Source organism: Henckelia pumila, chromosome 1 (assembly GCF_033568475.1).
Source record: "Henckelia pumila isolate YLH828 chromosome 1, ASM3356847v2, whole genome shotgun sequence".
NCBI lineage: Eukaryota > Viridiplantae > Streptophyta > Magnoliopsida > Lamiales > Gesneriaceae > Henckelia > Henckelia pumila.
In genome coordinates this window covers 83,911,868-83,982,813 of record NC_133120.1, presented here as the reverse complement: position 1 = coordinate 83,982,813, position 70,946 = coordinate 83,911,868, and the positions used below count along the sequence as shown (strand labels likewise).

The 70,946-nt window shown below is 38.4% G+C and overlaps 8 protein-coding genes across 8 annotated transcripts in view; 3 read left to right on the top strand and 5 right to left on the bottom strand.

Moving 5' to 3' along the window:
• Positions 1–20,063: 20,063 nt before the first annotated feature.
• LOC140874803 (leucine-rich repeat receptor-like protein kinase PXC1) lies at positions 20,064–22,483 on the top strand. Its single transcript, XM_073278218.1, has 2 exons — positions 20,064–21,587; positions 21,656–22,483. Exons 1-2 carry the CDS (start codon positions 20,240–20,242, stop codon positions 22,327–22,329), a joined length of 2,022 nt encoding a protein of 673 aa, XP_073134319.1. The 5' UTR covers positions 20,064–20,239; the 3' UTR covers positions 22,330–22,483.
• A 961-nt stretch (positions 22,484–23,444) lies between these two features.
• LOC140874611 (uncharacterized) lies at positions 23,445–27,412 on the bottom strand. The gene is made up of 7 exons (XM_073277931.1): positions 26,569–27,412; positions 25,953–26,094; positions 25,038–25,091; positions 24,820–24,911; positions 24,365–24,600; positions 24,102–24,272; positions 23,445–23,989 (listed from the first exon to the last, which is right to left on the bottom strand). Exons 1-7 carry the CDS (start codon positions 27,189–27,191, stop codon positions 23,892–23,894), a joined length of 1,416 nt encoding a protein of 471 aa, XP_073134032.1. The 5' UTR covers positions 27,192–27,412; the 3' UTR covers positions 23,445–23,891.
• A 189-nt stretch (positions 27,413–27,601) lies between these two features.
• On the bottom strand, positions 27,602–29,729 carry LOC140875772 (uncharacterized). The gene has a single exon (XM_073279558.1). The coding sequence runs from the start codon at positions 29,207–29,209 to the stop codon at positions 27,764–27,766; it is 1,446 nt and encodes a 481-aa protein (XP_073135659.1). The 5' UTR covers positions 29,210–29,729; the 3' UTR covers positions 27,602–27,763.
• Positions 29,730–32,600: 2,871 nt separating this feature from the next.
• LOC140876399 (probable glycosyltransferase At5g03795) lies at positions 32,601–35,315 on the bottom strand. Its single transcript, XM_073280350.1, has 4 exons — positions 34,732–35,315; positions 34,084–34,283; positions 33,547–33,895; positions 32,601–33,367 (listed from the first exon to the last, which is right to left on the bottom strand). Exons 1-4 carry the CDS (start codon positions 34,987–34,989, stop codon positions 32,696–32,698), a joined length of 1,479 nt encoding a protein of 492 aa, XP_073136451.1. The 5' UTR covers positions 34,990–35,315; the 3' UTR covers positions 32,601–32,695.
• A 4,315-nt stretch (positions 35,316–39,630) lies between these two features.
• On the bottom strand, positions 39,631–42,570 carry LOC140876390 (pentatricopeptide repeat-containing protein At5g03800). Its single transcript, XM_073280342.1, has one exon. It carries the CDS (start codon positions 42,478–42,480, stop codon positions 39,787–39,789), a length of 2,694 nt encoding a protein of 897 aa, XP_073136443.1. The 5' UTR covers positions 42,481–42,570; the 3' UTR covers positions 39,631–39,786.
• Positions 42,571–60,215: 17,645 nt separating this feature from the next.
• On the top strand, positions 60,216–62,408 carry LOC140875709 (uncharacterized). The gene is made up of 3 exons (XM_073279480.1): positions 60,216–60,489; positions 61,565–61,895; positions 62,107–62,408. Exons 1-3 carry the CDS (start codon positions 60,233–60,235, stop codon positions 62,209–62,211), a joined length of 693 nt encoding a protein of 230 aa, XP_073135581.1. The 5' UTR covers positions 60,216–60,232; the 3' UTR covers positions 62,212–62,408.
• A 748-nt stretch (positions 62,409–63,156) lies between these two features.
• LOC140875160 (expansin-A9-like) lies at positions 63,157–64,826 on the top strand. Its single transcript, XM_073278724.1, has 3 exons — positions 63,157–63,439; positions 64,027–64,345; positions 64,442–64,826. The coding sequence occupies exons 1-3, from the start codon at positions 63,259–63,261 to the stop codon at positions 64,749–64,751; spliced, it is 810 nt and encodes a 269-aa protein (XP_073134825.1). The 5' UTR covers positions 63,157–63,258; the 3' UTR covers positions 64,752–64,826.
• The window catches only part of LOC140875159 (uncharacterized), a 6,479-nt gene continuing 329 nt past the window's right edge, over positions 64,797–70,946 (bottom strand). The window contains exons 1-12 of the mRNA XM_073278723.1: positions 70,900–70,946; positions 70,463–70,678; positions 69,253–70,353; positions 69,017–69,139; positions 67,879–68,060; positions 67,509–67,740; positions 67,226–67,423; positions 66,903–67,031; positions 66,551–66,619; positions 65,966–66,088; positions 65,378–65,428; positions 64,797–65,304 (exon numbers count right to left, since the gene is read on the bottom strand). The exon at positions 70,900–70,946 is cut by the window's right edge and continues 329 nt beyond it. Of these exons, the coding sequence (XP_073134824.1) occupies positions 65,140–65,304; positions 65,378–65,428; positions 65,966–66,088; positions 66,551–66,619; positions 66,903–67,031; positions 67,226–67,423; positions 67,509–67,740; positions 67,879–68,060; positions 69,017–69,139; positions 69,253–70,353; positions 70,463–70,678; positions 70,900–70,946 (2,636 nt within the window). The 3' untranslated portion in view covers positions 64,797–65,139. The remainder of the gene's footprint in view (positions 65,305–65,377; positions 65,429–65,965; positions 66,089–66,550; positions 66,620–66,902; positions 67,032–67,225; positions 67,424–67,508; positions 67,741–67,878; positions 68,061–69,016; positions 69,140–69,252; positions 70,354–70,462; positions 70,679–70,899) is intronic.

Here is a 70,946-nt window from a genome sequence, read left to right as displayed (position 1 = left end):
TAGCTCTGATTAATATGGTGCAGCAGAATCAGTTCAGGGGTGCAGCTACAGAAGATCCAAATTTGCACCTGCGTACTTTTCTGGATATAGCTGACACGGTGAAGATTCATGGTGTTACTGAGGACACCATCAAACTACGATTGTTTCCCACACCATCAAACTTGTGGTGTTTTGCCTCCAGATCTTAATCATCACCAAAGGAAGAAATTTTTCCATGATGTCAAATTTTATTTGTGGGATGATCCGTTTGTCTATAAGAAGTGTTCGGACCAAGTGATAAGGAGATGTGTAAATGAAGCTGAATCCAAAGAAATTCTGGAACAATGTCATTCTGCACCGTATGGTGGTCACTTTGGAGCCACACGAACAGCCACCAAGGTACTTCAGTCTGGTTTTTATTGGCCAACTTTATTTAAAGACAGTTATACCTTGGTACAATCATGTGATAGATGTCGAAGGATGGGAAATATATCTAGGCGTCATGAATTACCCCTTACAAATATTTTAGAAGTTGAATTATTCGATGTGTGGGGTATTGATTTTATGGGACCGTTTCCCCCCTCCTTTGGTCAATCTTATATTTTATTGGCTGTTGATTATGTCTCGAAATGGGTGGAAGCAATCGCCACCTCCATTAATGATGCTCGCGTAGTGGTGCAGTTTGTGCAGAAAAATATTTTCACTAGGTTTCGAACGCCAAGGGCTATAATCAGTGATGAAGGTACGCATTTTTGCAATAAAATCTTTAATACATTACTGACAAAATATGGTGTTAGGCATAAAGTGGCATGTGCATACCATCCTCAAACAAATGGGCAAGTTGAAATATCCAACCGGGAAATTAAGCAAATTCTGGAAAAGACTGTCAACACGAACCGGAAGGATTGGGCAATCAAGTTAGATGATGCACTATGGGTATACCGGACCGCGTTCAAAACTCCTATTGGCATGTCTCCATACAGGTTGGTCTTTGGTAAAGCATGCCATCTGCCAGTGGAGTTAGAGCATCGAGCGTATTGGACGGTGAAAAAGTTGAATTTTGATATGAAAGCTGCTGGAGAAGAGCGATTGTTGCAGTTGCATGAGATTGAGGAGTTTCGTAATCATTCTTACGAAAATGTCAAGCTCTACAAAGAACAAACCAAAAAGTGGCATGACAAAATATTACTGAAGAGAGAGTTCGAGCCTGGACAATATGTATTATTATTTAACTCTCGTCTCCACTTATTTCCAGGTAAGTTGAAATCAAGATGGTCTGGTCCGTTCACCGTGGTGAAAGTGCATTCCTATGGAGCCATTGAACTGAGTTGTCAAGATGGTTAGACATTCCAAGTCAATGGGCAGAGGTTGAAACATTATTTGGACAATGAAGTGCGGAACATGGAGAAAGTTGCTTTGATAGACCCTGCATAAACACTCCAGAAAAGTCGGGCTGACGACGTTAAACCAAGCGCTCTTTGGGAGGCAACCCAAATTTTTAAAATTTGTTTTATTTTATTTTATTTTATTTAGTTACTTTTATTGAATTTCAGTTATTTTATTAATTTTGGTCCTAATTCGGAGTTTTATTGCAGGTTCTTTTCTTCACAAAAATCACATTTTGGAGTATGAAATTCGAGAATATAGTTCTCCAGCGCTCTCCATACGGCGCTCCAGCGCTGTTCTTACGTTGGATTTTTTTAGAAAAGTCGAGGATTTAGCGCTCCAGCGCTAGTATGTGAGTTCCAAAGTCTTTAATACATTACTGACAAAATATGGTGTTAGGCATAAAGTGGCATGTGCATATCATCCTCAAACAAATGGGCAAGTTGAAATATCCAACCGGGAAATTAAGCAAATTCTGGAAAAGACTGTCAACACGAACCGGAAGGATTGGGCAATCAAGTTAGATGATGCATTATGGGTATATCGGACCGCGTTCAAAACTCCTATTGGCATGTCTCCATACAGGTTGGTCTTTGGTAAAGCATGCCATCTGCCAGTGGAGTTAGAGCATCGAGCGTATTGGGCGGTGAAAAAGTTGAATTTTGATATGAAAGCTGCTGGAGAAGAGCGATTGTTGCAGTTGCATGAGATTGAGGAGTTTCGTAATCATTCTTACGAAAATGCCAAGCTCTACAAAGAACAAACCAAAAAGTGGCATGACAAAATATTACTGAAGAGAGAGTTCGAGCCTGGACAATATGTATTATTATTTAACTCTCGTCTCCACTTATTTCCAGGTAAGTTGAAATCAAGATGGTCTGGTCCGTTCACCGTGGTGAAAGTGCATTCCTATGGAGCCATTGAACTGAGCTGTCAAGATGGTTAGACATTCCAAGTCAATGGGCAGAGGTTGAAACATTATTTGGACAATGAAGTGCGGAACATGGAGAAAGTTGCTTTGATAGACCCTGCATAAACACTCCAGAAAAGTCGGGCTGATGACGTTAAACCAAGCGCTCTTTGGGAGGCAACCCAAATTTTTAAAATTTGTTTTATTTTATTTTATTTTTTTTAGTTACTTTTATTGAATTTCAGTTATTTTATTAATTTTGGTCCTAATTCGGAGTTTTATTGCAGGTTCTTTTCTTCACAAAAATCACATTTTGGAGTATGAAATTCGAGAATATAGCGCTCCAGCGCTCTCCATACGGCGCTCCAGCGCTGTTCTTACGTTGGATTTTTTTAGAAAAGTCGAGAATTTAGCGCTCCAGCGCTAGTATGTGAGTTCCAAATTCGAAGATGTAGCGCTCCAACGCTCTCCATATAGCGCTCCAGCTCTGTTCTGTATCATCAAGGTCGAAGGTTTAGCGCCCCAGCGCTTCAATTATAGCGCTCCAGCGCTCTCTCAGAAAATAATCGGGCGCTCCAGCGCTATCACGAAAATTCTGAAAAATAAAAGGGGATCTCAGATTTCATTCATCAAATCTTCATACTTCCCAGCCTTGTTCGCCGCCTCCACGCGACCCGCCCTTGCAAATCGAAAAAATTCCCACCTGAAAATCTCGGTTACACCATCAATCACACATATTCATCCTTTCATAGCACTTGTTTGAATTTTAGTCATCCGGGTTCCAATATTTTCGCAGCTAGGGTTCTTCAAGTTTGGGGGGTTTTCAATCAATCCTCTATCGCATCGTTGGTTCGATTTCACGGAAGGATCGCGAGTTTATCTTCTATAAATTCCGGAATCGTTGCTATCCAACCGAGGTATTGTGAAATTTTTTTTTACACTGGGGATTAGAGATTGATTGATCGATTATTGAATTGGATTGAAGTCATATCTTCTTGTTAATTCATTGGTGCTTATCAGACATTTTTGTGGATGGTGTTGGAGATTTATGAATCATACGGTTAATTGTGCCTATCTTGGGTTGTTAGAACTTCGAAGTATTATTGTTGGTTGTGCGGAGTAGTGAATTGTGTTGATTGGGTGAGGCTTGAACGCCATTGTTGGAAGTGGTTCATTGTTGTTCATTATTGTTTGGTTGAATTGTGATTAGAATATTGTAATGGCACCGAGAAAAAAACAAAAGCAGGGTGCATATTCGTCCGGTACCTTCGATGCTCATCGTTTTTGGGATGAAGAGGCCGCCAAGAATTATCCTCTCATGATGCATCAGCAAGAGCATGGTTAGAGAACAAGGTTTTGATCCTAATTCCCCTCTACCATTGTGCGATGTGCGACATGCAGCTCATGAGCGAATATGGACGGGTTTTGTCCAACCTCCAGGTGATGTCGTGGTTTCATTAGTCCGAAAATTTTATGCCAATCTCAAATGCAAGCATGAGCAGTATCATGTTCTAGTGCGGGGAAAGAGGGTGGCTTTTGATGGACATTCTATTAACACCCTCTTCCATATGCCATCTCTTGATATGGATGACTATTCAGAGTTCCAGGCCGGCGAGGTAGACTATGATGAGATTCTAGCGACCCTGTGTGAGGAAGGGGCGCAGTGGAAGATGAAAGATGACAAGGTGGTGCATTTTCCATCTGGGAAAATGAAGCAAGACGCGAGGTCTTGGTTTTTCTTGGTGGCTGCTCGTGTTTTGCCCACAGGTCACACTTCTGAGGTGACGAAGAAACGGGCTGTCCTGACTTACTGTATCGTCACTGGGAAAACGATAAACTTGGGAAATATCATTCAGAAATCCATTCTTGCTGCAGTTAGGGGGGCTACTACTGGAGGATTGCCGCACCCATCATTGATCACTGCGCTTTGTGCACATGCTGGAGTTACATGGGATACAGATGAAGAGCTTTTTAAGGTCCAAGGACCTATTACTGGGACTACACGAGAGCATATACCACCCCCACCGCGACCAGCAGTGCCTCGGGATCGCCCTGCGAGTAGCAGCCAGCCACCACCATTACCACTTACTGGAGCGTATGAGCATTTTGATGAGCGATTGACGCGAGTGGAGCAACGGCTAGACCTTCATTGTCGTCGGACTGATATTTTCATGGATTATATGGTGGATTTCATGACGATTCTAGCCCAGCGCTTTCCTGGCTCCAGTGAGGATCCGCAGTTTCCCCCACCTCCTACTTGGCTCCCTCAGGATGACGACATGGACGATGACCACTGATGGTCATTGACGTAGGTATGTGTTTGTTCTTTGTTTTTATTGATATTGCACATTGAGGACAATGCACATATCTAAGTTTTGGGGGATGTTGTTTGTTGTTTTAGCAGTTTTGTTAAGCTGTTTGTTAAATGGATGGTTGTTGAAGCTGAAGTGAAGTTGAGTTGCGAGTTTGATGGGGTATTGCATGCTAAATTAGTCACTAGTTCCTGCATTTGTGTTTTTTTAGTTTTCTTGTTCGTTTTATGTTTTTGCTGGTGTTGGTTTTTTTTTTGTTGTCAGTTTTATCGTTTGTTTGTTCATTTTGGTGTTTGTCTTTGTCGTTTATGTGGTTGTTTATTTGAGAAAACAAAACAAAAATGTGAAAAATTAGAAAAACAAAAGAAAAATGGCCTATGATGATGAAGTGAAAAAAAAATAAAAAAAAAATAAAAGGAGTTTATAATCTAGTATTGGCAACATTGTATCTTGAGTTCTCACCTTTTATGCACTATAGCCTTGACTGTCGAGACTCCTGATAAGTAGAGAAAATTGTGTGGATTTTGTGAGAAGATTAGCTGATTTGATTCTTAACTTTGGCGATACATACTCGAAACTGAGGTAGATTCTTACAAACAGAGAAATGATTTAGGCAACTTTGTTTTTGAGCCTGCAAGCCTTTGATTTGTTAGTCTTTCATTTGTAGCCTTGAGGAAAAAAATAAATAAAAATCCAAAACTGAAAGAAGGCCGAAAAGAAAAAATAAAAGCAAAAAAATCCAATTGGATGAAAAAGAAAAGATGAAAAAAGATGGAGAAAGTAGGGTGAGGGGAGGCATTGAAACTGGATTGAAATTCGAGTCCAAAGAAAATGCAAAAAGGTGTAGAATGTATGGAGTAGAGGAGTCAGACAAAAGTCTGACAATGCCATGCAACTGATAAACCTAGCCTAATCAATACCGCAGAAAATTATAAATATCCAATTCCCTTTACTTGAATCCTATATGCTTACATTGACTATGGATACTTCTCTGCTATAAAAAGTGCTGGCCTAAAAGAACTACCTGATAAGTCATGTTGATCTTTGGGAGTAACGGTTGAACTTGGTGGAGAGTGTGTTGAAACTAGAGAGCGGGGTTAATGACTCTTTGAGGCTTACTGATTGCATGATTTGACCGAAAGTTAGGTGGGTAGACAAGAATGGCTAATCACACACACACGAGAACTCTTGAGAAAATTAGCTACATGGATTAATTGCTGAACATCTGAGGCCATTTGGGTTAATAAGTTTTACTGCTTTCTTGTGTGTTTTTAATTCCTTGTGTGTCTTAGTGTTTTGTTTGTTTTGCTCGGGACTAGCAAAAGTTCAAGTTTGGGGGGATTTGATAAGTGCAATTTTTGCACATATATTTTATATGAATTAGCTTGGCTTTTGTTGTGTTTTGAGCGATATTATGCATGTCTCTTGTTGTTTGTGTTGTTTGCAGGAATTTGAGTGTTATTCATTTTAGTTGGTCAAAAGAAGTGAAAAAGAGGTGAAAAAGAGTTGAATAAAAAAGAAATAAAAGTGCCAAGACTAGCGCCCCAGCGCTACAAGCCAAGCGCTCCAGCGCTACACGGAGTCTTCCGAAAGGTGAAAAGTCGAGGAAATAGCGCCCCAGCGCTATATATGCAGCGCTCCAGCGCTGTTGGAAGAAAATGACGGGCGCTCCAGCGCCGAAGTATAGCGCTCCAGCGCTGCGCAGTGCCCATAATTTTGGAAAGTCTTGATCGAGTTTAAAAAGGAATTTATGGCTTATTCTAAAGGGATACGAGGGTTTAGAGAGTTTTCCAGAGCATAAGACGGCGATTAAGAGTTTTGGATTGCACAAGAGCTCGAGATTCCGGTATGAAGACTGAAGACGGCGGCATCCGGCGACGGAGAAGCTTCATTCTAATTCGTTCTAGTTTCTCTTTGAACTCTATTTTTCTTAGTTTATGGATTGTTGGAAAAACATGAGTTATTTAATTTTGAATTGCGTTATGATCTAATTTTTTAGTCTAGAGGTAGACGGATCTTGACTGGAAACCATGATTGACATATTTTGATTTATATATTTAAATTTCTTCGCACAGTTTATTTGTGTTTTCCTGATCTTAATGCTTTCAATTTACTGGCCATAGATTGAATGATATTTTATTTAGAATCTATCACTCGAGAGAGGAGATTTTGAATACGACATAGGAAAATACATCTATGGTGTTTATACTGTTCGAGAGGCATATAACTCCATAGAAGTCATTAGAAGAATTCTTGTGCTTTTTACCGGATTTAATAATTGAACTTTGATAGAGATATTGAGTTTTTTATTGAATACGAATTTTTGCTCGACACTCGAGAGAGGTAGTAGAAAATAATAAGAATTCTTGGCTAATAAACTAGAAGATTTTATAATTGAACAATCATTATAAATAAATTGTGGTGTACAGTCAAGTAAAGTCGAACCTCTAGCAGTCGTCGCTTATTGAATTTTACTCTCGTGAACTCGTGGTTATTTAATTTTATTTCTTGCAAATTTTAGTTTTATAAAAATCAAACCACTTTCGTAGCTCTACATAGAATTAGGATTTTATTAGTTGCAAATATTTGATATAATATCATTTATTCATTCTCCGTGGGATCGACTTGGACTTAATTCCTATATTATAACTTGACATCGTGCGCTTGCGAGTGAAAAACATGCAACAGAAGTTATTTTAAAGCTATCAATGTATTTATGAAGTCTCATATTGCTCATATAATGGACACAATGTTATGTGGATGCCATGAAACATTGTTATGAGGATATGAAGAAAGGGACAAGAAAAGTTAAAGTATGGAGCAGCAACTTCCGAAAATTACTGGGAATTTTATATGCATTGAAATCTGATCTCCACTAGTCATAATCCAGATGAGGAAGTTTTAAATCTTCTATCCAAATTTGAGAGAAATCCAATGGCTATATTGAGAGATATGATTTTTTCAAATATGCTGCACAATACCTACTTCTGCAAGGAACGAAACCATGAAGATTCAACTTCAAAAAATAACTAGGAATGATTGAAACATCAAAATCAAATCTCCACCAATCAGATTCAATTTTAGGATGTTTTACAACTTTTATCTAAATTTCAGATCAATCCAACAAATGGGTTGTGAGTTATGAATTTTTCAACTGTGTCGCGCAGAACAAGATGCGAAAACATGATGTAGCGAATTCCGAAAATTACTGGAAATGTTTGACTCGTTCAAATACAAATATCCACCGTTCAGAATAAAGATCAAGATGTTTTAAAGCTTCATTCAAAATTTCAGATCAATCCAACGGTTATATTGTGAGATATGATTTTTCCACAAAATCCGCACAGTGCTGTTTTTGAAGGGGACAGCGGCGCCGAACACTTTTTGTCTCTCCTTGACTTTCCAACACACGCTCCATGCACTCAAATCAGATTAAAATCCTTACCAACTATAAATAGAGGCCTTCCAAGGTCATTTGGAGACATCCCAACTTATCTCTTCTCTACTTTGCAAGCAATCTTCTCTCTATCAAAGTGTGTGTGTGATATATTCAAGTATTTGAGAGTGTTTGTAAAAATAGTTTGTGAGTTGGTTGTATTATTGTTGTAAACACTTGAGTGTGAAACCAAGTGTGTTGTGCTATCGTTGTAAACACTTGAGTGTGAAGTCAAGTGTGTTGTGTTGAGGCTATCCTTGGAGCCCTTAAGGCCAAGTGTTCGAGTTGTATCGGCGTGGTGATCGTGTTGAGTTGTACGGCTATCCTTGGAGCCATCAAGGCCAAGACGTTCGAAGTGCTAGTGGATCCTTGGTTAATCGATCTTAACCAAGAAGGGGAGACGTAGACGATTTATCGTCGAACTTTCATAAACATATCCTATCTCATTTATCGCTTTATTTCTTTTACGCATTTATTTATCGTATTTATTGTTGATTGCTTTAAGTCTTCCGCTTGCGTATTTTCATAATCACTTTAAATTGCTAAAGTTGTTAATAGAACCTAATTTCCCCCATTAGGTTCTAACATATCTCATCATTAACATATAGTTGAAATAAGAAATAAGAAATATATTTTTTTACATAATATCTTTCTTAGTCAGATCTATAATGTTTTCCACCATTTTACACTATTATGGATTTCATAAACATGTATAATATTAAGTTTCGTTGTTCCAAGTTTAACTTAGATTAATTAATATAATCATCTGCACATGTAGTAAGAAGTATTATTTATTTATTCTCAAAAGTTAAGAAGACTATAGTAGATCATGAATTTTTTTCGAATTTCTTGAGAAGCATCTACAAATCATTTTAAGCTGATGTTTATACATCTATATATATTTCAGATACATCTAACGAAAGGAGATAAATCACAGCATGCAGTGTAAATAAAATTGTGACGACATGTTCAAATGACTTGTATCAAATAAGGTATGCATAACTACAAAACTAAATCCCAAAAGTTATTAAATATGAAGAATGAGTTGAAGAATTATGTTGTGTTTGATTGTTACTTTTCTGTCTCTTGGGGCCTATAACTCTAGATTATGTCAGTCACTTCATTGTTGTTTGGAGCCTTTAAATTCGGCAATATTTCTCTCTTTGAAGTTTTATAATCTTTGATTTCTCATTGTTGCCGCAGACTCAAGGTCGAGCTTTACTAATTTTATGAAAAATGAGTATGTGCTACTTGGTTTGATGATACGTGAGATTAGATTTGAGATTTGGTTTTGAATAGTTTTGGAATTCATCATATTGTAATTCACCAACACTTCAAGCTCCAAACATGACATATAATATAATTAAAATTAAACACTCACTATAAAAACAAATATGATTCAATCCTTTCTTGTTTGACGTAACTTTTAATTTTTTTTTCTGTTGTTGATGAGAACTCGTCCATCAGTTTTCGTTTTGAAGTAGAATACTTCAACCCATCTTGTGAAATCACTGTTTTTCCTGTTGATTTCAAGGGAGTAGAAACTTCATCTTCCGAGGAAAGAATTTGTTTAAAAAAATTAAAATTTAGTAATTTATCAAATTCACCTAGATGTTGTAAAAAAATTGTTGAAAAATCACATCCAATTCTCCAGTCTCTATCCTTTTCAATTTCGAAAACAAATCAGATTCCTGTAGTAATCCGAGAAATTTTAGATGACAAAATGTTAATTTTTAAATATTGACTTTCAAAGCAAAAATATTAATAACCTGGTTCTCGATAAATTCTGCAGAAAATTTATCCACAACATTAGAGTCTGTTACCAATTTCATGATCATGTGTTTCATTAAATCCATGATTTTGGTTGGTCTTCACTTGAACTTTGAATAGAATATTTCGATCAGCTAAGTATTTAAAATCTTTTGGCATTTCTGGAGCATCGATACCCTGAAAGCAAAAGTAATATTTATGAAACATTTATGAATAAAAGTATAATTATACCATAAAAATTTTGTGGCATGAAATGCATTGAAAACGCTTACTTCTCCCTTGTATATTCTTGCACATCACATTTTAATTATCGTATTTTCTTTCTGAAAATTAGATGTGGTATTATTACATATTTTTAGGAATGGTCGATTGTTTTGGAAAGCAAATTTTCACTCAAATAGCATGTAATTTCTCATAAAATTATAAAGTCAAATTTACATATATATGCTTGTGAATTAGTAAGTATAATTTTCAAAATAGTAAGTGTAATATATTTCAAGATTACGAAATTATAAATATGTAAGATTAAGAAATTATATAAATATGTATATAAATACATCACGTTACGGAATCTTGTCAAATTAGTTTGCAAATTATCTCGTTACCATTATTACCATTATATGTATATGTAGTGTAATTTATTTCATATTAATTTATTTTAAGATTAAAGAATTATATAAATATGTATACAAATAAATCACATTACGGAATCTTGCCAAATTGGTTTGCAAATTATCTCGTTACCATTATTACCATTATATATTTGTAAGTGTAATTTATAATTGATTTCAAGATTAAAGAATAATATAAATATATGTATACAAATAAATCACATTACGTAATCTTGCCATAGATTGGTTTGAAATTTTTTTAGTGTACAAATTACATGTGTTATGTATATATATATATATATATATATATAAAATTAAAAATTACATATTTTTAGTATACATTTAAGCAAATTATTTAAATAGAAATTATTACCATTTTTAACAAAAATTTATTTCAAGATTAAAGAATTATATTGCCATAAATTGGTTTGAAATTTTTTTAGTGTACAAATTACATTTGTTATGTATATATATAAAATTAAAAATTACATATTTTTAGTATACATTTAAGCAAATTATTTAAATAAAAATTATTACCATTTTTAACAAAAAAAAATGGCAGGATTTTACTATATATAGTAAAAACTCAGCTTTTATATATAATATAGATATAGATTTCTTGGAAAAATGCATCAAATTAATTTGCGAGTTGTTTGAAGGTTAATTTCAATGTTTTGTTGGTCTCAGGTGCGGCATCACGAGATAGAAACTATAGAAATCGAAGAATAAAATAGATACCAAGGGAGAATTACAACCTCTCTCTGTGTTTCCAAAGAGATACTCACTCTCTTATACAGGAGAAAACATATCTCACAAATATATATAGAAATAATTAAGGAGATAAGATAACTCAAGATCAGAAGGAAAAACTTGAGGATGAGATGCTAAAACTGACAAGCGGAGACACCTATTTATAGTAGGGGATTCTCGTCTGAACACACATGAGAAAGGAAATTCATTATGAATTTCCTTCAATCTTGCCGTCCACTTTGGCCAACCATAATTGAATATATAAACATGCATTTAATGCATGCTTTCCATGTGTCATTTGCCGACATTTCTCCCACTTGAAGATTTGATTGAGAATCAAACACATCTCCATACATCCTTTCAATCTTGCCGTTCCATTCTGCTTATGTTTCTGCTAGGCCACTTGAGGATCTACATCATTCAAACTTCTCTGTGCTAATTGGCTTGGTCAGAATATCAGCTATGTTATCCTTCGTATGGATCTTCAACATGTCCACACTTTCTTCCTCTACTACTTCTCGTACAAAGTGAAATTGAACTCCAATGTGTTTAGTCCTAGAATGAAAGGTTGTATTCCTTGCAATGTGCAAGGCACTCTGACTGTCACAAAACAGAGAAATCTTTTCTTGTTTGTGCCCAAGCTCCTCCAATAACCTTTTAATACATATTGCCTCCTTGCAAGCTTGAGTAGCTGCCATGTATTCTGCCTCCATTGTAGATAACGCCACAACTGTTTGTAGTTTTGAAACTCAGCTGACTGCACCTCCTGCAACTGTAAACACATAACCAGTAGTAGATTTTCTTTTATCTGGATCACCCGCATAGTCTGAATCAACATAGCCCCTGAGTATAAAATCTGATCCTCCAAAATATAATGCAGCATCCGAGGTACCCTTAATGTATCTAAGGATCCTCTTAACCGTGCTCCAATGCTCTTGTCCAGGATTCGCCATATACCGACTAACCGCTCCCACTGCTTGTGCAATGTCTGGTCTAGTACAGATCATAGCGAACATTAAACTTCCCACTGCTGATGCATACGGTACTCGAGACATATCCATCCTCTCTGCTTTACTGCTAGGACACATCTCAGAAGATAACTTGAAGTTAATAGGAAGAGGGGTTGAAACTGGCTTACTATCTTGCATATTGAAGCGTTGCAAGACTTTTTTCAAATAATTTTTCTGAGAAAGCCAAATCTTCCTATTGCTTCTGTCTCGGTGAACTTGCATCCCTAGAATCTTGTTTGCTGGTCCCAAGTCCTTCATATCAAATTCCCTAGCCAACTGTGCCTTCAATTCTTGGACCCGATCTTTGTTGGGGCCTGCTACCAACATGTCATCCATGCACAACAACAAAATGATATAATCATCATCACCAGACCTCTTGAAATATGTACAAGGGTCTGCACTGAGTCTGCTGTACCCAAGGCTCATGATATAGGAATCAAATCTCTTGTACCAACACCTCGGCGCCTGTTTGAGACCGTACAAAGATTTATTCAACCTGCAAACCAAGTTCTCTTTGCCTTTCTCTGCAAAACCTTCTGACTGGAGCATATAAATTTCTTCTTCAAGATCGCCATGAAAAAATGTTGTTTTCACATCTAGATGTAGGTCAAACACCGCACACAATGACAATACTACTCTGACTGTTGAAAGTCGAACCACAGGAAAAAATATCTCATTGAAGTCAATTCCTTCTTTCTGAGCGTACCCTTTGACAACCAATCTTGCACGATACCGCTCCACTTGGTTATTGCCATCACGCTTGATCTTGTAGACCCATCTGTTACCGATAGCTTTCCTTCCTCGTGGTAGTGTAACAAGATCCCAAGTTTTGTTCCTGTCCAATGCTTCCAATTCTTCCTGCATCGCTGTCATCCATAGGGATACATCCGAACTTTGAGTAGCCTCATGGAAACTCGATGGCTCACCATCCGCTGTTAATAGACAATATGCAATGTTGCTTTCAGTGATATAATCTGAAAGCCAACCTGGTCTTCTCTCTCGAGTTGACTGCCTCACTTTGAAAACCTCTGACTCAACTGGTTCTTGTTCCTCGTGCTCTGGTACTGCTTCACAAGAAACTTGATCTTCGTCTGTATTATTTTCCACCTGAATGATAGTAGTTTCTGAATTCAGTGTGCCTTTGTCTCCCTTCACTTTATCTTCCTCGAAGATAACATCTCTGCTGATGATAAGCTTGTGGACAGTGGGATCCCACAAGCGAAACCCCTTTACTCCATCAGCATAACCCAAGAAGATACACTTTCTGGATTTGGAATCCAACTTCGATCTTTCTTGCTCATTGTACAAAACGTACACCGGAATTCCAAATGTATGTAGCCAAGAATAATCAACTGGCTTGCCAGTCCATACCTCCATCAGAGTCTTCAAATCAATCGCCACTGAAGGAGAACGATTGATGATGTATGTAGTGACCCTTACCCGGATCACCTACTAACAGAACTTAGGCATGCAATTAACTTAATAAAACAGATATCAGAATAAACTGGCGAAAACCATAAATAAATACAATCCCAAGGAAAGGAATATGTATTTTATCCAAATATTATACAACCAAATCGAATAGCTGTATCAACCCAAAACAACAAAAATAAAACCTAGACGAAGCTCCAGCTGGCCAACCACTTCCTAGCCCCTCTTGGATCCACCCGCCTCGTCCAATCGCAAACCTGCCCCATGGAATAGAGTGTCCAGAAACACAGAGTACGAGACGTGAGCATAAAACGCTCAGTACGAGAGTATGAGTATACATGCATGCAAAGTGAACTCCCTATAAACTCGAGGTCAAGGATCAGATAACAGAGACAGACCGGACCCTGATATGTAGTACGATGTGCCGTCGCTTCAGGAGGTGGCTCCCATATCATAATACCAGTGGATATGCTGGACCCAAATCGATGGAAGTCCAACCACTAACAGGATAGGGAAAAACCCTACTAACAGACATCTCGAAGGAGATAGCTCAGTATGCAAATGAATGCAGCATAAATCAATGACATATAAATCATGCAGTCACATAATACATGCATACTCAAGTCAGGATATCTCGAACAGTACTTTCGTACCTCAAATACTAGGCAAGTTCTATCAGCCCTAGATCCACGCCTATAATCTGCTCTACACTGCCAAATGATACTACTATCATTATAGCGCTCTAAAAGCCTTAACTAAGCTAAAGCATACTCCTAAATATTTTTAGGAAGCAAAAGCTATACCTTCGTCCGTCGTTAGCCATTTGCTGTCGAGTGCCTCAAAACTAGGCCACAGCTCCGCTACGACGCCTGGATCGCTATGCCACTACCGGATTCCCAATGGGACGCATAGAATTCTCTAGATCGGAGTTAGAAGGCTAAGGAATCGAGAGAGAAGAGGTGATTGGTGCGTATAAATCTGAATCTCGGCCCTCCTATTTATAGACGGAGTTCGGATCATCCGAACTGGACTTCGGGTCGTCCGAACACGTTCGGGTCGTCCGAACCCGATATTACGTCATTGCTTATGTCAGCATGATGACATCATCCATGATGACTGTCGGCAGCACATTCGGAGCGTCCGAACCACTCTTCGGATCGTCCAAACCCTGACTTCAGATCGTCCGAACCTTGATTTCGGAGCCTCCGAACTCAATGACCCTCAAACCATTTTCAAGTGTTCTGAATCCAATTCCGAACTCCGTTAACCCATTAAGAGTTCCCTTATTCATGTTTACTCTTAATTAATAGGATTAATGAATTGATTAACACTTAATCACTGATTTTGGGTACAGGCTACTACAATGTAAGAAGCGGTTTTGACTGCTTTTGCCCAAAATGACTTTGGTAGACCCGCAGTACTCAACATGGCCCTTGTTCTGTCCAACAAATTTCTGTTCATCCACTCCGCCACTCCATTCTGTCGAGGCATGTAAGCCGTTGTGAACTATCTTTTGATGCCCTCGTGCTGACAAAATGCATCAAACTCATCACTGGTATATTCTCCTCCATTGTCAGTCCTCAAACAGTTGATTTTCTTATCAGAATCAAGTTCAACCCGCGCTTTGAAAACTTTGAAGACTTCGAAAACATCTGACTTCTTTTTGATTGGATACACCCAACATCTCCTAGATAAATCATCAATAAACGAGACAAAGTATCTCGCTCCTCCTAGGGATGTTGGAAAACGTGTTCAGATCAATTAAGAATTGATACCCGGTGCAGCGGAAGTTTAAAAATTTTTATTTTTCTATATGGAACGATTCCATATCATGGGTATCAAAACTTTACGATTAAATTATGCAAGTAAAAATAAAATCACAATTAAATTTTTACCTCTTCAAGCAACGGCTTGATTATGGACACCAACAGAATTTATGCTCTTCTTATATATCCCGGGAACCGATGGCTTCACGATCGATCTCCGGAATAAGGTCCACGAACAGAAAACAGAAACCCTCTGATTGATTGCACTAGAAATCAATCAGATGTTTATCGAAGAGAATAAACAGATTTGATCTGTTAATTCGGAATGTAATTTTTCACAAAAATCACAGACCGAATTTTCTCTAAAGGGACAGAGGAATTTTCGTTCCCATTTAAAATATATGTATGAATTCGAAAATTGCAAGAATGAATTGTGTCAATTTTCGAACACTACACATGTATTTATAGATAATTTCTAGACTAGATTAAGTTATAATTGTATTAGGACTCTAACTCCTTAGGACCCACAATCCATAACTTAAGTCCAACAAGGCAAGCACGTTGTTATAGAAATTAATATAAAATTCATCATGACTCCGATTGATAAATCGATTTTACCAATGTGCACAGAAACCATTTCTGCACCTTTTAAAGTCAAGATAATTTTTTTGAATCCGAATTCAGTGATTTCCAAAAATGTCCATCTCTATGTCATTTTAGGAAATTCCACTCCCTTTTAGTTAAGAAGTCCAACTTCTCTTTCATTAAATTTAACTCTTTAAATTTAACTATCTCAACGGGGTTTAGTAATCCATTACTTGTGTGACCCTCAATGGTTCAGGGATACAGCTAGCCGTGGGCTCACAACTCCTTGTGACTTGGAACAACAATTTCCGACTTGCCCAACGAATCATGGTAAGAGCATCTAGAAACATCGCCCCATGATTCCCTAGGTATCACTGATAGTGCCTGCAAGAACCAGTAGATTTTGGTTAGCGTACAGTACGGTCCCTTCATCCACATATCCCGATCGAATCAACAACCATTGGTGCATCGAGAGTCGTTCGAGATTCGATAACTATGCATTACATCTTGAAGATCAAATAATGACATCGCATGTGTTACTAGGAAAACCGAGTAACCTAAAACACATCATGTACTCTGGCCAGAGATTCGTCACACTAATATCTCCTCAGATCGCATAGGATATCCACACTCGCAAGTATGTGGTGAATCCTTGACAACAAAGCATCGACTCCTATATGTGTCGTAACTGTACCCAATCCCGACACCTGATGACCCCAATAGAGTCGGTAAACGAGTCAAAGTACAGTACTAGCATATAGAGTCTCAATGATGTTTCAAGTAGTAAGGACTAATGGTGTACAACCAAAACCGCGGACTTTATCCACTCGATAAGTGATAACCACTTGGAAAGTCCGAATAGGGTAGTTCGATCATTCATCATATGAATATCCATTTGCATGCTTTGAACATCTCCATGTCCATTACCAATGAAACATGGTACTTGGCATCACAAATGCTAGTCTCAATCTCGAGCGATCCTTATCCTTATTAGCGGACGGCTCAATTGACTAGGAACTGTTTAGAATATACAATGACTATAAGATGTGTTTCATAATAGTGATCTCTCTTTATTCACTATCTCATCTTACTTACACTATAGTATATTCAAGGTCTTTATCAAAACAACAATAGTATATCACAATATAACTATATGAAGAAAGACAAAGAAAATGCCATTAATGAATGTAAATTATATTAAACAAAGATTGTTTATACATAGAGTCACAAAAGCCCTTAGCCATAAGTTGGCTAACCGGGCACCCACTCTTTCAAGGGATACCACCGGTGCTTGCCAAACATCATAATGAATCAGCTCCAATATGCCTTTGCTTTTGGTAGTAGATGTGCCAAACTTTAATCTGTGTTGTTTACTGGTAACACAATGCTCACAAAAGGGTAGAGTCACTTTTGTAATCCCCAACAACAGCTTCCGTTCTGAGAGAATCTTCATTCCTCGTTCTGACATATGCCCGAGCTTTCTATGCCACAACACTGTTGATTCTTCTCTCGAACCAATTGATGCAATAGCTAGTTCCGCCTCTTTGTGTGTTTCCCCCAACAATACATACAGATTTGCAGCAACATTTTCCGCCTTCATAACCACAAGCTCGCCTTTCACAATTTTCATGATCCCTTTCTCGATACGGGTTTTGCACCCAATATCATCCAATTGCCCCAAAGACAAAAGATTCTTTGTCAAGCCCTTCACATGTCGTACCTCCTGTATGATGTAAATAGTATCATCAAACATTTTGATTTTAATTGTACCGACCCCAACGATTTCCAAGGCATGATCATTTTCCATGAATACAGATCCTCCTGAGATTGGTTCATACTGATCGAACCATTCTCTCCTTGACATCATGTGCCATGTCGCTGCTGAATCCATAATCCATGCATCACAAAATTTGTGTCTGCCTTCTGCAACCGTTGCTGCTTCGCTGAATAATATTTCACCAACGCCTGAAGTACTGGCCACATTTTCTTAAGATTCCTTTTCGATGCTCTTCGTACACTCTCTTTTGAAGTGCCCTTTACCGCCACATTTAAAGCAGTAAATATTCTTCTTCTTACTTCTTGAATTCGATCTACCATATCTGTGGCTCCCAATGGAGTCACGCTCCGTCAATCTTCCTCTCGTCATCGGTAAATCCTCTGCTTGCTTCGGCGTTGCCAACCTATATTCCTTGTTCTTTCGACGACTCTCTTCTCCAAGAGCCGCAGTTAAGACGTCGTCAAAATTTAAATTATCCGAAAGAACATTGTTGGTAACATTGATGATGAGCTGATCGTATGAATCTAGTAGACTTTGAAGTAGAAGCTTCGCACGTTTTTTTCCTCTATTTTATGCCCCATAGACGTGAGCCGGGAAAATAGAGTATTCAGTGTATTGATATGGTCGGTCATCGATGAGGGTTCCGCCATCCGAAGAGTATAAAGCTTTCTCTTTAGGAAAATTTTGTTGTGTAGTGACTTGACCTCGTACAGTTTTGCCAAAGTATCCCAAATAACTTTTGCGCTTTTTATTTTAGAGATACTTGACAAAACTTCATCCGCTATAGCCAAGTGTAAATTGGCAACAACATTGTGATTCATCTCAATCCACTTTTGATCATCCGTGATATCCGTCGGTCTATCTCCAATAGCTGCCAAGCAACGCTCCTTTGTTAGAATTGCTTGCACGATCATATTTGCACCCCAAATGATTTGATCTGGTCCATTCAATGGCCCTTGGGATAGCTACCCCAAAAGTAGCATCGACATTATCGTGAAAGAGGCATGTGCCATCAAATAATAAATTATAATAAAAAAAATTAGGTCATATATTTCATGTGTTTTTAAAAAAAAAAAAAATTTAATCAAAATATATAAATATTGTAGATTTTGTCAATACTAACATATTGGAACCGTCTATGTATCAGAATCAATAATCCATTTTTTTTTTTCAATGTGAAATATTCACGTGAACATTTCTCATTAAAAAAACCGAAAATTAGAACTATTCTTTATCTGAAGGATAGCATCGACCATGGTACTGTCTATCATTAATCTATCAATAATCCGGTTTCTCATTAGTCATTACAAGTGAGTAGGGAAATGAACACTGAATATATAGAAGAAATGGTTACTTTTTCTCCTACGCCAATCACGCCTTCAATTTCGCATTTGCAGTTTCAAATTGATGGAAAAACTATCAAATCTCCTCTCGTTACACCAAGAAACACAACACAAGGATTTCTACAGGTTTACCCACATGCCCAAATTTATGTTTGAGAGGAGAATTTGAATGGTAAATTTTAGAGGAAAAAAAAGTCAAGTAATTCACTGGATTCTTGCAACAAATACAAGCTTCTCACATTACGCAACACATTGACCAAATGTTGAATTTTATGGGCAGAGGTTACACTTACACACATATTATTGTCTCTGGTATCCATATTTTCATTAGACAACTTTGTTTACTTTTTTTCCTTTTTCATCTACACAAACTTTGTTTGTTTCTCACTTAAAGCAATTGCTTTTTCTTTTGCAAACAAGTGAAAAAAGAAAAGAAAGGGAAATGTCAAAGTTCTTTACATTCCTAAAACTATATATATTTGAACGAGGCTTGGTGTCTAAAATATAAAAATTATAAATTTCTTGAAAATGTTAAATTTACCCCCAATTTATTTTAAATCAGCCCCGCTTCTTGACTTGTCTTCACTGAAACCAGAGACGAAACAAGGGAGAGTCGGTGGTTGCACCCGTCTCTTCTCAAAACGTGATTTATTTCGATTGAAATTTCTAACTCTGTCTACGACGAAACCGAAAAACAATTGAGAGCATAATCTTGAATCGGTGAGATGAGGATGTATTTGTGGTGAAAACTGAAAAGTGAAAAAATTCTGGAAATGATCTTGAAGGGCGTGCATCCACTTTTACATGAACTTCACCAATCAATCCCAGTGTAAGTGTAAAAGAAGACCACATACCCAATTATTAATAAATTTATTTCATCTTCTTTTTTCCTTTATTCCACTTTTTCTACTCCATTCCAATCCCATTAAAAGGAGTGGAGAACAGCAATCATTTGTGCAACCAACTCCCTCCTCATGCTTCTTGTCTCCTCCATCATTTCCCTTACTAAAATTTCATTGTATATATTGAAAATGTAAAATTTTGACGTACATTCAATTTTTCTTTTCTTTTCTTTTCTTTTTATTCAATTCATATCTATAAATTCACTTTTTCCCTCGACTATTGAAACTCCGAATACCCTCCAAAAATATTAAGCTAATAACATTGTACCCCATGCAATCGGGCTCAATGCAGCATTCACATATGGACCTCTACTCCCTCTTCTTCCTCCTCCTCCTTGGCAACGCCGGTGCCACCAGCGACACCGAGGCCCTCTCCCTCTTCCGGTCCCAAACCGACCTCCACGGAACACTCCTCCCCAACTGGACCACCACCACCACAGCATGCACGGCCAATTGGGCAGGCGTGAAGTGCACCAACAACCGTGTGACCACCCTCTCCCTCCCCTACCTCAACCTCCGCGGCCCCATCGACGCGCTCTCGTCGTTGGATCAGCTACGCTTCATTGATTTGAGTGGCAACCGCCTTAACGGCACCCTCACGCCCATCTCCCAATGCATTAATCTCAAGCTCATCTACCTCTCTGGAAACGACTTCTCCGGCGAAATCCCGACAGAATTTTCGTCCCTCCACCGGCTCCTTCGCCTTGATCTCTCCAACAACAATCTCCAAGGTCCAATCCCGTCCAACCTCTCAAAACTATCCCGCTTGCTCACTCTTCACCTCCAAAACAATGAGATTACAGGGACAATCCCAGACTTGCTTGATTCACTTCCACAGCTTAAAGAATTGAATCTGTCAAACAATGAACTGTATGGAATGGTTCCAAAGACTTTATTATCAAAATTCGGTGACGCAAGTTTTTCTGGCAATGAAGGGCTCTGTGGGAACAACCCTTTTCCCCAGTGTTCGTACACCGGTGGACGACCGGCAGCGCCACAAACGGTACTGTCAAATCCCAGTTCACTTCCCTCGTCTTCAAGCACAACGGTTGAAGAATCATCAAGCAAGCATCACAAAAGACTTAGCAATGGAGCAATAGTAGCAATAGTGGTGGCAAACTCAGTCCTTTTACTGGTGATAGCGTCTTTTGCGGTAGCATACTGCTGTGGGAGGTACTCAAGAGACTCGAATTCAATAACGGGAAGTGAGGGCGGGAAGAGAAGAAATGGTCACTCCGGAGAAAAGAGAGTGTATGCTAATACCGGAGGAGGAGACAGTGATGGCACAAATGCCACCGATAAGAGTAGACTAGTGTTTTTTGACAGGAAAAAGCAATTTGAACTCGAGGATTTGCTCCGGGCATCGGCTGAAATGCTTGGTAAAGGGAGTCTGGGGACTGTCTACAAAGCCGTGCTTGATGATGGATGCATTGTGGCTGTCAAAAGGCTCAAGGATGCAAATCCTTGTGCTAGGAAGGAGTTTGAGCAGTACATGGACGTGATTGGAAAGATTAGACATCCTAATATAGTGAGATTCAGAGCTTATTATTATGCAAGGGAAGAGAAGTTGCTTGTTTATGATTATCTGCCTAATGGGAGCTTACATTCACTTCTACATGGTATAAAATTTGAGAATTTCAATAATCTGATACATTCTTTTTTCGTGCTGATTTCTTGATGATGACAGGAAACCGAGGACCTGGGAGAATCCCGCTGGATTGGACTACAAGAATCAGCTTAATTCTCGGGGCAGCTCGAGGACTCGCAAGAATTCATGAAGAGTATGCAGCTTCTAGAATTCCTCATGGCAATGTGAAATCTTCAAACGTGTTACTAGATAAAAATGGAGTTTCATGCATTTCGGATTTTGGGTTGTCGTTACTATTGAATCCTGTGCATGCGATAGCTAGATTGGGAGGGTACAGAGCACCAGAGCAAGCAGAAATCAAGAGACTTTCACAGAAGTCCGATGTTTACAGCTTCGGAGTGCTGTTACTAGAAGTACTCACAGGGAAGGTACCATCACAGCATTCTTCCCCTAATCGGGCTAGAGTTAAGGAGGAGGAAACATCAGTTGATTTACCGAAATGGGTTCAGTCTGTTGTGCGGGACGAGTGGACAGCAGAAGTATTCGATCCAGAATTGTTGAGGTACAAAAATATCGAGGAAGAATTGGTGTCGATGCTTCACGTGGCCATGGCTTGTGTGGTGCCACAACCTGAAAAAAGGCCTACAATGGCTGAAGCTGTTAAAATGATAGAGGAGATAAGGGTGGAGCAATCTCCTTTAGGGGAAGAGTACGACGAATCGCGTACTTCACTTTCCCCCTCGCTTCCGACCACGGAAGATGCTCTGTCTTGAATTTGCATGTCTTGGTTTCTACCGGTTGTTTCTTAAACGTGCAATGTTTTGTTGCAAATTTGTCTTTTTTTGTAAGTTTTTTGCTTTGAGGATATGGGTTCTTGATTCCATGCAGCTTTATAGGATGTGATTTCCATGTTAGCGTCAATATTTATCAGTTTATTCTGAATGTGATTAATATCTAATGGTGTCCTCCTGCCAACTAGTCACCAAGACATATAATCTCCCATTTATTTAAGACAAGCAGAAAAAATTTGTAACAGATTCAAAATTCTTGCCCAAGATTTTGATTCTGGGTGATGAACCTGAATTTCTAAGAAAAGTCACATAAAATAAACTCAAAACATTTGTAAATGAACTACACCATCGTATCCCGAGAATACTCTCCTCGGAAAGAAGAAGGTAAAAACAAACAGTGATGTTTTAACAACTGTGTCCAACTAAATAATGATCATTAATCATTTCCTTTTCATAATTACCCGACACTGTAATTACTTTATGGATTCGTAGAATAAAGTAGGCCTATCCATATGCTGATGTCTGCCCGTCAAAGGTTTGAAATTTATGACAGGCATTTGCGTGATTTCAGGCCTTGACAATTTTTGTTTAAGAAAATAAAATTGGAAAAAAAAATACAAAAAGAGGTGAGGGTTAGGATTTAGGCCAAGACATCCTCTAATGGCTGTACAAATCCAAAACAAACAAAAATACAACATATATGATATATCTACGAGCAAAAATACAAACATTGAGCAACTCCAGTCTGTCTATAGGCTTATCCGCTTATGTGTGCTTATTTTAAAAACAATGGACACAAGTCAAGCTCAAGAAGGGTCGGTGAAATTCAAGCTCCAAACAAAAATTACTAATGATTTCAGCACAATTCGACTCATTCTCACCTCTAATATTTACTATTGTGACCAACATTCAAAAAATGGCGGATAATTTTTAGCCATATTCTCCTAATAGTGTTGTGTATTTGGATGCTTAACAATGACAACCCCCTGTTTTTTATACTTGCGGAAACAACATCGCATGTAATATGAACAAATGACAATACTCTACTACAAACAAAAGAATTTGCACCTCCAATCCCGTGTATAGGACACAAAGCATTTCATTAATTTGATTTTTAAAAACAATTTACACGTACACATACATGAGGTATGTCCAAGCTGGTATCAGAAATACAAACGTTAACCAGATATCTTTCCTAGAGATACCAAGTGCTAAAATGTCAAGAACACAATTACAATCCAGATTGCTCAATTTAAGGAAAAACGAAAGATAGAACAAGAAGGCATACTCTCAAGAAACACTCGAAATCATGAAGAGGTTCCCTCAAATGTGTGTGGATTATAAAATTTACCCATTAACAGTTGCCTAAGGTATCCAATGTGACTTTTTGGAACTTCTCCCAAATTCTACATATTACACAAACAATTTCGTTTATATAGGGTCACTTTCGACCCAAACTTTGTTTTAGGAATGTTAGTTGGAGAAAACATTTCACAGAACAAGAAGTTCAATCACCATATGCGATCAGCGGCTGAAAATGAACATTAGCTCATGGGTCCAGTTTGACTGATTAGAGTACCGACCTGTTCTCCACATAATGCCCTCGATATATTTCCAGGCTCGTGAAGATTGAAAATAACAACTGCAAAAAATAATTCATTTCAATCAAGAATGAATAATAGCCATCTTTAGTAAATGAAATGAAACTAAAATTAATAAGCGGGAAATGGAAAAGAATAAACGAAGTTGAAGACCTGGAATTATATTCTCCTCACAGAATGTCATGGCCATCATGTCCATAGGAGATGCACCTCTAGAAGCCAAGTCTCTGAAAGAAATGTGCTCGGCTGTAATATTTTCGTTTCTAGAGTCACAAATGTAGACACCATCCACGTTTGTACCTTTCAAGACTGCATCAGCATGAACTAGACGAAATGGAGGCAGAATAATCTCTATTAATACAGGCGGAAAACAATATAATATATCATAACCATGAAGCAAGGTCATGCATACATACTCTCTGAAGCCCGGAGTGCTGCAGCTGTATCGGTGGAAAAGAGCGGATTTCCAGTGCCAGCTCCAATGCCGCCAAAAATTACAACCCTTCCTTTTTCAAGATGCCGGATGGCTCGTTGCCTGCTATATGGCTCAGCAACCTCAGGCATAGAAAATGCACTCTGCACACGTGTCTGCACCCCCAACTTCTCCAATGCTGACTGAAGCAGTATGGAATTCATCACGGTCGCCATCATTCTTTTTGCAGTAAAAACATGAATGAGAAAAAATAAACCATTGACAGCTTCGCGGAAGTTTGAAACAAGGAAAAACTAAAAATTGAAGACCCCTGATTTTTGCAATGTGCGATAACTACTGCACTATTAGATTGTCAGTCAGTACAATTATCATCATCTAACAGGACTGGTAATTCATATATACTAAAAACAAATGTCTGCTTCATGCCAAGAAACCTACCCTATCTGATATGCAGTACACCTATCCAACCCAGTCGATGTTACCCATGTGTCACCACAAAAGAAGTTGCGGCCACCAACAACAACGGCCACCTACATGAAAAATGAAAACACACATGTTAAAATAGCTGAAACACCAAAAAATTCATAATGACTTACATAAAGAATAAATGAAGAAGTTGCCACCACCGACAGCTATTCCATTCTGTTAATGTATACCTCGACACCGACGCGGCAAGCGATCGAGACTTCCCTAGCAATCAGCATGGCCACCTATGCATATTATTAAAAAAAACTAATTAAAATGAGGAGAAGGTCCTCAGTATGGCAACAAAATGGTGATGATTTGACATAAAGGTTTATCATCTAGAAAGGAATAGGTAATACGAGAGAATGGAGATGTTTACTGTGTCATAGAGTGATTAAATTCAACAGGTAACATTTTATAATTCCTAGCTTATTGATTCCACCTGTCTTTTTGTTCATGATATATGTCTTCTTCTCCTGATGCCCAATAAAACCATGAAAATATATACACATCACTAAAAGGTCTTTTACATGCACATCCACCTTCCATGTTATTTACGAAATTGATTTAGAGTGAAACTTGTATAGAACAGCATTCTACATAAAAACAATCTAGTACAATATAATTCAGCATAAAATCACATATGAAACTTCATCTCTCTCTGGGAGGGAGACGGAATTAATTTTTGAAAAACTACATATGAAATTTCAGAAAATTTTCTCTCTGTGGGTCTACCCCAGACCAAACTGCCCGTGGGAGTAAATCACAATCACAAATAAGTAAAAGACCCGAAACTACAACCATTCTTTCCCGGCTAATATATTTCTTTCATTTGGCTGTAAAAGGAATCAGATCAGTTCAGTTTCAAAAAGTTTGCATCGAAATGCTGGTGCAACTTGATTTTCTCAATCATGTTACAATATCAGTAAATAAACCGTTCAGTTTCAAAAAGTTTCCTACACATCAAATGGTAACAAATGGCCTCAACATAGGAGATAAATAGGACCACTTGACACGAGGACAAAACTCATGATGCCACAATTGATTGGAGACCATATAAATTAACTTGAATTGCCCAACAAGTCAGAAACCAGGTTGGTAATAACCTTTGGATCCATATTATTAGGAGCAGTACCAGCCAGAGCAGCACCACTAACTTTGAACACAACTCTTCGCCACCTAAGAGTAGATGATTTTGGCTTCGTGCTCATAACCTGACCACCGGGACTGGTAGATGAAGTTCCGAGTCTGCCCATAGACAAGTTCACTTGTCATCATTCCAGAAATATAAATACGTCTGTATCATGTAGCAACTGAATAGAAAGTCAGACAGCATGATGTTCATGGCAGCTGGTATCACAAATGCAAACTAGCAACATAGATCACACAAGAAGAAAGAGTGATAAAAAAAACGTGAAAACAAAGTCAAACATCACCTGCAGATCCATAAATTATGAAAAGATGTTACTTGCAAAGCAAGCATTTGTTCCCGTGAGAATCAATGCAGCTTTCACATAACTGAAGTCCGCTCAGGAAAAAAAAAATCCGCTTTGGCAAGTTATTCAGTGGAACCAATAAAAGCTTAGTCACGGCTTACAATTACTCTTTCCCATTCTCATATCAATTCAAACAATTGGAACCTTCACGTAACAAAAACATGACACCAAGAATTCATTTTTTATTGCAAATAACCAAGAAATCATTTTTTTCAGAGCCTGATACCTTTTGGACTGTCTGATGGAGTAAGAGGATCCACCAGGGGACTTCTCTTCTTCGGCAGCTGCTTTGGCTGCAAGGGAGTTGCCCACGATCTGCTCCATCTGCTTCAACCAAGGCCAGTGACTCACCGATGCGCCACCATTGCTCAATCGATGCCTCTCCAATTTGTACCGCTTCTTCAAATTGTCAACCTTGTTCTTACACTGTTCCACAGTCTTCGTCTGCTTCTCGCACCTCTCGCTCACAACCGCGGCCACCTCCTCCCAATCCCTACCTCTCAAGTTCCCTCTATTCAACTGCACAAACTTCTCCGAGTACGCCTCCAGCAAACACGCGATCGCGCTGTCACTCCATTCCTCCCGGTCCTTCCTGTAGTCCCCGGCGGCGGAAGCCGACGAATGAGATCTCGTCCTTTTAGACGTAACACCGTGTATATCTTCCCGATCAATGACGCGTTTCCCGGAGATAGAGTTTGGATCAGGCTCTGAATCGAAAGGATCGGAATCATTGTCGTAAGGGCTGATGTTAAAAGGCGGCGTTTGAGCGGTAACGGTGGCGGGGGGCTGGACGGAGTTAGGTGTTTGGTGGTCGTCGAGGATGGAAAAATCGTCGTCACAAGAGGCCATGGACGGCGTCAAGACGGAAACGGAGAGCAACAGACGGACGTGAAAAACAAGACGGTTCGAGATTGCCGCCGTTAAATGGAGTTAGGGTTTTGATGTTGGGGGAGGGAGTGGCGTTACATTCGTGACGCGTCCGTTAGGTGGGCACGTGTTTGAGGGTCACGTGCGTGGGGGACCCTTTTGCTATTTTATGTTGCCTCTAGTATAAATGCCAAGACCCTTTCAGTATGTTTTATTGTGTATTTAAACCCCCCTTGTGGTTTCAAATTTTCAACCAGATTAGTTTTAAATGTTGTTTGTATATAAATTTCTCCATCATTTGCCAATAGAAACATTGGCAATTTTCCCTCAAGAGATACTTATAATCTTTAATTTAATTAAAATAACTACATAAATGCAAATTACATCCTTAATCCATATATTGAGCTCTAACAAACAAATATAGAAATGGACATTTCTTTCCACTTTCCTTCGAGGTTTTAGAAACATTGAACTATTGCAAGAACAATTGAAAAACACCACCCTGTTTTGTCAGATATCTAATTTCTCTAGCACACCTTGTAGCTAAAGCTGGTTCATCGACTGATCGAAGAGGGGTCGCTCTTCTTGTTAGAAGAATGCTGCGGATTCTGTCGCTGATGATCGAGGAAATTATGCTCCTTCTTCCGGATTAAGAGAATCATTCTCTCATTCTCCAACTTCATCCTTTCATTCAATAGCTTTTCCCTCTCCATTTCCCTCTCCTTCTTGGTACTGAATTTCAACCATTTCAAACGTTGCTTTTCGAGCTCCAACGTCTGGTACTGGATACCGACACTTTGCTCCTCCAATTGCATCAGTTTTGTTCTCATCCACTGCCTCTTCTCAAAGGGACTCCTCACACCATCTTGCAATATGTTAATCAACTCGGATTCTAGTTGTCGAATCAGAGGCGAAGAATGACAAGTCCATTCCCTATCCCTCTTTCTTGATGATCGTTCATCCATTTCATTCATGTCATCATCATGTGCCTGGTCATGACATCCTGATCCTCCACCCATCACCTCTTCGGATTCATCGTCATCTTCATCCTCCTCATCGTCATCATCGTCGTAATCATCTTCAACACATATCCCTTTTACTGATTTAGATCCCTCATTGTTCTCCCCTCGATTTATGTTAGGCATGGCCGGTATGCTTTCGGTCGAGTGGAAGCACCTCTGCTGCTGGTACTGTACTAGACCTTGAGGTGGCTCTGCGGCCACCTCTATAGGCGAATACTGAACACCACCACTTACAGTGGCGGCGGCACCTCCGTGGCCACAACTATTATGATAAGCACACATCTCCCTGAAAAACAAGTGCTTAGAATTCAGCAATTTCTTGACTTCGTCCTTCATTTTCGAAGATAAATGGTCCATTGAATCGAGCAAACTCTGATTCTCCACAACTTGGCAAGCCGTTCCCTTCCCAAGAATCTCATTAACCCTCTTATACCTCTTATTCAAATCATTGAACTTGTCTTCACATTGCTGTGGGGACACATAAAATCCCCTCTCCATTAAAGCCCGCGACACTGATTTCCATTTCCCCTTCTTCTGCAGAATCACACCACTTTTCTTCTTATTAACAGGATCATTACCCTCGGAGCCAACCTCATCACCAATATAAAACACAACCACAATCAACAACCTCACCATATCATCAGTCCACTTCATTCTCTGCCAAGGTGACGTTTTCTTCTTCCCATCGTCAGCACTGTTCTCTGCCGCCAGAACAGGCTCGTCATCATCACTCAATGTTAAAGTTTGATTCTTGGATTTGACCGAAAACGAGTAGCCCTGTTTCAAAGATTTGTGAGTCTGTGGGTGGTAATCGCCTTCATTATGCCCATATGACATCATAGGGAGCTGCTGTTGTTGCGGCAAATGGGGAGGGTTTTGTGGTGGTGGTATGTGGTGGTGGAGTGACATTTCCAGGCCTAAGATATCAGGATTTCTATTCGGGTGCATTCCACCAGACATAACAACATGTGATTCCATACAACAAATCCCGGATTGCCACAGGTGGGAAATCGATAGAAAATGCTAAAAATTCCAACTTTATGCGGAGCTAACAAGAAATAACGACGACGAAAGAAGAAACATTCAAGTCAGTCGCCCACTTCTTGAAACGATCATTTCTCATATTAAAAAAAAAAAAAAAAAAAAAAAAAGGCATTCCCTATACAAGCAATGCACCGATTCGCAGTTACGATACCAACCACGGCTGGAGAATCTTTCTTGATTGATCAGAAACCCCACACGTCGAAGCAAAAAAAACCAAGAAACAAAAAGTTTTAAGTAGCAATCAAAAATCAAGATTTCACGCACTGCCCAGATAGCGGAAAGTGATTAATATGGTACAAAAAAGGAAACAAAATGCGGGTGTTAAAACAGAGAATGGGGAGATGGCAGCTGGTTTAATCGCGAGAAGTTTTGTAGGTTTTTCTGCTCAGTAGACAGCAATTCAACTCAACTTAATATACCGCTCCATGCCCATGGTTTTCGTATTCGCTTTCAACGGCTGCAGTGTACTCCGTAGGAGAAGAGAGAGAAAGTAGACACAGAATCCACAGAATTGTGCGATACAATCTATTTCTGCTTTCAATGTTCATCCTGCCACTCGATCAATCTGGGCCCTTGATTTTGAGATTTGTGGTAGGTAGCCAAAAATGCACCGTTACGCAACTAGCCTAGGATGATTCATATGGAAATTATTCTTTTTAAAAAAATGGAAATATAATTAAAATGGTCTTATAAGTTTTTTTATTTTGTGACATCAACATTTAAATGCTATGTTTTCAAAATTGGATTGTACCGACGGGTTCAAACGGTTCGATTCGAAACCGGTCACTGATTTGATCCGAAACACTTCCAAAAATCGTTTTAATTAGGGATGGCAACGGGGCGGGTCTGGGGCGGGTTTGGCTAAACCCGGGACCCACCCCGCCTTGCGAACCCGGCGGGTATAATCCGGGTTATATCCGTTGGACCCGCCATAAATTAAATAATTTTAAATTTATTAAAATAAAAAAAATAAAAAAGTTTAAAAATTAACAAATATCATTAAATTTAATTTCAAAAATAGATTTATAATATTTAAGACAAAAAATAAATTATTCACAAGTTTAAATTTATTAACTTGTAATTAATTAATATTTATTAGCTAAAAAACATTATAATGATTTATTTTTATACTAAACATATCATAATAAAATAAATTCATTTCAATCCAATAATATTACACATTCAAATTATGGATAAAATATTAATTATTTAGTATAATAATATAATTATATATTACATATATATTTTATATTTATATATATACATGAATATTTTAAATTTATATATATAATACTTTGGCGGGGCGGGTTTGGCCAAACCCGAGACCCGCCCCGGACCCGCTTGTGAACCCGCTTTGGCGGGTCTAGACCCGCCCCGTCGGGGCGGGTTTGATGCGGGAGCGGGTTTAGACCCGCCCCATTGTCATCCCTAGTTTTAATGGTTGAACAGGCAGAACTGGTCAAGAACCGAAAAATTGGTTTTTCAATTTTTTTTTGAAAAATTATTTTTTTATTTTAAAACCTTAATTTAATATTTTATTATATATATACATGATTATTTGAAATTTTTTCTTCGTTAAAAATATTATTTATTAATATTAGAGTTTATAATTTTTTTGAATATATTTATATGGTTAATTAGTTTTCAAACTAAGATAAATATATATATATATATTTCTATTTATATAAATTATTTAGGTTTTTATAATTTAAAATATATTATTAATTATATTATATAAACGATTTTTCAATTCGACTGTGCGATTAAAACATTCCAACCAGTTGGATCTTTTTTTTAAGTTAGATCGGTTTAATTATCGGTCCGGTTATAAATTAAAAAATATTGTCAAAATAAAAAAAGACTAAACACCAAAATATAACTAAACTTACATGACCAAAACCCAAAATTGAATACTTGCAGGACCAAATCACAAAACAAGCAAACTTACAGGACTATTTTGGATTGTAAATTCATTTTATCTTTTGAGGACGTAAAATTCCACGACAGCTACATTGAACAAGTTATGCAACAGGTTAGTTCAAAAAAATGTTGGTAAAAAAATCGAACATTTAAAATAAAATCAAACATTTAACAATTAACAATTGAAAATTTACCAAGTACTTAGCTACTCTACCAAAACATCTTTCAAAATTGTTAATTTACCAAGTACTTAGCTACTCTACCAAAACATCTTTCGAAATTGTTAATTTATCAAGTATTTAGCTACTCTATCAAAAAACATCTTTTGAAAGATATCGATACATTTGTGATTCATTGATTTTTAGTGTTGATTCGGCGAATCTCGTAATGAACTTATCCCCCACTGAATAAGAGTCGTTTGAAATTTTTATGTATATTTTCTATTAACGTAATATCGTTATTTTAAATTGGATTTTAAATTTTAAAAAGTATAAATAAGTTTGATTTTTTTTTCCAACTACTTAACAAACCAGTGTTTATAATATTTTGATTCGCTTATTGTTTTAAATTCAATTGTTTTAATATTTTTGGCATCTTTGGTTTTTATATAAACTTAATTAAAATTTTTTAAAATAAAAAAATTCGATTCAATGAGTTTACGTTCACGTGGTCAAAATGTAAGTTTTCACGGTGAAATGGTACCTATGCTTATACTTCTCTGTTGATTAATTTTGGGCTTGATGACGACATTCGTAGCCCACGTTAGAAATTTTAGCCCAATAGAACAATTATTTATTCCTTTGGTTCGAGCCTTAATTGATACTTTTACGTGAAATAATCGAATTTTTTAAAATGCACTTCAATTTTTATTTATTTTTTATGCAAAGCTATTATATTGAATTGGTTTTGGGTTTTGGTGCTGGACTTATCTTATTTCACGAGTAACTATTTTTCCTTTACTTTACGGAGTTTGTTGTGAGTAAATTTTTTTTTAAAGTTGGATTAATTCGATTACCGATGAAATAATGTAGTGTTTGGGAGAGCTTTTAGGAAGTATTTCTCAACTTTTGGTTAACAAAATTTCATAAATTTTCAAATTTTTGTTAACGAAAAGCTGAGAAGTGATTCTAAGAAGCTCTCCCAAACACTACCTACATGTCGATTTGTTCGGATTCAATGAGAAATTAAGTTGGTTAAATTTTCCTGGAAAAATAAAATCTTATTTGATTTGATCAGTTGTTGAATGAACCAAATGCAAACCATGCATTAAAAAAAAAATAAAAAACTCACCAGAAAAGTTTTACCAGTTGATTTTCTATCTTATAAAAAAAAATATAAGTTGTTCAATCCGTCTCATGAACACGGTCTCGTGAGAGCCTTATTAAACACAAAAATGCACCTTACTTTCCTTGTTTACAAAAAATTAATTCCAAACTATATATATAATCGGTATCCAAGATTTTTTTCACACGTCAAAACAAGAAACAAGTACAAAAAATTTCATCCCAATTCTTCGAGGAGCTTAATGTTAAGTCTCCTCAGCCAAATGGAATGAAGGGTCATATGAAACACATCATACCTTTGAGGAACCAAATTGATCTCAAAATGTCGCCTCGCTTGCACACCCCTTTTGTGCATCCTCAAGTACTTTCTCATAGGAATTGCTTGTAGAATTTTCTTCATGTCCGGGATTTCATCCGTCGAGATCTCCACCGAAAACGACTTCCAGTTCAGGACGTCGGCGAACGGGGGCACGTAGTGATCTTTCATTAGCACGGGGACGCACCCCATGTACAATGCCTCCACCATCCTCGGACTCGCGACCTCGTACCCACTGGGACAAATGCAGTACTTGCTTTGTCTCATCATCGAGTGATACGACATGTTCTTTGGTAGGTACTTGTGTACTTGAACGTCTGGATCTTTGTTCTCCCAATGGTCCAGAAGAATAGGCCTGATGGGGCCGTGCAGACCTCCTGCGAAGAACACGAGTATCCGGCGTTCCCATGGCTCTGGCCCGCCAAGCAAGCCTGTCGTGACGCCGCCTGGTAGGTTGATTTCCGGTATGGATACATCTTTCGATGGCTGGAACCCTTCGGATGTGTTCGCATTGCACAAAGCTCGAATCGAGTTCTTGAATAGCTCTGGAACTGACTTCGATAGTTCAGGCCCCTGCAAAATGTCTTATTTTATTAGTCCAGATATTGGATTCTGTTCTTTTCACATAAACCAGTTGAAAGAATTAGGTAGTGTTTGAGACCGCTTCTTAAAAGCACTTCTCAGAAAATTGAAATCTTGTAAAATTTTGTTAACAAAAAGACCAAGAATAAATGTGTAATCACATTACATACCCAATCATGGCAAGCAAGCATGAAGTGATCGGATCCACTGCTTCGGTTCCAATAAGGATATTTTACAGCAAGAAGATCCACGTAGTCCTTCACCGTCTGTTTCATCGGAAGCCATTGATCCGGAACATTCTTCTCGAAAATGAAGTGTACTATGAACGCCACACTGAATGGAAGGAAGAAAACGTGTGCATTCTCAGGATTCCTTGTCCGAAATCCGGTACGTTCCATCTTGGACATGAAATTTCCCTCTATAGCATAGATACTCCCACAAGGACCGTTGTGAAAAACGGGCTGCTCCCCTTCTTCGTATACGAACACTTTGAGCTTCTTTTCCATCTCCAAGTAACTCCTATATAATTAAAGCACCAATTACAAGAACATTTCCACATGTATGGATCAATTCCAAGCTTTGTCTATCGAGTAGCTATAAATTAAGTATGTTGTGCTAGCTAGCACGAAAACACGAGACAAACATCCGACTAGTACTACAACGTACTCATGATGGTGCCGGAAAAGGAAATATAGGTACGTACGTACCGGTGGAAGGAGAGAGCATTCCGGTATATCGGACCGTCCGGGATGTAGTAGTCGGTATTGTCTGTATGATTGTTGTTGTTTCGTGCATTTCTAATCGCGGCTCGAGCTTGCTGCAGCGAGGCCTCCACTCTTAGTAAATTGATGATGTTTCCATTTATTATTGCACTTGATGGAGGAGCAAGAATCTCATTGTTAACCACCTGTTTCACAAATTTATCAACGATGATATACAATTTATATAGGAAATTAAATCGTTATTTAAACAAATTCAGTGTTAACATCTATATCTAGGTAGTGTACTAGTGTTTGCAACACGAGTGCAAAATTCAAAATAAAATTTTTTATTATGGATGTGACAACCGACAACGTTGGAGTACTGGAGAATATAATATTTCTTACCGAAATATAGTATCTTAATTTTGTGAATGGTATAAAATCCACACTAATTTTTTTTTTAGGAATTCCGCGCCCCAATAAAAAAAGCCAAATAAGCCATAAAAACGAGAAGAGACTTGTGTAAATTAATACATAAGAAAAGTCACCTATTCATATTTTTAAATTAGAATTGAGTAATGAAAACTGAAAATAGCAAAGCAATTATTTCCCACATGGTCAAAAGAACACAATGAATCGTGTTACGACAATTACCGGCGGTGCAATCTCCGGCGACGCACCGGAGATACTTAGATTATGTCGATCCCTCGGAGGCACCTCCGCCTCTCCCGCTTCCCTTCCTCCAAAACCCTTGAATAACATACCACTCCTCGAGCCATAGTAATCCCGAACGAACTCCCAACTCGAGGATTTCGCACCAAATAACGCCACCAGCCCAGAAACAAACACTAACGAGACAAAGATCGCCAAAAGCCTCGTCGAATACGACGATGTTTTCCAGCACAAACACATCCTGCTCTTACAGCACGAATCTGTTCTTCCTCATAAGATTCTGATTAACTCAAATCATATTAGCCATATCCTTTTCTTGATTTCCAAAATCTTTATTTTTCAAGCACTTACCTTAATTATTTCAATCTCTTTTTACTTCAATATTATCTTTGTATATATGTGATTCTCTCCAACTTTCTCTCTTTGTGAAGAGCTATATTTGTTTATGTATACACACACATAGAGTGAATATATATATATGCATGTATGATGTATGTATAGGTCAGTGAGTGAAATTAAGAAGGTGAGTAGGCATGGAGTGGAAGAGGAAGCTACGATTGGCGAGAGCTGGTTCCGCCAACCAGCCAAGTGTCTCCTATCCATGCCCGTATATAAGCTAGACTTGATTTTTTTTTTTTTTATTTTTATTTTTTTTTTGCATGCAACAATAGATTAGTCCTTTTCTAATCTCAATTCAACCCGGTCCCAAATCATTATAATGATTGAATTATAGTCTAATTCAATTTTTTTCCTCTATATATTTTTATTATCAAATTCAATGTTAATAATACTATAATTTATGCATTTTTATGATACCCGTTTAGGATTACATGTTCAACAACTTAAATGTCTTGTAAGATTTGAAATTAAAGTGTTATTAAACAGAAATTAGATATGTTAAAAATTTGTATTTATTGCTATATTCTTTTGTTGGGATGTTTTGCAAATTAATATTATAGAGAATACAATTAATATTCATTTTTTTTATTTAATGACTATGACGAACTTGTAAATACTATAGGACATATGATTGTGAAATTATATTATGGATTTAAATATATCAATATATTATAAACTTATCTGTTATAAGATCTATTTTCGTGATTTCTTATCTAATTCACTCAGCAAATATCTCGTGTAAAGTTGTTGCCTACCACGTAGCCATGGCGCTCTACTTGATCCTTCGTGGACGGCCGCGCGTGGGGTTTCCGTTTGAATGTTCGAAAGAAAATTCCTTAAACAATAAATATAAATTTGAATTTATGAATTTTTGAAATATTTTTATTCAAGCTTAACCTGAATTTTTGTAGTGATTTTTCGATGACTCGATGCGATGTACAAGATAAAAATTAATATTTTTTATTGTTCGAATATCCGTATCATAAAATTGATTTGGAATATCGGCTCATAAAATGTATGTTGTTAAATAATGTGTGTGTTGTGTAGCTAATTTATGATGGCATTAAGTTGACAACTTCCGTTTGACGAAGTTTGGCCGCTTGCTTAACCAGTATTAATATTGGGTGGCATTAGTCTATTCCGGTACATTAAATCCTGATTAATTTTTTTCTCACACGTCTCAATATTTTTTTTGGAAATAAAATAATAAACGATATATTCTTCTACAAAATTTAAAATTAATTTATTTCCCCTTGTCGCTGAATTATGAGAAGAAGGTAAAAGGACATGCGTATATGAATTAAGATATCACTTCAGCCGGTGGTCACGTAAAAAAAATGTTTGCCAAAGAGATAAAATGAAAAATAAAGTTATCATTAATAACAAATTAAAGAGATTTCATGGGATTTCAACTATGGACAACATAAAAATCCTTTTTCAATATTAATTTATATACATAAATAATAATTTTATATTATTTTTAAAAACTTAATAAAATATGATATTCCTAAATTATTTTTAAAATACACGTAGTGATATACAATATTTTGATAAATTTATATAAAAATAAAATAGAAATATTTTATGCTTAAAATTTTCTATAAATATTAAAAAATATCAGTTATTTTTAATATAAAAGTTTAATTTATTAAATTTTGATCAGAATTCCGTAATAAACTTTTTTTCTAATGATTAATTATTTTTAATATAAAATTTTAATTTATTACGGATTTTTTTGTTATTTTTAAAAATAATTATTTCTATATTTTGAAAAGAAAATACATGAATGTTTACAAAAAGGATTCAAGAAATTTAAAAATAAATGATGTATAATATTTTTATATTAAACAATATTATCTTTATCAATCAAATTTTTTATGCCAAACACCAAAAAGGAATTCTAAATCCATGAATTCCAAATCCAAATTCAATTATAGTTCAAAATCCCAATTTTTACTGATACAAACAAAGAGAATCTTAATAATTAAGTCGATGCTAAGCATAATTCAAAGATAATAAATTCTTCCTATATATGAGCTATTTGGTGACCATACTGCAGAGACATGAGACGTGGTGAGATCGGTTAAAAGGATGGAGAGTAGAGACATAATGCATGCCTTGTTCCACTCTTTTTAAGGGTTATTTCTTTTTTCTTCTTTTCGCCATTTTATGGTTTCACTCCATAAAATTTTAAACCAACGTGTGATGTTTTTTTTAATTTGTAATTTCCAGTATGCATTATTTCGTTTTCTCTTGTACTTGTACATAATTCGGCTATAATCTTCCTTTATTAGTAGCGACGCGGCCGTTTTAGGAATTTCGAATAGGGAACATATATATCATGATGCCATTTATAATTCGAAAAATATATATACCATTTTAAATAATTATAATTCCGAGAATCAAAAAATAATAATAATTATAATAAAATTTCTACAAAATTATTTGTAGAAAAGTTGTTCTTCACTTTTCGTTTAAAAAAAATCAGTCTTAACCCCTAATTTTTCTTATGCTTAATTTAATCCAAATTCAGAAGAAGTTGTTATGGTGTTTGTGATTCTTCAAAATGATTCTGGTTTTTGGTAAATAAACAGAAATTTTTCTGGATAGTATTTTTTTAATTCAAAATTAATCATTATTTTCATTCATTTATACCATCAATCCCTATCTAAAAACGAGATAGTTTGAAAAATGTCCTCTAAAAATAAAACGTTTTAACTTGAATTTTTTTTAATTTTTGACTTTATTTTATAATATTATCTACTTTTTACGTTTTTTCGCTCTTCAGTGATAATTACTTTAAAAACGTAATCTTTAGCAAACACTCACGATTTTGCATGATAATTATTTTAAAAATATAATCTTTAGCAAACACTCACAATTTTTCATGGCTTAAACTTAATGGGAGTTGATTTCGACATTTTATTTGGATATGTTCATTTTTATTCTCATTCACATTGGATAGCTAATGGGCCCACCTTCAAAGCCTTTTTTTTTTTTTTTTTTGAGAGTGACCTTCAAAGCCTCTTATTATTGGGTCATGACAATCACAAGATGATTTTTACAGATGAAAATGGATATATTGAACAAGACAAGTTTGACGGGTAAAATTTATTTTTATCAATCACGTTTGAAACCAATTTCAAAATCATCCCTCACATTTCAGATTACTTCGTTATCATCCTTCATCTCTATTTTTTATTAAAAATAAGACCAATTATTTATCTTTTAAAATTTTTTGACTTAAATGTCCTTTTGTCTTATTTAAATAATGTTGATTCAAAAAAATATACAATAATATTGATAAAAATAATTAATTATATAAAATAAATTAATGTTTTCTAATAATATAAAAAATTTAATTTAAATAATACAAAAAAATTAATTTAAATAATTGAATAATGTTGATTCAAAATAAATATAATATTATTGATAAAAATAACTAATTATATAAAATAAATTAATGTTTTCCAATAATATAACAAATTTTTAATTTAAATAAAACACAAATATTATATATTTATTAAAGACAAAATATAAAATATAAAATTTAGTGGTTAAAATTTGAACATATACCTAAAAAAATATAGAATAATTATAACAAAATTAATTTTATTTTGTAATATTTATAAAAACATATTATTTGTAATATTATTACAATTATTATTAATTAATTGTATATAAATATTTATTTTTTTCCAATACTGTTATATTTTTATTTGAAAATATATAATTATGCTATATATATATATATATATATATATATATATATATATATATAGAGTTCTTTTATGGTGCCCAACACTATATGCCCACTTCATGTCTACCATGTACAAGTCAACTCATCTATTGTACCGGTCAACTCATCTATTGTACTTGGTGGGCATGAAGTGGGCATATAGTGTTGGGCACCATAAAAGAACTCTATATATATATATATATATATATATATATATATATATATATATATATATATATATATATGTTTCAAATTTTGGCAAATAATTTTAATCTTTGCTTCCAACAATTAATCTCTCAATAATTGTATCATTGCGATTAATGTGAATCAAAATTGTGACATTATTTATGATATAAGTTATAGACCTAACGTTTGTCTTTTTCTCAAAATTTATATATAGTTGGTGGTAATAGTGAAACTCAAATAATTTAAACCACACAATAGCTCATGTGTCACGAATGACTCACGATCGATCGCTCTCCTAGCAAGAGCAATTATTGCGTTCAACATATTATTATAAATTATTAATTTATTTTATATAATTAGTTATTTTTATTAAAACTATTATATTTTTATTTGAATTATACTGAATAATAAATTTTTTTATAGTATTCAAATAATTTTTTAAAAAAAAAACAAAAGGGCATTTAAGTCAAAAAACTTAAAAAAAACAAATAATTAGTCGTATTTTTAACCAAAAGATATATGAGGGATGAGATTGAAGTTCTTTGAAAGGTCGAGGATGATTTTGAAACTGAATTCAAACATGAGGGATGATTATGAATTTACCCCCAACTTTGACTTCAAATTTATGTGAAAAAATATCACTACGATATTCACAAAATTGGCTTCTGCAAAATAACATGAAAATGTTGTGGACTTATATTTGAGATCGTTCTTCACCAGTAATCTTTGCAGGAACATTCACCCATATAAAAACGGTGAAAACCAGAGGCATCTCTTACATGTATCTCCCTTCTAGTAACAACTGAAACATACTTAAAGAAAGTATGGCAGTCTCCACAGAGATTGATGTTCTTCACGACTCGAACGGGTTCCCTGGTCCTGAGAGCCAAAATCCCGTAAACAACAGCTAGTTTCGCACTGTGGTATAACAAAAAACTCATCTTTTGATGCTCCTCTACTTCGTGAAGAACAAAGCTCGTATCAGGTATATAACCAGCTTTCAAACATTCCGAGTATAATACTTCGAGCCCACTGTAAATGTCTTTTGACTGGGAATGAGATCTGTCCCTAGCGAAGAACAAGTGAATCTTGTTCTGATGTATTATCCAGCTTCGACCAGGGAATTTTCGAAATCCTCGATCTCTCATCTCTTCCCTGACGAACTCAGCACACTGCCATCTCCCTGACGCAGAGTAAAGATTTGATTTTAGTATGTAAGTTGAGGGATCTTGGGGCTCTATGTTGAGTATTTTCTTGGCAGCTCGTTTCCCAATTGAGGTGTTTGTGTGCATTCTACAGCTATCGAGCAATGCTCGCCAAACAGAAGTCTTAGGCTCGAACGGCATGTTATTGATTATTTCCTCTGCTTCTTTAAGAAGACCCCAGTAACCTAAAACACTAACCAAACAAGCATAATGGTCTGAATCAGGTTCAATGTGATAGGTGGATTTCATAGAAAGGAAAATATCGCGGCAACTCTCAACCAAACTTGAGTTGGTGTGTCGATAAGCTGAAATAATTAAACTAAAGGTGACAGCATCGGGTGATATCCTGGATTGCTTCATTTTTTCCCACGTGTTCAAGGCTTTCTCTCCCTGCCGATTAAGAATATGACAAGACAGCAAACTGTTCCATGAAACTATGTCATGTTCAGACATACCGTAAAAGACATCAATGGCTAGTTCCATATAACCACATTTAGAGTACATGCTAAGTAAGGCGTTCCCCACACCTATATCAATCAAGAAACCGTATTTTATAGCCTTACAATGAAATTGTTCGCCGAGTTTTAGAAACGCCAACTCTCCACATATGCCAAGAATTGAAGCTAAGGCAACTTCATCCAATTCAACATGTCCTTCATTATGCCACCGGCAGATCAAAGAAATTGCTTTATCTGGCTCTGCATTCCGAGAATATGCACATATCATTGACGTCAGCATATATGAACTGTTCTGATCCTGCATAAACTGGTGGAATATCTTTTCAGCATCAGCCATTCTACCACACCTAGTGCACATATCGAGTAATGCTGTTTCGATACAGTGATTTGACCCAAAACCAAACTTTAGAACAAAGCCATGAATCTGTTCACTGGTTCTTGTATCCATCATCAACCCACAGGCATTTAAAACGCTCGTCAAGGTAAAGTCAGTGAACTCCAAGCCCTCCTTCACCATTCTACAGAACAATGCTAAAGCCTTGAAACCCATGCCGTTTTTACATAATCCAGCTAAAAGAGAACTGTAGGAAACACAATTTTTTTCTGGCATCCCACGAAAAACCTCCGCAGCTAAGTCAACAAGCCCAAATCCCATATAAGCATTGACCATTTCAGTGTAAGTGAAAACATCTTTCACCTGCATCCTCTCAAACAAAATCTCCACGTCTTTCGCACATCCACAGTTGGAATAGAACTCAAGAAGTGCATTATTAACACTCAAATTGATTTCGTACCCAATCTTATATGCGTATGCATGAATTTCTCTGCCTTCCCTAGTCGCAAAACTTCTAGCACTCGCGATCAAGAGACTAGAAAAAGTAAAATAATCACCTTTACAACCACTAAGCCTCAACATATTACGAAACAATTCAAATGCTTTGTCGTACAAACCTTCCTTGACCAAACAAGAAATGACAGTATTCCAAGAAGCGATGTCCTTATGATTCATTTCATGAAACAATTTGATCATAAATTCTAAGCCCCCACATTTACCATACAGCGCCAATAGTGAATTCACTACATAACTGGAATCCATATAACCCAATTTAATCAAAAAGGAGTGAACTTGGGAACCGAACTCTAAATCCAATAAACGCACACAAGCAGTCAGCAATGCAACGAAGGTGTATTCATTAGGTTCAATACCTGAGCTTCTCATCTCAAAGAAGAGCCCCACAGCTTCACTCAAACGACTACACCTCGTCAACCCTGAAATCATAGCAGTGTGGGACACAACGTCTGGGCTTGAAAGAGAATTAAAAACTTTTTGGGCATAATCTACGTGACCCAATTCGAGATAAGATGTAATGAGAGGATTAAACACGCGGGTGTTTTCTTCAATCTTGAGAATTGAAGCGTGGACCGCTTTACTGAGCTGAACATCAGAGTACTGGACGGATAATCGAAGAAAATGTGAACGGTCATATTCTGAGAGCGGTTGATGGATTTCATGAGGATTTTGGATAAAAATGGGCTCAAACGATGGTTTCTTGGAGACTGAAGATGAAGGGTCCGAGAGGAGCCCGGATTTACTATAGGCGAGGGAAAGAGGAACTTTTGAGTGTGAAAAGAAACAAATAGCTTGCGAATTTGGTTGACGAGTACAGTGTCCGCACGGACGGTTGTGAGAGGAGAGGGAGGCGGCGGCGGGGGGATGGCTGCGGTGGTGGATAAGGGCTGCCATGAAAGAGTGGCGCCAGGCCACTCATATTACAGCTCTGGCTGGAGAGCGATTTGAAGAGGATTCTTTGTAATTGATCTATGCATCAGGGCCAAATTGACAAGAACTTCCAAAAAATTTCATGTTTTCTTCTTTGATGTTATAATTTTAATTTTGATTACAAAGGTATCACAAATTTTTTTGTGACGTGAAAACAACAATTTTATCCTTTCGTGTACATTGTATAAACGTTTGCACTAATAGAATAGTTTTTAAATCATCAAAATCAACGACACAAACTACCCTACTAAGTCACATTATATTACACTAGTAATCGGAGCATGGTTGCGTAACAAGTGTTATTTATAAAAATTGTATTGTATTTTTCATTATATAATATTTTTAATAATTTATATTATACTAGTTTTTAATTATCAAAATAAAATCATGATTTTAAAATTTTAGTTCATAATTATGCCTTTTAAGTTAGTCTTATATAAGTTATTTAACTTCACACTAAATTCAAAGGTTAATGTTGGAACTATGAAAATGACTTTAGCAAAAGTAGTTGACTAATAGGATCTCTTGTTTTATTAATAATATAGATATAGATATTGATGAACCTCAATAAAGTGATTTCCTTGGATGAGCTAATTAGCCGCGCTAACAAAACTCCTCCAATAATTGATGAGCTAATTAGCTCGCCTATCCTCACGGACTTGCATTGCCTTCTCCAGGCTTACCGAGAGTGGTACGTAAGGGTAGGGTCCCTTAGCCCTGTTCATCTCTTTCGCAACCCTTTTTCTTCCAACTTCTGTCTTTCCTTCTACCTTTGCTCCTATCTTGGTACTTGGCTTTACACACAGACGTTCCTTCATGTCTCCTTTGCCTCTGTGCATCCTCCAAATTCACATACTTCTCAGCTCGACTAAGGAGCTCATCATAAGTCAAAGGAGGCTTCTTGACCAAAGATTTGAAAAACTCTCCTCCCCTCAACCCTTGAGTGAAAGAGTTTACCAAGGTATCAGCAGTGGCCGCAGGTACTTCCAAAGCTGCTGTATTGAAGCGCTGAACATACTCCCTCAAAGGTTCCACCTCAGATTGCTTCAGATTAAACAAACTAAGAGAGGTCTTCAAATATTTTTTGCTACTCGCAAATTGGTGTAAAAAGGCTGAGCTGAAGTCATTGAAACTTCGAATGCTACCAGGCTGTAAAAGGTTGAACCATTGCTGAGCTGATCTCATCAAAGTGGTGAGGAAGACCCGGCATTTAATTGCATCCGTATATCTATGCAACAGGGCTGCATTTTCAAACCTTCCCAAATGTTCCTCTGGATCTGAGCTCCCATCATACTCCCCTAAGGTGGGCTGCTTAAAATTCGCAGGGAGTTCTTCATCTAAAATAACCCGAGCAAAAGGGCTTTCCCTCTGTATCGGCCCAGGCCGACCTCCGACTTGCCGACCCAATCTCCTGATCTCTTCCCACATCGCATCCATTTGGTTTGGCTGACCTCCAGGTGGAGGGGGAGGAGGTGGTAGATTCTGACCCATGGTTGTTTGCACCATTTGAGTGATGAACTGGCTGAGCTGATCTACAGTCATGTCCGCCACATTCCCTCCTCCCCTCCCTCTTCCTCTTCCTCTTCCCGCCATATCTACGCCTTAACTTAAATTTTCCACAGACGGCGCCTATTGATGAACCTCAATAAAGTGATCTCCTTGGATGAGCTAATTAGCCGCGCTAACAAAACTCCTCCAATAAGTGATGAGTTGTTGCTGACCTGAAACCACGAACAAGAGTGTTAAAGGGGGCCGGAAGGTATTTCGGCGTATCCCCTCCGACGCTCAAGTCAGATGCTAGGATAGCGAAATATAGAGAGTGGTGTGTGCACACGAGTGAAAAATTAGGATGCAAATGATGAAAATGAACCTGATATTTATAGGAGAGGGCTCCGGATTTAGCGCTTAACTTCCTTATCAAGAACCCGAGAATCTCGGGATCACAATCCCGAATATTTAGGCTGAGATTTCTCCCGAATCTTGTCTAACGAATGAAATAATGATACGCTTAATCTGAGCTGAACTGTCGTCACTAAGACTATATTGATGCTCTCCTTAGGGTCATATAGAAAGGGGTGAGTGAGTTATTGCTGAACCTCTGCACTCACCCTTGACCACTGATCCTAACATCTTAGCCAGCTTACCAAGGTTGTCCAACCCCTCTATTAAGCTAACTCCCTACTGACACCGGGGCCGAGCTCCCGACCCGAGCTGGTAATTATGGTGGGGGAGCTTGGCCGAGCTCCCGAGCTCCCGACCCGAGCTGGTAATTATGGTGGGAGAGCTTGGCCGAGCTCCCGACCCGAGCTGGTAATTGTGGTGGGGGAGCTTGGCCGAGCTCCCGAGCTTCCGAGGCTCCCGAGCTCCTGAGCTGGCCCTAGTTGATTAAGGAAGAGCTTTTATGTTAGGGTCATCGAGGAATTGAGGTGACTTTCTCCTCCGGATATCACAAGTCCCCCCTCAAAAGTCGAACTGAGGTCAAAGACTCGAAGTTCGTTATTCTTATTCTGAGATGACCCCAAACGAATGCCAAGCTGAAGTGCCCCGCCGAGCCCAGCTGTCATTGTGACAAGTACTATGTAATGGTAACTTTTGGAATTTCAGAGAATCTGAGCCGTCCATCTGTCCTAAAACCAACGACCTAGATTGATCTGGGCTTTCTATAAATAGGCCTCGCAGTAAAAATTATTTTCACTTTCACTTTTGCTCCCCTTGCACATTTTCTCTTTCTAGTTTTCTCTCTCGAGCTTCCCTCGTAAGTTGGTATTTATCTTGTTTTAATTTTAATGGCTTCCTCATCCCTCCCTCATGCTGAGAGTTCGGATGAGGTGTTTGCTGAGGTGGATCGTTATGATTCCCTTGCAATCACCCCAGCAGGAGAGCATAAGGGCAAGAACCCTGCTCCTGCATCAGTTTCGGCTAGGGATGATGACCTGGGCAATGATCCCGAGGCCCCCGCGGTACCGTGGTATGAGCTGTACCCTTCCGAGCTAGACGCTTCGGATGAGGAGAAGATAAGATGTAAGGCCCTAAAATATTAAATTATTAATTATGGGATTTGAGAATTAAATTCCATATTATGGGCTAATATTGATTTGAGAAATTATGGAAATGATAGATTTAATTTCCGAGCCGAAAATATTTAATTTGAGAATTTATGAATTTTGAGAATTAAATTCCAAGAATTCTTAAATTAAAAGAATAAATATTCGATTTAAATATTTATGGGATTTAAGATTTAATTCCATGTTTCGGGAATTAAAGAAGATGAATTTTGAAGATATAACCCGATCAGGAACTGATTTGCAAATATCGAAGTTGCAAGGGCTAAAGTGCAAATAACCAGGATTATTTGATTAATCCGAGTATATTTAATTTAGGAATATTTAGAGTTTTGATTTAAATTCTAATATTCTTAAATTATTTAGGATTGAAATTGAATTAAAACGAAGGCCGATATGTTGTAGTCACAGATTTCAAAGTATTCAGAACTGTTGATAATCGGTATCATATTATACTCTGATTAATTGATAGTCCGAATATACTAATCAGCATTTGGCAGAATACTCTGTATGAGATGTGATGAACAGCTATCTATTCAGATCCGTGAAGAAGATAGAGATATAATGATAGTACAGGAATGATTAAAATCTATTGTCCGAATTAAGACTTTAGATTTATTTGATAGAATGTGGCATCGATTGATTGACTGATGTTCTGAGAGTTGAATTCGATTGATGGATTATCTGAGTCGATTTTCCAAATATTGAGGATATTCTCAGAACTTTAATACCTGATTCGGTATTATTTGATTTGATATGTTGCCACTTGAGGATTATATTTCCTGTAACCGCTATTGAGCCAATTTTGAAATAATGATATGATGTTATGATGAAAAGAACTCCGATTTCTTGTGTTTAAATGATATTATTGAGGTATATGACATCAGATCAGACATGATTTGTCGATATCAGATCGGATTTGATTCGAGATACACAACGAATTTGACGATGAATCTGCATGAAATGAAAACGGAAAAGAAGAACCAGAATTAGTAATTGAATGATAGATATAACTTTGGAAGCTGAAACGGATTAGTTAAGCGACAAAGTTATTCTTGAAACATCATTCAATTCAGAATAGAGAAAAAGCAGAATTTCATTCACAGATTCAGAATATGAGGTTGAATACTAAACTTGAAGCAACGAAATGAATGATAGTGTAGACTGGATATGTTCATACAGAACATTGAATGATATTCAGAAAGAAACAAGTCGACACAAATACTGAACTTTATTGAATAAGATATCAGATGGACTTAACGATGGGAAAAGATTTATTCTTTTCAGCTTGATACAATGATTCTGAATTGTTTCATGTATCTAAAGTAAGGAAGTATTGATAGATTTCTTCTGTGTACTTGAATCAGACAAGAAGACTAATGAAAAGATTCTGAGTTAAGTCGAATATTCGACAGATTTTTTGATTGAGATTAGAAACAACTCAGAGAAAATTCTTTTCAGTACTTGAGTACAACCGATGATTGAAGTGAGAATAATTTCAGATAATCAGTTAGTCTATTAGACTTGATATTTGACTTGACTATGATTTCGAGGACGAAATCATTTCTTAGAGGGGAGGAATTGTAAGGCCCTAAAATATTAAATTATTAATTATGGGATTTGAGAATTAAATTCCATATTATGGGCTAATATTGATTTGAGAAATTATGGAAATGATAGATTTAATTTCCGAGCCGAAAATATTTAATTTGAGAATTTATGAATTTTGAGAATTAAATTCCAAGAATTCTTAAATTAAAAGAATAAATATTCGATTTAAATATTTATGGGATTTAAGATTTAATTCCATGTTTCGGGAATTAAAGAAGATGAATTTTGAAGATATAACCCGATCAGGAACTGATTTGCAAATATCGAAGTTGCAAGGGCTAAAGTGCAAATAACCAGGATTATTTGATTAATCCGAGTATATTTAATTTGGGAATATTTAGATTTTTGATTTAAATTCTAATATTCTTAAATTATTTAGGATTGAAATTGAATTAAAACGAAGGCCGAGGACTAAATTGCAATTTTTGAGGTTTCAGGGACTAAATGGCAATTAGTCAACACTTATCTGATTTTAATTATAATTATCAGCATGAATACGTGTATCACTCAGATTTCATTCAGAATTTTGCACAGAGGAGAGCCGAGATCCGAGACCTTTGATTCATTTTTCTTTCCAATTTTCAAAACCCCGTAACTTTTGATCCGTTCGTCCGATTTCAATTCCGAAAGATGTTCTGGAATCCTCGTGATAAGTACTTCGACTTGATGTAAGTTTCTGAGTACTTTAAGTATTTTTTTTAGAACGAAATTGAGCAGAGATCAGATGTTATGAGTTTAGAATGTTTTTGGAATTCTATTGTTTGTATATTCGATACCGGCTTGAAGAATTCATGTTAATGGTATTCAGTGTTGATGTTAGCATGTATATCCAGGATTATAGATGTGGATATGATGATATGAATGCTGGTTCATGAAGTGCATATACGTATGATTTGAATTACAAATGGATTCGAATACGATATTTTGTCGGGTACCGATTTTTAATCGCTACACCGTCGATTCGTGTTTTGAGACAAGTTTGATAGATGATTTTCGAGATGAGATGTTCCTTGATATGTTTATGATAATAGCTGTTGGTTTGAAAAGTTGAATGACAATGAACGGATATGAAAAGCCGTATGAATGGAATTGAAATTAGAAATGAATTCGATACCGTAACGATTTCCGATTGTCAATCGCTACGATGATTGGTTATGTTTTGAAACCATATGGATAGTCTAAGATTGAGCCAATGATCTTGGGATTGTATACTGATTTTGTTAGATGCAATCTTTATATTTCAGACATGCTACGAGCTCAAGCAACTCAAGAAGTCGAATTGTGAACCGAGGAAGTTCGCTTGAGGTTTGAAATGATTTGATTGAAGATGTGCTGATGATTTCAACTCGATTTTGAAAGGAATGAATTGAACAAAGATTGATGTACATGTTTTGAGGTTGAAGAATTCAGAACAAACGAAATACGAAGGTAAAAGTAGACTACTATTTGATTGGGAATACAACTCGAGATGGTTTGTATCGAGTTCCCCTAAATCACATACTTGCTTGTTTATTTGCTCTTATGTGCTTTACTTTGAGTTGTTGAATAAGTTCTTGATATAATGAATGCTTTGATGATGATATATGTTGCATTCATCTTGAAGACTTATTCCTTGATTTTGAAATGAACGGAAACGTTCGAATAGACGATTTGAGGAATCGTATATGTATGGCCTGGGTGATTGATTTAGCCTAGCGTCTGATTTGCATATATGATTGCTTCAAAGTCTAGAGAAGAAAGATAAGTAACCCCACCTCGAGCGGGAGAGTCGGTGGATTAGTTATGATATCTACTTCTCGGGATCCCAACCGACGAATGATGAAATGAACCTTGTTTTGAAAACATGCATTGTATTTACTGTTATATCATGATCTTGATATATGTTTGATATGCATGTTTAGTTGCTTTTACTGGGAAATATATTTCTCACCGGAGTTATCCGGCTATTGTTTTGTTGTATGTGTCATTGCAATAGGGGGATTGGAACAGGGCAAAAGCAATCATGAAGAACAAGGATTGAAGAGATATAGTGTGAGGATCCGAGTTAGGAGTTGTTTGAACTGTCATGAAGTTTATTGAGTCGTAAACATGATCATTTTAGAAGTTACTTGTATCAAGACTTGTTAAGGATGATCTAAAAATCTTGTTATTATATTTGAAATTTGAGTAATGTTTCAAATATTTGACTCCAACATGTTGTATCTTGAACTAGTTTTTATATGACAAGATTATTGCATGTTTATGAGATTTTGATTATGTTGTAAAGCCTTGAAATGGTTTATTCCTAACAATTATGGCATGTTAGAATGCATGTTAGATGTTATGATTGATTAAACCATGTCTAGACTTTTGTAGGAGATGATCTTGAATCAATTGTAGGCTTGATTTCATTTTTTACAGCAGCTGAGCCAACATTTTTTTTTCTGGTGTCGTGGCTGGCGCACGGGCGAGCTACTGCTCGCGCGCGCACGAGCCAGCCCATGGAGCCTCGGGCTCGTTGAACTGCGCGCGCGCGAGGGGTGATGCCCGCGCGTGCGCAGGGCAATCTAATTTAAAAAAAAAAAAAAAATTTAGCTCTTGGTTTGTATTATTTTCTATTGTTGATTAATTGTTTTATTAATCTTTAATTGCCCTAAGATGAGATTAGTAACCCGAGGTCCTCACATAAGAGCTCTATCCCACGCGCCCGAGGACTATGAATTCATCATCCCTGATCTGGATGACCGAGCTGACCATCCTCCGATGGGCTATTATACCTTTTATATAGATCAGCTGGAAGCCGGTCTGAGGTTCCCCCTCCCCTTGATCTTTCAACAGCTTAGCCGCTATTATGAGCTCCACTTAGGGCAGTTCACCCCTAACTCTTTCCTAACTCTCTGTAGCTTCATAGTTCTTTTTAGGACCTTAGGCTTTGAAGTGAGTTGTTTCACCATCTGTAATTTTTTACTCCCCAAACGTTCTGAGGAGGGCCCTTTTTATTTTCATGCCGACCTAATTGTAAATTTTTCAAGGGCTCTCCTAGTTCCAACAAAAATTGGAAGAGCTCTTTATTTTTTGTTCACCCCACTGATGATTGGGATATATGCTCCCGATGGAGGGACACTCTCCCCTTCTTGCCTGTTCCCGCCCCGGGATTCCGACACGGGGAATTGTTTACAGGAGCCCAAAGGGTCATAGGGGGAAGGTGCTTCGATATTTCTGCCCTTATGGCAGAAGATCTGCTCTGCCACCACGGGCTCAGCTCGGCGGATGTTTCTGTCCGTGGCAATTTAGGTATGGCCCTTCCCCCGGCCTTGCTCCCATTTATTGGCATTATTATCATTTAACTGACCTTCCCTCTTCTTTGCCCAGAAAAAAGAGTTATGGACGCTGCCCTGAAGAGAATTTTCGAAAAAAAGAAGACAGTCGCCCCATCGGGGGGGCAAGGCTGAAGGGAGCTCAGCCAAATCAAAGGCCCCTTTGCCCCGAGCTGCTGCCACCTCTGAGCCTTCCTCCGCCCCTTCTAAGGGCTCAAAAAGGCATGCTATATCGAGCCCCCACCCCGAGGTGGTGGAGCTGGAGTCTGGGAAGTCCAGCATTCCCGAGGTGATTCCCCTGAGGCAGTTTAGGTCAGAGAAACCCCAAACCCCCGTGGTGCGGTGTCGATCCAACTTCTTTGAAATGTATCACGATGAGCTCCGAATCGTGGGAGTGGGCCCAACTCCAACAGCTGGCTCAGTCCTTCGGGACATGCTTTCTCAAGCCGATGCCGATTATGTTAAGAGCCTTGGCTGGGTTGAGCTCATGCAGCGCTCGAACACTGCTTCCGCTGAGGTGATATGGATTCTACATACCTTATGCTCAGCATTTTTACACTCAACTCTTAACCTCGTTTACTTCGTCTTTTTTTTTTTTTTTAGGCTGCCGCCCTGAATGCCGAGGTGTCTCTCTGAGCTTCCATTGCTAGGAAGCAACTTATTAGGGACACCCGGGGTTATGAAACTCACATTGTTGAGCTGAACCAAAAGCTAGAGGACCTTAACCTTTCTCATGACAAAGAGGCGGCCAACCTCCGAGCTCAGATGGAGGAGATGCAGATGGGCTTCCAAGCTGAGAGGCTGAAGCACCAAAATGACCTTTGGATCTCTGAAGTTCAAAAAGAAGCCCTCCAGGGGGAGCTCAAAGGATCTCAAGATCAGCTCGGCCAAGATACCCAGAAACTGCTCGTGCCGAGCTAGCAAAAGGAGTAGAGGGCTTCAAGGCGGCCTTCATGGAATCAGAGGAGTTCATGGACACAATCGCTGAAAAAGCTTATGGCTACCTGGCTATAGGTTTTGAAGGATGCACCAAGCAGTTCCAAGAGGCCGGCTACCCTCCTGAAGGGACTCTCCTTGAATTTCTGAACATGGAGAAGTGTGCCCTGGGCTCCGCCACAGGTGAGGAGGATAATGAGGGGGAGGGTGAAAATGAAAACAATTAAGTTTCGTATATTTGCTGATGTAAACACACATTTTATTTTTTATGAATGCTCTTATTTTCCCTTCGTAATCACATCCGAGCTAACCTGAAAAATGAACTGAGCTCCCTGAAGGGAGGCACCATAAATGCTCGAAACAATTCATTCGAAGGAGAACTAAGCACCCTAAGATAAGGCATAATAGACATTGAAAATGATTCCAACACCCGAAGGTGAACTGAGCTGGGCTTCTGGATGGAGGCAAGATAAATACTTAAAAATTAACCAACTCCCGAAGGTGAGCTGAGCTGAGCTGATCTCCCTAAGGGAATCATGATAAACTCTGAAAATAATAACAACACCCGAAGGTGAGATGAACTGAGCTCCCTAAGGGAAGCATAATAAACTCTGAAAATAATACCAACACCCAAAGGTGAGATGAACTGAGCTCCCTAAGGGAAGCATAATAAACTCTGAAAATAATACCAATACCCGAAGGTGAGATGAACTGAGCTCCCTAAGGAAAGCATAATAAACTCTAAAAATAATACCAATACCCGAAGGTGAGATGAACTGAGTTCCCTAATGGAAGCATAATAAACTATGAAAATAATACCAACACCCGAAGGTGAGATGAACTGAGCTTCCTAAGGGAAGCATAATAAACTCTGAAAATAATACCAACACCCAAAGGTGAGATGAACTGAGCTCCCTAAGGGAAGCATAATAAACTCTGAAAATAATACCAACACCCGAAGGTCAGATAAACTGAGCTCCCTAAGGGAAGCATAATAAACTCTGAAAATAATACCAACACCCGAAGGTGAGATGAACTGAGCTCCCTAATGGAAGCATAATAAACTCTAAAAATAATACCAACACCCAAAGGTGAGATGAACTGAGCTCCCTAAGGAAAGCATAATAAACTCTGAAAATAATACCAACACCCGAAGGTGAGATGAACTGAGCTCCCTAAAGGAAGCATAACAAATACTGCAAGGTCGGATATAGGCTTAGAACACCGCAGGTGAGCCGAACTGATCCTAGAGAGCCGAGCTGAGCTCCCGTCTCTGCCGAGCTGAGCTTTCTAGCCGAGCTGGCAAATACTTCGAGGAATTTTCGCCGAGATCCCGACCTGACCTGGCTTATTCTGAGCTCCTCCTCTCTCCCGAGCCGAGTTGATCAACACTTAGAGGAATTTTAGCCGAACTCCCGACCTGACCTGGCTTATGTGACCCGAGAGCTTAAATGGACTCCCGAGCTCCCGACCTGGCCTGAATTTTGTGACCCGAGAGCTTTAATGGACTCCCGAGCTACCGACCTGACCTGAATTTTGTGACCCGAGAGCTTTAATGGACTCCCGAGCTTCCGGCCTGACCTGGCTTTTTGTGACCCGAGAACTTAAATGGACTCCCGAGTTCCCGACCTGACATTCCCCTGCTCCAATTTTACCTTGATAAGCCTGATGTGAAATAGCCTCTCTTATTTGTTAAGTGTGCCCAACGGGATCTCTATGAAGTTTACCCCTCTTGTTTAAGTATGTACTGAATTGAGCTGCAAGCACTAGACGTGTTTAAGTTAAAACGAGTGTGTTTGGTTAAGCCAACTAGGATAATGAGCTGAACCAAAATCAGGGGCCTAAAAGGCGTGACTAAGGTGATGAGATGAACCAAAGTCAGGGGCCTAAGGGGCGTGACTACGGTAATGAGCTGAACCAAAGTCAGGGGCCTAAGAGGCATGACTAAGGTGATGAGCTGAACCAAAGTCAGGGGCCTAAGAGGCGTGACTAAGGTGATGAGCTGAACCAAAGTCAGGGGCCTAAGAGGCGTGACTAAGGTGATGAGCTGGACCAAAGTCAGGGGCCTAAAAGGCGTGACTAAGATGATGAGCTGAACCAAAGTCAGGGGCCCAAAAGGCGTGACTAAGGTGATGAGCTGAACCAAAGTCAGGGGCCTAAGAGGCGTGACTAAGGTGATGAGTTGAACCAAAGTCAGGGGCCTAAGAGGCGTGACTAAGATGATGAGCTGAACCGAAGTCAGGGGCCTAAAAAGCGTGACTAAGGTGATGAGCTAAACCAAAGTCAAGGGCCTAAAAGGCGTGACTAAGGTGATGAGCTGAAGCACGTTTACATCAAAATTTCTGAAAAAATAACTGCTTATAGATAAACATAAAAGGTAGCTTGCATGGATTACAACTTAAAGGAAAATTGAACTTGCAACATTTAAGAATAATATTTGCGTAAATTGTAAGCGCTCCAAGGTCTCTTCAGCATCTTTCCCTTCGAATCTTTCAAGTAGTAAGAATCCGAATTGAGCCTCATCACCACCTTGTACGGTCCTTCCCATTTAGGGTCGAGCTTCCCCACAGCCACCTCCTGAACTTTTCTCAGCACCAAATCTCCTACCTGGAAGCCCTTCCTGCGCACCCGATGATTATAGGACCGAGCTATCCTGTTTTTGTACGCCTCCATTCTGATGGAAGCAGCTTCTCTCTTTTCATCCAAGAAGACTAAGTCTTCCATTCTCTTTTCTCCATTCTTCTCATCGTAGAAAATGATCCGAGCCGACTCTTCTCCAATTTCTGCTGGCAAGACCGCCTCATTTCCATAAACCAGACTAAATGGAGTCTCTTCGGTCCCAATTTTTGGCGTAGTACAATATGACCATAACACGCTAGGGAGCTCTTCCACCCAATTTCCTTGGGCCTTTCCCAAGCGCGTCTTCAAGCTTTGTACTAAGGATCGGTTAGTCACTTCCACCTGGCCATTGCTTTGGGGATAATGGACAGAGGTGAAGTGCTGTTGGATCTTCATCTCTTTACACCATGCTTGCACCCGAGCTCCTTGAAATTGTCTCCCATTATCAGAAATAAGCTTCCTAGGTACCCCAAATCTGCATACTATATTCTTCCATAGAAATTTCAGCACTTCCCCTTCAGTAATTCGAGCCAAGGCCTCCGCCTCCACCCACTTAGAGAAGTAATCAATAGCGACCAACAAGAATTTCTTCTGAGCTGGGGCTGGAGGGAAGGGACCCCCAATATCCATTCCCCACTGATCGAAAGGACACGCTGCCATGATTCCTTTCATTAACGCTGCTGGCTGATGCTGAAGTCTGCTATGTCGCTGACAACTGTCACAAGAAGTCACCAAAGCTATGGCACCTTTCAAAATAGTAGGCCAAAAATATCCCGCTAAGAGAACCTTACGGGCTAGAGAATAAGACCCCAAGTGATTGCCACAACACCCCTCGTGTATCTCCTTCAGGACATAATGAGCTTTCTTAGGGCCTAAACACTTGAGAAGAGGTCCAGAAAATGACCTCTTATAAAGAACACCCTCCACCATCACAAAGCGAAGACTCCTCTGATTCAACCGATATGCCTTCTTTGGATCTTTTGGTAACTCGCCCTTATCCATGTATTCCAAAAGCTCTTTTCTCCAGTCACTCTCTTCCTGAGCTAATGGTGTGAGCTCAGTAGAAGGTGTTAATTCCACTTGCACGACTACCTCTCTGTTTTCCATTTATGAAGTGAGCTAGCCATCTTGGCCAGATAATCTGCTTTTTCATTGCTCACCCTCGAAATTTGTTCAAACATTACCTCATCAAAGAGACCCCGAGCCTCCTCTATCGCCCTCATGTATTCCTTCAACTTTTCATTTTTGACTTCATACGTTCCATTCACCTGCTGAGCTACTAACTGTGAAACAGAGTAGAGATGCACCCGAGCTGCCCCAGCTTGCTTAGCTGCTCGGAGGCCAATTAACACAGCCTCATATTCTGCCACGTTATTAGAAGCTCAAAAATCCAACCTCACTGCCAATCTAATCTCATCTCCACGAGGGGAGATCAAAACACCCCCACTCCACATCCTTCATTATTAGAAGAGCCATCCACATATACTTTCCACAAACCCTCTGCTTCCATATGTCTCGTTTCGGCCAGGAAATCAGCCAACGCCTGAGCCTTAATGGCTGAACTTGGTTTATACTGGATGTCATACTCACTGAGCTCCGTAGTCCATTTCACCAATCTTTTCGAAATATCAACTCGAGTCAATATCCTCCCAATGGGGCTGTTGGTCAGCACCACAATAGGATGTGATAAAAAGTAAGGTCTGAGCTTCCTTGCTGTCATAACCAAGGCCAATGCTAGTTTTTCCACCTCCAAATACCGGAGTTCTGCACCCTTAAGGGCATGTGAGAAGAAATAGATAGGGTGTTGAGCTGCTCCCTCCTGCCTAATAAGTACTGAGCTGACTGCCCCTTCCAAGGCTGACAATTAGATGTACAATGGTTCACCTGGAATAGCCTTAGCCAATACAGGTAGTTCAGCTAAATAGCTTTTTAGGTCATCAAATGCCTTCCCGCATTCATCATCCCATTCAAATTTCTTGGCTTTGCGAAGCACTTTGAAGAAAAGTAAACTTCTATGGGATGATCTTGATATAAATCGAGACAAGGCTGCTATCCTTCCTGCCAACCTCTGAACTTCTTGCAGATTATGAGGAGCAGACATGGATTGGATAGCCTGCACCTTCTCAGGATTGGCCTCTATGCCCCTCTCAGTAACCATGTACCACAAAAACTTAACTCCCCTCACCCCAAATACACACTTCTCCGGATTAAGTTTCACCCGATAAGCCCTCAAAGTCGAGAAAGTTTCTTCAAGGTCAGCCAACAATCCCACATCATCCTAAGACTTCACCAGAATATCATCCACATAAACTTCCACATTTCTGCCAATTTGGGAGGCGAACACTCTGTCCATGAGCCTTTGATAAGTGGCTCCTGCATTCTTTAAACCAAAAGGCATCACTTTGTAACAAAAAGTTCCATGAGAGGTGGTAAAACTTACTTTGTCCTGATCTTCCTCCGCCAAAGGAATTTGGTGATACCCCTGATATGCATCCATGAAGCATAAGTACTGATGACCTATTGACCTGCCGTAGAGTCAACCAACTGATCGATTCGAGGCAGTGGATAACAATCTTTGGGGCATGCCTTATTCAAGTCTCTGAAATCAACACACATCCTCCACTTGCCTGAGCTCTTAGGGACCAAGACCACATTTGATAACCAAGTAGGGAACTGCACTTCCCTAATTTGTCCTGCCTCAAGGAGCTCATCCACTTCTTTTTTAATGACCTTATCCTTTTTCGGTCCAAAGTGTCTCTTCTTCTGCTTTATCGGTCTTACTCCCGCCAGAGTGTTGAGTCGATGAACCATAATTTCCGCACTAACCCTTGTGAGCTCTGACACAGACCAAGCAAAAACATCTTTGTTCTTCTTCAAGCAGTCAACCAATCTTTGCTTTACTGATGGGCCTAGATCAGCAGCTAATTTAAAAATCTGAGATCCCGGGCTTAACTCCACCTTCTCATGACCTTCTTCAGACATCAGAAGCACCTTCTGACCCAGCACCCTCGATGTCCGACCTACTGAAACCATTCCTACCTTCTTTCTCTTCTTCTTTGCATCAATCTTTACCTCATTCACATAACACAACCGAGCTGCCTTCTGATCACCCCGAACAATCCCCACTTCTCTTCCACTTGGTAACTTCAACTTCTGATGATAGGTGGATGCCACAGCTCGGAAATCACTCAGGGCAGGGCGCCCCAATATTCCATTGAAAGAGGATGGTGCATCCACCACGGTGAAGCAAGCCATTTTGGTTACTCTCTGCTCTCCATTTCCAAGAGATAATGGGAGCACTATTTGTCCCAATGGTTGCAAAGCATGACCCGTGAACCCATACAACTCCGTGGTGATTGGGTCTAACTCAAATCCTTCCAACTTCATTTGATCAAGGGTTTCTTTGAAGATAATGTTTACTGAGCTACCAGTATCAACAAAGATGCGAGCCACATCATAATTGGCTATGGTCAAGGTGACCAATAAAGGATCATTATGAGGTACCAACACATCCTTTAAATCTTCCCTTCCAAAACTAATGTTCGGATCGGTAGGACAGCTAAGCTGAGAATTTACCTCAAAATTTTCCAATCTGCGCCCGTGAGCTTTGCGAGCCCTTCCTGAATCTCCATCTGTAGTGCCTCCTGAAATCATATTGATCATGCCCCTATGAGGGTGATTTGCAATTTGCTCAACCCTATCTTCCTGACCATTTCATGGAGCTCTTCTTTGATGATCAGGTTGGTTTCCCCTTACTTCATTTCCCTGATCCCTCCATTGAGGAGCTCGGCCTTGGCGAGGAGGATTTGCTCTCCGAGTCAGCTCAGCCCTGAGTCTAGCATCCTCAGAAATAATTCTCTGCACTTCCTCGCCTAGCCTCTGGCAGTCATTAGTGATATGCCCATACTCCTGATGAAAGTCGCAAAACTTGTCAGATGGCGGTAACCGCGGGCCTTTCTCAGTATTCCGAGGCCTCACAAGTGCTCGCCTATCCTCACGGACTTGCATTGCCTTCTCCAGGCTTACCGAGAGTGGTACGTAAGGGTAGGGTCCCTTAGCCCTGTTCATCTCTTTCGCAACCCTTTTTCTTCCAACTTCTGCCTTTCCTTCTACCTTTGCTCCTATCTTGGTACTTGGCTTTACACACAGACGTTCCTTCATGTCTCCTTTGCCTCTGTGCATCCTCCAAATTCACATACTTCTCAGCTCGACTAAGGAGCTCATCATAAGTCAAAGGAGGCTTTTTGACCAAAGATTTGAAAAACTCTCCTCCCCTCAACCCTTGAGAGAAAGAGTTTACCAAGGTATCAGCAGTGGCCGCAGGTACTTCCAAAGCTGCTGTATTGAAGCGCTGAACATACTCCCTCAAAGGTTCCACCTCAGATTGCTTCAGATTAAACAAACTAAGAGAGGTCTTCAAATATTTTTTGCTACTCGCAAATTGGTGTAAAAAGGCTGAGCTGAAGTCATTGAAACTTCGAATGCTACCAGGCTGTAAAAGGTTGAACCATTGCTGAGCTGATCTCATCAAAGTGGTGAGGAAGACCCGGCATTTAATTGCATCCGTATATCTATGCAACAGGGCTGCATTTTCAAACCTTCCCAAATGTTCCTCTGGATCTGAGCTCCCATCATACTCCCCTAAGGTGGGCTGCTTAAAATTCGCAGGGAGTTCTTCATCTAAAATAACCCGAGCAAAAGGGCTTTTCCTCTGTATCGGCCCAGGCCGACCTCCGACTTGCCGACCCAATCTCCTGATCTCTTCCCACATCGCATCCATTTGGTTTGGCTGACCTCCAGGTGGAGGGGGAGGAGGTGGTAGATTCTGACCCATGGTTGTTTGCACCATTTGAGTGATGAACTGGCTGAGCTGATCTACAATCATGTCCGCCATATTCCCTCCTCCCCTCCCTCTTCCTCTTCCTCTTCCCGCCATATCTACGCCTTAACTTAAATTTTCCACAGACGGCGCCTATTGATGAACCTCAATAAAGTGATCTCCTTGGATGAGCTAATTAGCCGCGCTAACAAAACTCCTCCAATAAGTGATGAGTTGTTGCTGACCTGAAACCACGAACAAGAGTGTTAAAGGGGGCCGGAAGGTATTTCGGCGTATCCCCTCCGACGCTCAAGTTAGATGCTAGGATAGCGAAATATAGAGAGTGGTGTGTGCACACGAGTGAAAAATTAGGATACAAATGATGAAAATGAACCTGATATTTATAGGAGAGGGCTCCGGATTTAGCGCTTAACTTCCTTATCAAGAACCCGAGAATCTCGGGATCACAATCCCGAATATTTAGGCTGAGATTTCTCCCGAATCTTGTCTAACGAATGAAATAATGATACGCTTAATCTGAGCTGAACTGTCGTCACTAAGACTATATTGATGCTCTCCTTAGGGTCATATAGAAAGGGGTGAGTGAGTTATTGCTGAACCTCTGCACTCACCCTAGACCACTGATCCTAACATCTTAGCCAGCTTACCAAGGTTGTCCAACCCCTCTATTAAGCTAACTCCCTACTGACACCGGGGCCGAGCTGAACTCCTCGAGCTCCCGACCCGAGCTGGTAATTATGGTGGGGGAGCTTGGCCGAGCTCCCGACCCGAGCTGGTAATTATGGTGGGGGAGCTTGGCCGAGCTCCCGACCCGAGATAGTAATTATGATGGGGGAGCTTGGCCGAGCTCCCGAGCTCCCGACCCGAGCTGGTAATTATGGTGGGGGAGCTTGGCCGAGCTCCCGACCCGAGCTGGTAATTATGGTGGGAGAGCTTGGCCGAGCTCCCGACCCGAGCTGGTAATTATGGTGGGGGAGCTTGGTCGAGCTCCCGAGCTTCCGAGGCTCCCGAGCTCCTGAGCTGGCCCTAGTTGATTAAGGAAGAGCTTTTATGTTAGGGTCATCGAAGAACTGAGGTGACTTTCTCCTCCGGATATCAGATATAGATATCAATGAATCAATAGATTATGATTTATGACATATAAATACAATAAAAAATATATCGAAGACAATTTTCTTTTGAAAACATGTCAAACCCTCCTATTTAAAGGTTCGTGATTTTAATGAAACTCTTGCTAAATCTGCATTTGTATTGGGCCTGTTAGCCTGTATCCGCGTGAATTATAAATGGGCCATAAAACTTATGATCCAATGATTCCCAGCCCAGAGTCTCAGATTTCCCTTCCCGCGGCCATGGCGGTTAGTCTCGCGGGAAGGAGAACGATTTTCGGACTCATCTCTCGATCATCGCCGTCGATTCGTAGATCGACGGCCTCAATCAGCCATGGCTTGCGGGAGGAACATGGATGGGCCTCCTCTCCATTCTCACCTTCATCGACTTCGGCCAATCGGAGCAGGAAAATGAACTCCGATCGTCTCTCCACCGTTATTGACTCCGTCAATGACCGGAAGCTGCCACCTGAGCTTCGTGGACAACGAAACAGTGTCAGGTCAACATCAAGAAATTCTTTTTAACTATGTACTCGATTTTGAGTTAACTTTTAAAATTTTGCGTGGAGGGTTTGCTGATTGCTAAGGATATTCCAGGAAATGATGTTGATTAAATTTTTCTACCGCCAAGATTTTGGCTATATTGTGAAAAATGGTATAGATTAACATATTTTGGAGACTATTTTGAATTTGGCTTTAAGCTAGCTTATCCCGTTTGGTTATAATTTGATATTTCTGATTTAAGTGCCTCAGCAGCATGCCTGGAAATACATTCAAGTCCATTTATCTATAGCCAGACTTGAACATTCAGATAACTTGCTGGGGTTAGATTTGATCTGGACTCGGGTATTCTAGGACATCGAGATAGAAAAATGCTATCTTTATAGTTAAGTTAAGAGCTGAGAGCTTTGGTGTTGGCATGTAATGGACCTTACTCGGGATAAACTTTGTTGGTTTTGTTATCACATCGACTGCACTTGGCATACCCTCTTGATAAACTTTGTTGGCTTTGTTATCACATCGACTGCACTTGTCATACACTCTTGATTGTAAGCTAGATCCCTATCAAAACGTAATGGCTATTCAGTTAATGGACCATATTAGGATAAACTTCGTTGGTTTGGTTATCGCATTGATTTCACTTGTCATAGAGTCTTAATTGTAAGCTAGATCCCTATCAAAACGTGATGATTGTAGTACTGCATAGTTTTACAGAATGGAGTTGTGATGTCCAAAGCTCATAAAAACTTTGCTTTTTCTCATCAATGAGCTAAAGGTCAGCACGTTGTCTCAATTCTGATACCTTTAGGCTGTAGCCCCTTGTTACAACAATCAGTTTGTTTGCTGTGGTACCCATTTTGCGGCGGCTTTTTGCTGTCCAAACTCAAGTTTTAATATTATCTAATAATCCTTTCATTTAAATCTGAAATTCTAATTTGTTTGCCAAGTAGCTGGCCTGAGTAGTTGCAGCAGCTGCGACTAATTTGTTTATGGCTAATAATATCCTGTCTTGCATTTTATTAAATCGATAATTGACCATAAATGATGGTAATGATCATCTTTGCCATTTCGCAGATCAGAAACTGAGATTATCAACGTCGTCGAACGACGAGTGTGGCATGCAATGGAAGAAGGTCAATTTGAAAACTTGCCTGGTAAAGGAAAGCCCTTGGATCTCACCAGTAATCCTCATGTGGATCCTGCTGAAGACACCTTGTACCGGATACTCAACAAAAATGGATGTGCACCAGAATGGGTTGAACTTAACAAAGATATACGAAGTAAAATTTCTGAGTGGCGATTGGCCCTCAAGAAATCTTGGAAGTTTAAAGGTGGGCATGATGATTCCAAATGGGTTGAGTTGTCAGAGTCTTTGAAACTTCAACTGCGTGACTTGAACAACATGGTATGTTCTTCGTTTTTAGCTTAGCACACGATAGGAACTCATTAATCTACCTGGATCATGTCACGAGTAATCGAATCAAAAATTTGTTGCAACTTGTTTCTCCAACTGCTCTATATCCTGGAACCAACATATATTATACTTGTGTTCGCCCTTGCAAAATCATATCTTTTCCGTACTTCGTTGCTTAAACCTCATGTTTGGTATCTTGCAGGTGTTTCGATACAACCTCATTGTTCCCTTTGGCCGCCAAATGTTTGGATTCAAGTGGGAGAAAGAATTAGATCGGCTGCAAGAGGAAACTCAGGTGGCTAAATAGTTTATATATCTATGCTTCACCCGAGAAATACTTCACATGTTTTGTTCTGTTCACTTGCAAAACTTAGGAGTTCGGTATTTGTTATTCAGAAACCATAAACTTCATTCATTCAAATATGTAGTAAACAAGTGTTGGTGTAATTTTTGTGATCTTTAAGATGAAAAATAACCATAAATCGATTATTATAAGTGGCCAAACCATTTTTTATCCAACGATTTCCAGTATAAAGACATTGAATTTTCAAACTCTTACCAACTATATATGGGCGATCTATGTTGAACAATTACAAAGATTAGAAATTTCTTGTTCATCTCAACTAGTTTATGAGCCAGGCTTCCAAAGTCATTTTAATGTATCAACATAATCCACCAGAGTACATATCAAATGATATAATCGTGTCAAAAAATGATTCTTTAGTGTCATCAAAAGAGCTAAAGCATGGATAAATAATAAAATTGAGCAACATATATTAAGCACCCGATATACCTATTTTAAGTATGGAAACAACTACTTAAAGCAAGACACTAAATTAAAAATAGTCGAATTCTTGTTCACTAGAAAGCAAATCTTCGGGTTTAAAAAATTACAATATCTTTTAGTAGAGCGATTGCCCTTGTATACTTTTATTTCATTTCAACCCTTGGAATGATCGATTTTGCATATAAGTGGAAATTGGGGCAAAAAGAAGGAAACTTTAAAATGGCCACAAATTTATATTGCCATGAAACGAAAAATTTATCCAATCATATTTGTGGTAAATAAATCTCATATTACTTTTGTATGATTCTATAGTTGTATTTCTCACCATACATCTAAACTTAGTAAATAGAAAGCATTAACATCCGCACGTAAATCAAGTGTTAGATCACCGTTAATTGTTTGCTGCAGACTTCAGCTATATATACACTCATGGCTTAAGGTGAATAATCAAAACATTCAGAAGAATCAAATCTTTAATGTAAATATAGTTTATAGGGACCAAAAAAAAAAGGTTTTTTTAAAAAATTATATATTAAAAAAATCCAATTTCTTTGTAAGCCAAAAATCATGGCAGAAGCCCTTTTGTTGTCATCGTCTTTTTTGATTCTTCTGTTTGTGCTACCTAATGCACTGGCTTCCCCCGTCGGAAACAAACCTGTCGAGTACCGGAAGCAGCGGTTCAGGCCGGGCCCATGGAAACAAGCCCATGCAACCTTCTACGGCGGTGCCGATGGCTCTGGAACAATGGGTCTGCTAAAACCTCATTTCTTTTGATCTTTTATGAGATATACCTCACGACCATTAACCATATGCATGGGATGTCTCAGTCTTATGCATGGTGGTGGTTGTTGATTATCCATTGCATGCATGATCTGTAAACTTTTTCTAATCACAAAAACGCTCATATATGAGACCGTCGTTCAATTTTGTGATATGAATTCGTTAAAAAAATATTATTTTTATCATATGAAAAGTATTAATTTTCGCTATAAGCATGGATTGAGTTAGCCCGTCTCACAGATACAGATTCGTGAGACCGTATTACAAGAAGTATGCTCTTTTCTGATAACTGGTTGACGTTGGTCCTAAATTCTTGTGAGCATAAATCTCGTTCACTAACACCGAGATGTGCATTGCTTTTCGTTCGAAGAGAAGGAAAAGAAAATATAGAAATTGATCTTTAATCTGACAAATTTTGAAAAACTGATCATTATGTTGTTTTGATAGATGTAGTACAGCATCTGCAAGCTCAAAATTTATAAAAAATATGATTTATTTATTTTTTCGATTTAAAATACTGAGTCCATCATAAATACATGTTATACATTGATGCAGGAGGAGCTTGTGGATATGAAGACCTGTACAAAGATGGGTATGGCTTACAGACGGCAGCATTAAGCACAGTTTTGTTCAACGATGGAGCAGCCTGTGGAGCCTGTTACGAGATCAAGTGCCGCAACGAGAGCAAATGGTGCAAGCCGGGGCTGCCTTCTCTCTTGGTCACCGCCACCAATTTCTGTCCCCCAAACCCGAGCCAGTCCAACGACGACGGTGGGTGGTGCAACGTGCCTCGCGAGCATTTCGACCTGTCTCAGCCTGCATTCCTTCAGATCGCTCAGTACGAGGCTGGCATCGTTCCCGTGAACTATCGCAGGTATCTTTTAACATTTTAAGAACAGAATGGCCATTAATGATCTCTTAAAACCCATGATTTATTCAAGACTTGTTTCTCTATTAATGTTCCTTGCAGGGTTCCATGCAAGAAACAAGGAGGCATTCGATTCAAAATAACAGGAAATCCAGACTTCTACTTGGTCTCGGTCTTGAATGTAGGAGGAGCAGGGGATGTGACAAAAGTCGAGGTGCGTGGCGATGGTAGCCAGAACTGGACTACTTTGAAGCGCAATTGGGGTCAGAAATGGGAGACCAATGCAAAGCTCGTCGGCCAGAACCTGAGTTTCCGGATCACCACCAGCGATGGAAGAACACTGCTTTCACGAAACATCGTCCCAAAATATTGGCAGTTTGGTCAAACTTTTGAAGGCAAAAATTTCAGGTGAATCTTCAATTGTATTGTGTGCATGATTGTATAAGCTTATACAAGATATTGGAATACATTAACTCTATTTTCATAACTTGTTTCCTATTTTAAATAGCACAACATATTGTGTGTTACACATTTGCAGTGAAAACACAAACTTAGACGTAAAACCACCACCGAAACACAGCTCTTTTTGATAGAGACTTGATATTTACCTTGTCCATCAATCTACATCAAGCAGTAAAACTATTTGTAATCTTGAAATCTTGATCTAAGTCGAAAGCTCGACAAATAAATCTCTTCGTTTGTATGGCACTGGGAAATATGCTGCAAAAATGGGCAAGCTGCTGTTGTGGATGTTGATGGGAAGTAAACTTAAAGATCACATTCTAAAATAACTGTCATCTTCACGACCAAACATGATCATTGTCCATCTTTTTCTTCTTCTTCTTCCTCCTTTCTTCTTTTGTTTGTGTCCTCGATTCAGCACGTTTCAAATACTGCGAGCGTATCTCCAATAACTTGGTTTTTGCATCTCGAAAGGGTGCATCCGACTTTGTGGCCATCATATGCTGAGAAAAAATGGAGCGTGTCAAACTTGCAGCAGAAGAACGAAATTAATAATGAGTGCCAGAATTAACTTACCTTGAGATGTTCCATTGCTGCTAAATTGACGCCTAAGGTATCTTTGCATTCCTAACAAATAAACATAAAAACAATATTGGCAGAAAAATAAGCTCTAGTTTTGGATCCAACTGCTAAAGCACTACGAGGAATATAATTATTAAATTTCACCAGAATCTATCCAAATAAGAAAAGCATGTATAAAACTAAACGTTTTGAATGCTAAACGGGTCGTGGAACCAATGAAATTATAGGGAAAAAGGGGAAATTGCAAAAAATGGATAGATTTACATATGCTATAACTTAGGATTCACTACATAGTTGAAACTCAGGGCTCAGGCACCAGCTAAAATATTCTTGGAAGATATAAGTAGTGGTCAGAATCTCGGAAAAACAATGAGAAAAAGGATTTTTCCATAGGTACAGATTGAACATAATATCTAGTGACCTCAACTTCTATTATTTGTATGATTTAGAGTGTGCGAATGATTCATGTATTTGCCCTAATTACTACTGGCATACATCATGCAAAATAAAATATTGAAAGTGAACAGCTGTCATTGCCTAAACAAGACAATAAGTGTAATTCCAGTTTACTCCCAAAATCACCTTGATCCTTGAATGCAAGATGCCTTTCAGAATGGATAATACGGGTCTGGCAGACACAGTAGCCACTAGCTGATTATGATGGATCTGCAATATCATCGTCGCAACTCGAAAGACAAGCTCAACCTGCAAGGATAGCAAAAGAAAATGTTTCTAAACAATGAATCTCGTTGTTGATATCAGAAGAGCCGTCTGTAGCCTGACTGTTTTCTATGCAACAGCTGCTACAGCATACAGTATTTCTCAAGAGACTTTTGCGGAACATACCAAAACCAAACCACAATTACATGAGTAAACAGAACTCTTACATTTTACCAAGAACCAAAACGAGAACATAAAAACTATCTAGTCAACAAGTTTAAAAGTTATCATAAGAAATAGATATCAATTCATCAAGAACCGAAAAAAAGTAGGAAGACAAGTTTAGAAACTAGAACTCTCGGCGAATGTAAATTTTAATAGAAACCATAGTAGTTATATTCTGAGACCAATAGGAAAAGAACAGAGACAAACAGTGCGTTCCATTTTCCATTCAATAGATTAAATGAATGGCATGTTCTTCAAGACGGTAAAAGCAAGTGCACTAACCTTGTCAGGAATATTTACCCAATCTTTCAAATAAGACAATATCCTTAAAGAATCTAAGAATGGCAGAGCCTGCAAGAACACCAAATTCTAAATAAATCAAACTTCTTTCTCTGAATGTAGAATGCAGAAGATTTGACATACAGCTGAAAGCATAAGACGCGAGTCATTATCAATATTTTAGCTTCATCAGGTATTCTTAGTCGTACTTCATTAGTATGATATTTACCATAGACTTTATAGTCCTTTCATGAATAGAAATTAGCACTCCAAGTTTCCAAGAAAGAGGAAAATTGAGTATTTCACAGCCCAACATCCTAGATTTCACATATAGAAGCAGCCTCACAATACTTACCAGCAATGCCTGCTCTAAATCATTGGTGCGAACACTAGAAACTGCACGCAAAACATATTCGGATGGAGAAAGACCAAGCATAAGAATGTTTGGCCTGAAATCAGAATGTTTCCCATGAGTTTTTTCAACCTGAAAATCAGAAAAATGGTCAATGAGAATCACGGATATAACCATCATTAGAAAATTTCAAGTAGGTTGCTCTCATGCTCAAAGGCTCGTCAAAACTATCAGGAAATGGCTAGAAAATGCATGTGACTTTTCCTATGCTTATTGTCCAACCATAATTTAAATATGTAATGCTGAAGAAAATATGAGAGCATCACCTCATAATCAGAAATTCGTTTAAGTTCTTCCTCTGCTATGTCTAGTGCTTCAAGCATAGAATCAACTGCTGTCATAGTTTCTCCAGTCCTCGTCCCTGCTAGTGCCACAGCTCCCTCATCTGGAGGGTCCTCACTTGGAGCATAGCTCTTCTCTTTCTCAGATTCAAGCATCTCTTCAAACCTCTTTTCTTTCTCCTCCTGCAAAACACCAAGGAATTGTCAATATTCTGGGGTCAAACACCGAAATAGTAGTTTATGTCACAAGGATATGATGAGAACCAACTTCAATAAAGAAAGGTTCTTCAGTACGATCCCAACGGCGAATAGATCTATCGTGAGATCCTGTTACAAGAAAATCCCCACGACTGCTGATGGCAAGACACCAGATTGCAGAATGATGACCTTCAAGAGTTAAAAGCAATTCTAATTTGTCTGCATCCCAGTATTTTACCAGGCTGTCCTTCCCCACACTGAACACATAATGGGTATTTCTGACAAACTTAACTGCCATTACACTGCAATAAAGCAGTCATAAGTTAGCAGATGTACCGAAGTGTAGCATACTAATTTGTGGAGAGTGGGCATGGAAGACAGTTAAAGATGAATCTGAGAAGGATTTAATATCATATTTCTTCTGGAAAGTACTGACATACCTATCCTCATGGGCGTAAGTAGAACTACGTATGTTACCAAAATCAAGGCCCCAAACCTTCAAATCTTTGTTTGAAGAGCCGGTAACAATCAAATCGCCGTCAGAAGATATGTCCATACATAGGACAAGACTATTGTGCCCATACAGGGGTAGAAATAACTTGAGTGAATCCATGAAGAAGACCTGGATCATTTAAGGCAGCATGCGACAAATAGTAAAAAAGTTGAATCAAATCCCAAAAGGCTTAGCAAAACAACGGTTTCATAGAACAGAACAAATTATATTCCTTAGATGCTACAAACAAGAATTGAAAAGAAAAAAAAAAACATGCCAGGTAGTAACAGTATGCATGATTCCTTCATACACACCGGCAAATCAACCCGTTTAAAATAAGAAGTTTAAAATTTGATTAACCACAGTAGATGCAATAATTAATGAAGGCCCAGATGTCAATAAATTGATCAGCAAACTTGAGCTTAAAATCAATAAGGGGCATTCATTTTCAGCAAGGTTACAAAATTATTGCGTGGAAGCTCCATAGAGAGTATATACATCGATTTATGTCAAAATACCTATATTTTACTGAGAGACGCTAATTTTTATCTCTAACTTCACCATTATGATTCAAACGTAAGTGTTAAAAGTTCTACATATGTGCCATTATGTTAGTGTCTTAAACTTAACTTTCTCTCATTAAACACGGTACCAAGTTAAAGCAAGTTCGAACACTCTCAGAGCATGGAAGTAGAAACTAAGCAAACAAGTAAAAATCACAGAATAAAGCTTAGCATGGTTATGCCTCTACTTGATTCCAGTCCATAGAGTGATAAAACATGACAGGTTCATACCCACAACCGACTAATTCACCTTTCATGTTGAAGTGCAGATTTAGCCAGCATTCATATTATGAATAAGAAATCCAATTGTTTAGCTATTATCAACCTGTTGTACACTTATTCTCAAATTAAAAAAAAAAAAAACCTGTTGCACACGTAAAGAGTGAGTCTTGAAGAATACTTCAATTTCCAAAATAATATTTGTGAAGTTTTTTATTTAGAATCAAGGAAACGTATCAACACACGTCAATGCAGAGACCCATAGACTGAACGAATTAAGCAAATGTAAAGAAATCATTCCACCTTCACTTTGAAATTCAACAGGGAAACAGCAATATGTTTACCCTCCGGGCTGACAGCAATAGCCACAACATCATCCCCCATATTTAGATTCCTCACTGGAGACACAACCAGTTGTTTGGAATCCTGCAAACAAGGTTACATCAATCAGTATTCGAAAAAAATGAAAATATAATGATGATGATGATGATTCAAGTACATGTGCAGACAAACAGAATACAAGAAGGTGTAAAACATACTTGGCCAGGCTTTGTCACGGTCTGATATTCCCAAAACTTGACATCATGGTCTGCACTACCTGTCACAAAACCATCTGCAGTTGCAACAATAGAATTAACTGGACCACCATGAGCCTCAACTACTTCCAAACAGGCACCACTCCTAACATCAATGATTTCTAGCATCCCACTTTTTGTGCCAACAATCGCATATTTATTACCAGGCACAAATAGACCACATATTCCATATCCTGAATCAATAGTTCGAAGGCAAGATCCTGAACTTGGATTCCAAATTTTAATAGCACTATGGCTTGTTGACATCAATAAAGTATTATCTGAACTAAGTGTGACGCTTCTCACATCAGATCGATGTCCTTGGAGCTCAATGGCACTTGTTTTAGTCGTTTCCGTGCTGTCAATTGAGTAAATTTCCAGTAAATTATTGTTCAAAGATAATGCTAATGTAGCCAGAGAACTTTTTGAAGTAACAGGACAGAAAGACATGGAGCTTATTTTTTTCCTGGATCGTACAGTCTGGAAAAACTTAAACATATCAGGGGCAGTGACGAGGATCTCACTAGCTTCTTCAACTACAGAATTACCATTTACGGCTAACTCAGATTTTCCTTCAGAAGATTTTTTCTCCTTTCTATTTACTCTTCTCTTTGCTTTCCGTCTGGATTCTGAATCACCCAACACACGAAACAACTCGACCACTGTCCCAGAGACCTGACAAGCCAGTACGTTTCCAAACTTATTGAACCGAACTGTAGCCACTCTATCCTTGTTTTGACGCAGTATTTCACCAAAAGGCTTCAAAACTTCCCATTTGTTGGAAACAAAATTTCTAGAATTATCTACTTCATGTTCCGCATTTTCTGGTCCATACTTTTTTTCACTAAAATCTTTTTTTACAGTAAAAAACCGGAGCTCCGGGTCCGCCGACCCAGAAACTAGGTAACTTTCAGTGGGGTCAACATCGATGGACCAAATTTCACTATGATGACCACTCACAATCTGCATACAATGCTGTGTTTCAAGATCCCAAACCCTCAAGAACTTGTCCTTTGAAGAACTAACCAGTTTTTTGCCAGCATCAAGGAAAACAAGGTCAGTGACCTACATTATGGATGTACCATGAAACATTTATAATCACTCCTCAAATTGAAGTTAAAATAATACATGCAAGAATAATGAGCCAGTTCATATGAAAAGAACCTAAAAAAACCTGGTCACGGTGCCCACGAAGGCGAAAGAGCCCGGCCTCCCCAACCACATCCCATAAAATGATATCATTGTCTTTGCTTCCAGAAGCAAGCAACGTTCCAATCTTGTTGTAGCGAAGGACCGTCACAGCCTTTTTATGTCCATTCAAAGTGGTTTCACATGTTTCTTTCTCGCTGTCCCACACTCTTATACTTCCGTCAGCATAGCCACTTGCTATCTGCACAAAGACACAATTTAAATATTTAATCTAAGTCGATAGAAATTAAAAATTGAATCTTTCTTAGCTACGCTTTTTGGTTAAACATACTTATGAGTTTGCAGCAAAAATAAAAATAATCAGACATTATATAAAACACACACTCCAACTCTAATTGTTCCGGGTGACATTCCAAATTGCATCACTTTCCAAAGAAAAGGATGAAGAAATAGTATGATTACTAGAGAAGGAGACGAAGAAGCGGCGATGGAGGTGACAGCTAGGGACC

Excerpts from the sequence above, each read along its gene's own strand:
- LOC140874803 (XM_073278218.1), top strand. The coding sequence starts at position 20,240 with ATGCAATCGGGCTCAATGCAGCATTCACATATGGACCTCTACTCCCTC. Across the intron at positions 21,588-21,655 it reads CTTACATTCACTTCTACATG|GAAACCGAGGACCTGGGAGA; the intron begins GTATAAAATTTG and ends TGATGATGACAG.
- LOC140874611 (XM_073277931.1), bottom strand. The coding sequence starts at position 27,191 with ATGGCCTCTTGTGACGACGATTTTTCCATCCTCGACGACCACCAAACA. Across the intron at positions 25,092-25,952 it reads CTAATAATATGGATCCAAAG|GTGGCCATGCTGATTGCTAG; the intron begins GTTATTACCAAC and ends TAATATGCATAG. Across the intron at positions 24,601-24,819 it reads TGTACTGCATATCAGATAGG|AATGATGGCGACCGTGATGA; the intron begins GTAGGTTTCTTG and ends TACTGCAAAAAG.
- LOC140875772 (XM_073279558.1), bottom strand. The coding sequence starts at position 29,209 with ATGGAATCACATGTTGTTATGTCTGGTGGAATGCACCCGAATAGAAAT.
- LOC140876399 (XM_073280350.1), bottom strand. The coding sequence starts at position 34,989 with ATGTGTTTGTGCTGGAAAACATCGTCGTATTCGACGAGGCTTTTGGCG. Across the intron at positions 33,896-34,083 it reads AATGCTCTCTCCTTCCACCG|GAGTTACTTGGAGATGGAAA; the intron begins GTACGTACGTAC and ends TTAATTATATAG. Across the intron at positions 33,368-33,546 it reads TGCTTGCTTGCCATGATTGG|GGGCCTGAACTATCGAAGTC; the intron begins GTATGTAATGTG and ends GACATTTTGCAG.
- LOC140876390 (XM_073280342.1), bottom strand. The coding sequence starts at position 42,480 with ATGGCAGCCCTTATCCACCACCGCAGCCATCCCCCCGCCGCCGCCTCC.
- LOC140875709 (XM_073279480.1), top strand. The coding sequence starts at position 60,233 with ATGGCGGTTAGTCTCGCGGGAAGGAGAACGATTTTCGGACTCATCTCT. Across the intron at positions 60,490-61,564 it reads GGACAACGAAACAGTGTCAG|ATCAGAAACTGAGATTATCA; the intron begins GTCAACATCAAG and ends GCCATTTCGCAG. Across the intron at positions 61,896-62,106 it reads TGCGTGACTTGAACAACATG|GTGTTTCGATACAACCTCAT; the intron begins GTATGTTCTTCG and ends GGTATCTTGCAG.
- LOC140875160 (XM_073278724.1), top strand. The coding sequence starts at position 63,259 with ATGGCAGAAGCCCTTTTGTTGTCATCGTCTTTTTTGATTCTTCTGTTT. Across the intron at positions 63,440-64,026 it reads CGATGGCTCTGGAACAATGG|GAGGAGCTTGTGGATATGAA; the intron begins GTCTGCTAAAAC and ends ACATTGATGCAG. Across the intron at positions 64,346-64,441 it reads GTTCCCGTGAACTATCGCAG|GGTTCCATGCAAGAAACAAG; the intron begins GTATCTTTTAAC and ends TGTTCCTTGCAG.